Genomic DNA, 70,258 nt, shown 5'->3' on the forward strand with positions numbered 1-70,258 from the left:
CTACTTTCAGGAGTGGTATCCTGTTCTTTTGCTTCCAAAAACCAGTAGAAGTATGGCCTAAGCTGGTATGTGTCTGTAGCTGTGGAAGCAAGTTCACAAATTTGATCGCCAGCATTTAGGTTCAGTTCTGGAAAATTTTGTTCTACTCCATTTTCATTAGGCTCTTATTGCCATCTCAGACCAAGTAAATTCCTCGCCTTCCTCCCTGCCCTCTCCCCAGCAGCTGCCTATGTTGTTGATTTAAAAAAAGTAAAACTAATAATACAATATTTTTCCCCATGTGTCTTAATAATATCTATGTGATCATAACTTGAGCATGGCATCACTAAAAAGAAAAAACACCCACCCTATATTCTGTAATGTCCCTCGAGCTGGACTGACCTAATTTCCTTGTATAGTTCACCTGTTTGCCTTCCTTCCTTCCTGCCCAGACCCTTCCATAGCGTCACACCCCAGAGACAAGCTGTGTGCTTGACGCTGCCTCTTCATTGTGTGCTGGAGGCATGATTGTGCAGTGTCTTTAGACTTTTACAGTGCTTTTCCTCTGTGTTCATTACTATGCAGGCTCTGGGCTTATTTCTACCTTTCATCTGAATAGCTCTGTCTCTAGCAGATATCCTTCATCTGGTAGGTCCCTCCAGACAACTGGTGTTTCCTTCATACTGTCATACTGACAGCTGCCTCCTCTGAATGAGTCTTTGCGTCAGCTCTGTCATTTTCATAAGCACCTTGAAAGCCAAGGCTCTCAAACCTTTGGTGCCCATAATAAGCAAGATATTTCAAACTGATGTGTGACCCCTGTCCAAATGACCAGTCCGTGTAACAGCCAAGCTGCTGCCACTGTCATCATTGCCAGTGCCATCGTCACCACCACTATTAATTGTGGTACTCACCAGGCTAACTTTATAGCAACTATGATTAAGCTTAACAGAGATGAAACTTTCTGTGATATCTGTGTGGCCACTGCCTGCTGTAATATTTGTAACGTGTTGTCTTTATTTCTAGCTCTGCTAAGGTGTAATATGAATTGTTTCCCTTCAGTCCTGCTGAAGGGGTGTTTACTTGGCTTTGCAATCTCATATATACTGTATCCACAAGTGCATCATTGTCAGTAGACTTTTTTTTAGGCGAGTGAGCCTCTTCTCATTAGGTTGAGGAGCTTGGATTCTTTTATCTGTGTCCTGATCTTGGAATTTCCAAGGGGAGCTAGTAGATTACACTTCTAAAAACATGCTTCGGTCTAGGGGTACAAGGCTGATGTCTATATCAAGATGAGACAGATAATATTGCGGTGAAGGGTTCTGCTGTGTGAAATTTTCCTTCTGCTTGATCTGAGTTCCCTGATCTAGTACAGTTTGATGCAAGGTATGCAAAGGTGCTGTCAGCTATGGTTTTGAGTGTTGTTTGAAGACAAAGTATTTGGTTTTGGCTGTCCTTTAAGAGTCAGGTGGAGTTAGGTAGGGAAGGATCTGTAAATATCCTCAGTTGCAGGTTGTTTGCTTCTTTTCCCCTGCCCCTTTTTTCCTTTTAAAATATCTCTTATCTTTTGCCCACATGCTGGAAGTGAAATAATAAATTGCTTTTGCATGTCTCATGTTCCAACAGTTGTTAGCTTCTGTTTCTGACCCTCAAAGGCAAATGCATTCCTTAAAAGTTCCTTTCCTTAAAAGTTAAATTCCTTTTGGTGTTCAATCCATAATTCTGGTATCTCTGCTAGTGGTCTAAGCCTCAAGTCTATACACTAGAAAAACTCCTGTTGTGGTTGAGTGGGAGATTTTCTTGCATTAAGTTTACTCAGTTAGGCAGCAACCTCATGAACCCCTCCCTTCTCCATTGTAACAAGACTCATAAAGCAAGGATTCCATTTGGATTCTTACCATACATCTTTCTTGGCCTCTGTCTGTAGAGCAACTTTGAATTTTAAATGGTTTAGTAATGCAGTTTAGAAATGCTGTTTTTTTTTTTTTTTTTTTTTTTTGGGGGGGGGGTGGTTAGTGCAAACCTAGTGATAATACATTGTTGACCATGAAAAAGCTCCTCCACTAGAGCCTGTCTAGAGAACAGCTGGTTACAGCTGTAAAAATCCGGTCCCGCTCCGAAAATAGCTTGTACAGTGAGAACCTTTGCTTTATTTGCTAAAAATGTGTTCAGTTGCAAAGCTAGCTGAAGGTTATAAAATTCAGCAAGTTTATCAAGGATATATTTGAGATGTCAATTTAGAGCTCTCCAGATTTGTGGCGTCAGCGGAGTTACACTAGGATGAAGTTCGCCCACAGTTACTAGCATTTGGAAACAAACTTGACAGAGAAAGAAGATTGATTCTAACCCACCACAACCCAAAGGGGATTATAACAATCTTTAAAAAAAAAAAAAATTTCTCAACCTGTGAAGACTTCACTCTATCCCTACACAAGAGCAGGTACTCTCTGTTACGCCTAAGCCTTTGGGCAATATGTAGCATACAAATTGAAACATCAAGCTTTTAAATAGAATTCATAGCAAAATTCAGCAGCGGTGTAGGTTAGTAGAAATATTTTCATTGTCTTTGTCACAATCTTTAATGAAAGACAAGTGTTTTGTTAAAAACACCTTCCCTATTATAAATGACTGTTCTTCCAATTTTTCTACTCTCTTGATTTTTACTGTGGAGGCTTAGACCTCTTGTTTGAACACATGCTCTTTCTGCCTGAGGGTGACTAGCATGGGCACATTCTGTCTCAGTGCATTTTAGCAGTTCTCCATAAGTTTTAAAGTGTTTATCTTACACAGCTGAAAGTCTCCTCCTGTTTCATGAGCTCTGCACTGGAATGCGGTGGAAGAGACCCAGGGCCTGTGGCCACCCAGATTAGAGGTTTTTGTAATAAGGTCCCTATATGGTTTTGTTAGAAACTTCAGCTCTGTCTCTGTCTGTCTCTGTTCCTTGTTTGGGAGGCTCGTGGGAGGAGAAGAGCTGAAGGGGCTATATAACCTCCAAGCTTTCGGATACACAGTGCACCATCCCAGAGCAGCTGTCCCCAGCCCAGCGCTGTCAGGGTAAGTGGGACTGAACCAACAGCAACTGACAGATTTTTGGAGGACTTCTATTAAATGAGGTCAAGTGGAAGCTATTCAGGAGGATGTGCTGTACTTTGCTTATGCATTTCTTACTAGAGATGAATTGATTTTGAATTGAATTGCTTGCAATATCTATACTTTATTGACTTTATTTTCATAGCCCTTTTGAAAGGGAAATAAAGTTCTACCTTACGATTTTGCTGATTCCACTGACACTCAAGCAATAGTATAAAGACTGTGTAATGCCACCGCTGGAATTACAGTTGTGTTTGTGTTCAAATTAACCCGAGTGACCCTGGGGTATTAGTTTTGGACAGAATGAGATTCTGCATGGAGTGGATTTGCCTGCTGTCTAGTAGGGTTTTTTAGCAGGTTTGCTTCAATGCTATTAACTCAGTGTAAGGTGATGTGTTTTAAGAAAGTGTTTGGAGAATGTGATTGTAAAAGAGCTGAAAAGCATGCAAAATAGCAGTATCTAATATGATATAATGAGGATGCCTGTGTATTTCTCCTTGTCTCTGTGTGTATGAAACCACTGTCCTGCAAAATGCCAAATACTTCTTTAAGGGACAGGTTGCACACAGTATTTCTTGTGAGGCTAGAGTTCTTTCAACAGGTTGCTGTGGAGTTTGGTGAGGTGACTGGCTATCTTTCGATGGAAAACAGAAGTAAGAAGCTAAATGCTATATTAATTATTTGGGAGAGAAAATTACCTTTATTGCACAGTGCTGAGTGATACTTGCTGCTGTAGGATGTTACTGTTGCATGCTGCAGCAATCCTGAACTGTAACTCACTGGTTGGCAGGAGAGTCTGTCTGCAATCATTCAGCTTTGATTTCTTCAACTTTTTGTGTTTTATTACTAAATATGGTTTTCATTTAGAGTTCACTAAGCTCAGAAATGTAGCCTTTCCTACCCCCTCTTCTTCCCTCCCTCAAGTGATTTTTTGGCATTGCATTAGCTGCATTGGTTTGAGCAAACCCCCTGACCTCAAACCCTGTTCCAAAAACAGATGGTTGAAAAGCCTATTTCCTAATTAGGAAATGGTTTGTCTAAACCAGTCTGTTCATTCATGTTAGATAACAATTGTACTCCATTGAGTACAAAAACATTTGTTTAAACAGAAAGAACATGTTTTCTCAAGAGCTTTAAAAATGGAAAAACTGCAAGCCTGTTCTCCATTTCTATTAAAAGCAATAAAATATCTGGAGCAGGTCAGGTCAGGATTTCCCTATCCATGTCTCCTGTAAGCTGTGCTCAGGCAGCCTGCAGAGGCTGTGCTGCAGCCGTGTCCCTAGGTTGTCTGGCTGTGGAGCGACAGAGTATCTCAAAAGGAGGATTTGAGAAAACTGTCCATGTTTCTTCCATCTGTTGTAGAGGCTAAACAGCGTTCTCCCGTTCCCTTTCTCATCAGCCAAAGCTCTCACTGACCCTGTCCCCCTCTTCATGCTGCACTTCCAGCATTCCTGTGGCAGACGATTTTAGTGACTGTGTGTGGAATCAGCTGGATCTGTGGATCACAGCTGCCTCCTTTAGCTGTTAACACATTGCAGTTGCTGAACTGTGCATGCAAGCCAAGGCTCAGAACTAGTCAAGGGATTCCCCTACCACACTGTAAACTCTGGGCAGCTAGTTCTGAAGTCTTGCTATTCAATGATTGCTTCTATAACTGACTTTAATACAAACCTATCGAAACATTTTTATTACCCATGCTATCTTTTGTTGCTTGAGGGGGAAAACAGTTTCTGTTTTACTGAGTCAGGGAGCCAACATAAATTGCTTTGTTATTTTACAAGTGCAGTTTAGCTGTTTTGAAATGGTGATGGAGCATATGCTAAGGCCTATTTTTAAAACACATACTTCCCTGACTTGATTATAAAGACAGGATCTTTTTTCTGAATGGCTTAGAGGAAGGTTGGACCTCCCCCCCCCTTTTTTTTCAATAGGAACATTTCTCCTCTTCTAAAAAGGGAAATGTAAATGTAATTGGCCAGCTTGACACAGTGGGTTAATATCTGTATCATTAAAATACCACTGGTATCTGACTAGTATTTAAGTGGTTTGTCTTGTGGAAGCTGAAGACTGAATGGTGAAGGTAAAGTGCTCATACCTTTAAAGGCTTTCCACAGGGGCCAGAATTCCGTCCGGATGATAGAGAAGTGGGGAGTGTTGTGCTAAATCTGATATAAAGAAATCTTTGTTTTTGCAGCTGTCAGTCCAGCATTCTTTTATCTATTTCCCCTGCCCCAGCAGTGGATTTTTTGACCAAATTTAGATAGACATTTGCTATTTAGGTAACATTTTGCTAATGGTCTGTCTGTCCATGCAGCAAGACTGGAAGTCTCCTTTGGAGTCCCCTTGGATAAGCTCTTGTGCATACAGCTCTCCTGCCAACATGATCAAAAACTCTCACACTTTCCAAAGGACGTTTCTTCCCTCCTGTGTCCTTCCAGCCTTGTTCTTACAAACCATGGTCATACCTCTACTTGGTAGTGCTGGTCCCTTTCATACAGCAGTCTCCGTCTTCGGGAACAGGAGTGGTTTTGGTACCTGAGTGTGTTTTGTTCTTTTTTTTTCTCCCCCCCACCCCCGCTTTCCTGCTGTTTTCATAGGGCTGTTTCCTCTCAAGAGGACCCAAGGACATTGACATAGAAGATGTGCGAGGAAGAGGACAGCACTGCTCTTGTTTGTGACAATGGGTCAGGGCTCTGTAAAGCCGGCTTTGCTGGGGATGATGCTCCAAGAGCAGTTTTCCCTTCCATTGTGGGTCGACCCAGGCATCAGGTAATGAACTGGTTTGGTTATTCTGTATCGGGTTTCTAGAAGGCCTTGCTGCCCTGTGCCCTGATCTCCATCCCAGATCCATCCTCTCCTGTGTCTGGGGCTAGCCCAGCCTGAGCAGCCTGTGTAACGCAGCATCTTCAGGCAAAAGGAGCCTAGCAGTGCACCCACCTGAATCCAACCATGTCTCTTCTTGACAGCAGAATCCTAAATTTTTTCATTCCCTTCTACATTGTCTTCTCCCTGCCCTTAATTTTAGGTCACCTGGATAATTTGTTGAGTAAAGCAAGTTTAAAAAAAAAAAAAAAAGAAAAAAGAAAAAGAAAAAAAACCTACAGAGAAGTATCTGGAAATTCTGACTGCTGAAAAAGTTGGTGATAAATGATGTGGAGAGAATAAGAAAGGAAGGAGACTTTTTTCAGTCAGCTTCCTGTTAAGGAATCGTAAATGAGCACCTGTCTAGGGTTGAAATTCTATCGTTTCAGAGTTTGCACTTGAGCCTGTGATGTATTCCAATCTGTTTCATCAGTTTGCAAAATACTGATGCATTAAATATAGAGATTTTTGAGCCAGATCATCATTAGCACGAACAAGAGCAGTTGGATAGGCCACAAAAATTGAAATTGGCTGCTGAGTTTTAAGATCCACTAATTGCCTCAGTGCTGTGCAAGGACCTGGTGAAATGAAAACTGGTTTTAATATGGGTGGCACTTATATACATAGGAAGTACATTTTAAGCTCTTCAGGACAGGAGAAACATATGCCTTTCAGTATAGGACCTAAGGCTGGAGGTCTAACTGAGGCCTTGGGGCATTACCGTAATTAAAAAAGTATTCAAATACCCTTTTCTGTAGACAGTGTGAATGGTATTAATTGTTTAAAAATAAGCCACACAGTCATGATGGGGGAAAAAATACTGAAGATTTCTAGAACATCTCTTTCCTGACAACAAATCACAGATGGCATTAGTCCCCTGACGAAAACATCGTCTCATCATAAATTGCAAATCCTGGTTGCCTGTTTTCAAGACAGGACATTTTAGAGAAGGCAAAGTTTGGAGAATGTAATGACTAAATTTTGATAAGAGCATAATGCAATCAAAGCATCCTAATGTACATTTATTTTTTCCAGTATTTCTAGCCTCAGTGTTGTAAGAGACTACAGCATATTCAAACCAGTTTTTGACTTTTGGTCCATGGACCACTATGAGATCCATGAAAATACCTAAAATGAAGCCTATACCAGTAGATTTAAATTCCTTGTATCTCCAAAGGCAATATTTTAGTGTTAAAAATAAAACAAGACTTAAAAAATACTGAAATTCAAGCTTTGGGAAATGTAAAGTGTATTGCTCACTCTTGACCGTTAGATGGCACAATTTTGCTCTCCACTTTAACTCTGTGATACTTCAGCAGACAGTTCATCCCTAAATAATTACGATCATTAAGACAACCCTATTGTTCTACATTATCTCGATGAATTCAACATTGTATTTGTGCTGCTTGCTTAAACGGTAGTAACATGAACTCCAGAGGTTTAAGTTAACTAAAAATTTAATTTTGGAAATTGAAGAACAATGAGTAATTCTGCAGTCATTAGCTTTCAGAAAGTATTTTGTAGCTGTCGTTGGCAGCTGGGGTTATCTGACAGTTAATGTTATAAATACTTTGTTCTAACTACTTTGTTACACCTCTCCTTGAGAGACTAACTCCTGTTGTGTCATTTGATAGGGTGTGATGGTTGGCATGGGTCAGAAAGACAGCTACGTTGGCGATGAGGCTCAAAGCAAGAGAGGAATCCTGACCTTGAAATACCCCATAGAACATGGCATCATTACAAACTGGGATGACATGGAGAAGGTATTTCAGCATTGGAAAAATGATATGTATCACTGGTAGGCCTGCTTGAACCTAATGTTGACAGATTACTCAGTAAACTGGAGATCAAAGTGCCATGCTGTCAAGTATAATCTAGTCAGAAGCTTGTTAGCAACTGAAGCCAGATTAGCAAAGGTTAATCTGCATCTCAAACTCAAGTATCACTGGGTGTACATCAAAATAGTTAGGAGTTTTCTTCCTCCAGTCTGAGCTACACATCTGTGCTTACTATTGTAAAGCAAAAAATAACAATATCCTCAATTTACTAGTGAGGAAATAGAATTGAAGATTCAAATGTAATTTTGATATGAAAGGCACTCCTTGCAGATGTGTGTTTTCATGTTTGAAAGATTAGCAATACTAAGAGGAAATGAATCCATTTCAGAAACAGTATTTGGATGAAAGGCATCCAGAGCTTTGTGTCTTATGATAGGCTGTACTGTTGAAATAAATAAGATGGTATCTCTATTTAATGCTGTGCTGTGGAGCCAGAGCTATTCAGAGTGGTCAGGACAGCACAATGCACTGCTGAAGAGTATGAAGCCACATAGGACTTACTGATTTTCATAGCATCATAGGTTTTATTGGGGAGGATAGCAGAATCTTGGAGACATAATCAGCAAACTACTCTGTAATCACCACCAGCTTGAAAACAAGCTTAATAAACCTGTTTTGGTATTTAGAAACTTTCTTATGGTTTACTTCTTACTGATGTGTTAACTTCCTCATTGCAGCCCACTTGGCCTCAGAATTTATGGCTGATAAGAATATGAGTTAGCTATGAGGAGGTGATGAACATATGTTGACTTTTAGCTCCACAAAACACTTGCACTTTTTTTTTTAATGACTTCTTGGGCTGACCTCAACAAACCAAAAGAAGAAACTGTCTTCAAGAGACCTATTACCTATTGACTATCTACTGCAAGAGTCTCTGTATGTTCTAGAATACACATCTTTAAAGGGATGCTAGGAAACTATTTCACTTCCAGTCAGTATTGATATTGTTTCTTGAGAGTTTGTTTAAAAGATGGAAAGAAAAATGTGTTTGTACAGTTGGGTCCTAATGATATTGGCTCATGGAGTTCCTTTTTTGACTTGAAATGAGACAGTTCCCTTGATTTATGTAAATCAGCAGAAGACCAGGATGGAGCAAAAGAATCCAGACAGAACCAGGATCCACATTTTTGTATTGTATTTGAAGAGCAATGTAGAGTGAAATAGCCTTGCTGCAATCAGATCAGTCCTCCTCTGTTTCTTCTACTGTAGGAATAGCATATTTATTTTCATTAACTTGTGGGTCTTTTAAAAAGTAATCTGTTGCTAGCAGTAAAACTGGAGGACAGTGATTTTCTTTTTTCCAGTCACTTTGGTAATCTCTATGAAGGCAGTAAGACCAGCTTCATGAGAAACGCCAGTAACATCTCTCTAGTAGACAGTCAGAGTGCTGGAGCACAGTTGCTGACTGGAAGTGATTTTGAGCTGTTGGTGATGGTGTTTCTTTCCTTTGGCTTCTCCTGTTGTCCTCAGATTTGGCATCATTCTTTCTATAATGAGCTCCGTGTTGCACCTGAAGAACATCCAACTCTGCTGACGGAAGCACCATTGAATCCCAAAGCCAATCGAGAGAAAATGACCCAGGTAAGTTCATACTACAGAATAGTTCCAATTTTGTGAATTCACCAGGATGTGAACTTGTTTACAGTTAGTCATGCCAACTTGACGGTGCAGTTGTCTGCATCACTGAGTTGGGATACTGCATAGTGACCATCTGTCAAATCTGCACACTCTTTTTGAATCAGTTTTGAATGTGAGAACTTGGTCTGTCCAAGCTGTTATCTTGATCCTTTTTAAGGCCCAGGCCTATTACAAAATTATCTTTAATGTGTGCATACATCTGTATTCATAAGTCATATTTCCAGGCCAGATGCAGAGAGATATCTTAAGGAATAAATATTTTTAGATTTAGATGTGTTTTTCCTTCCTTGCCATTATTAGTCTTTAAGAAATATGAAAAGCTTGTCTCTTCCCTGTCTTTCAGTGTATTGCTTCAACTAAACTACAAACACAATAGTAACTAATTTAAGTTAAAGTAACTATTTTAACTGCATTTCAGATCATGTTTGAGACTTTCAATGTACCAGCCATGTATGTAGCTATTCAAGCTGTTCTGTCCCTCTATGCTTCTGGACGTACCACAGGTAAGCTTCTGGGGAAGGTGCCACGGGCATTCTAAACAGATAAGCATGTTTCTGTGCCTCTGAGAATGAACAATTTGTGTTATCTTCTCAAAGGGATCGTGCTTGACTCTGGGGATGGTGTCACCCACAATGTGCCAATTTATGAAGGCTATGCCTTGCCGCACGCCATCATGCGTCTGGATCTGGCTGGCCGTGATCTGACAGACTACCTCATGAAAATCCTGACAGAACGTGGCTATTCCTTTGTGACCACTGGTAAGGACATAGTGCAAACGGAGGAGGAGAGTGATTTTAATGTGTAATGTTTCAAATGGCCTTAGAAGGAATAGCAGTGGTTCTACAGCTGCTTAGAAACACAAAGGAATCCAACAGGAAAGTTGTACTTGCCCTGCAAGTCTGCAGGAGAATTTCGTTAAAAAATGGGGAGGGTGCTAGGGAATGAAGGGGAACAGTCTGTATCAAAATGTCTGGTCCTCCCTGACTGCCATTCTAAAGACTGAATCCTCTCAACAGCGGAGCGTGAAATTGTCCGTGACATCAAGGAGAAGCTGTGTTACGTGGCTCTGGACTTTGAAAATGAGATGGCTACTGCTGCCTCATCTTCCTCTCTGGAAAAAAGCTATGAGCTTCCTGATGGTCAGGTGATCACTATTGGAAATGAACGCTTTCGCTGCCCAGAGACCCTCTTCCAGCCATCTTTCATTGGTAGGTTGAATGATTATTCAGTATTGGTAAACTGCCCATAAATATCAAATTCCTCATTTCTTTTGCTTCCTTCCATACCTAAGTATGTCCTAGGGCCCATTACAAAATATTTTAGAACAGCACTATTAATATGGTGGGAGGAACTTCATGTCAAACGGTTAGACAAAATGCTTTCCCAAAACAAACCCTGAATGTTTATTCCTCACTTCTGGCTTTGGGCCCAAGCCATTTGTACATTATGTAGTCAGCTTCCCTGAGAGTGGCTGCAGAGCCACTTTCCTAAACAGTGTGAGGATTGTAGTTTGAATGTGCTTGTGGGGGTTGGGGAGCACTACTTTTATTGTTCCAAAAGACTGCTCAGAATCCTGAAGCTGTGGTGCTTTATGTTTGCAGAGCAAAGCCAACTTAATGCTACGCTAATCGACTGTTGAAGGCAGGCTTGCAATGAGGTCACACAGGAATCCAGTGTAGGTTCTGCCAATGGGCGGAATTTCAGCTCAGAAATAGATAAAGTAGTTGCATACTTAGAGGTATTAGGACGTATTTTGGCCGTTCCGTCTCTGAGCTGGCTCAATTAAAAAAAAAAAATAATAAAGAAAACAAATGATTCCAGAACCATATAAGGAATTCTTAGGCCATTTGAGGTTGTCTGCAAGAGCCTACTGGAAACTCTGCTATTCCACTACCCCAGCTTTCTTTTTATGGAGGAGTTATGTGTGTGTAAGGAGGGGGAGGTAGACTGTACCCCAGGGACAGCAAATAACTTAGGCAGTTGCAGAATGACTTTCCAGATTTCCACAGCAACTGAAGACAGGCATCTTTCAGAGGGACATTTCATGTTGGTGATTCTGTGTTAACAATTTTAAGTCTCTGTATGGAGTTGCTTCTGCTCTAACTTCCCCAGGCATGGAGTCTGCTGGCATTCATGAAACTACTTACAACAGCATCATGAAGTGCGACATAGATATCAGAAAGGATCTTTATGCCAACAATGTGCTGTCTGGAGGCACAACAATGTACCCAGGCATTGCTGACCGGATGCAGAAGGAAATAACTGCTCTTGCTCCCAGCACTATGAAGATCAAGGTACAGTGCAATTATTTGTAGACTATTTGAGTTGGCATGTACAAACTTGTCAAAAAAACCTAATTGCTTACCAAATTGCTTTGTTGATATTTTAAATTGTCAGTGTATGTTCTGGCAAATAATCACCCTGAGCTTGTTGCTAGTAAAAGACAGGCTTCTCTCTTCACATTTCCTTATTCATGTTGAATTCTGCAAAACTGCCCTAACAAGGACTAAGGACAGTGTGGAATCAGAAGCATAAATTTTCCTCTGGGGCTTCAGTAAGCTGCATCAGCCCTTTTCGGCTGAAGGATGAAGATGAGAGAGGAAATGCTGTTTTTGTCCTTGGCCTACAGCATCAGAAAAGAGAGAGCCTCTGACAAGCCAGTCTTCCTTCTGCTGCCCCAAATTCTCCTTCTTTGCTTTGCAAACATTTTACTGGCTATACTAACAAGTATTCCATAGACCGATTATTTTTCCAAGATCTAATGGCTATCGTTACATGTTTTCAGACTAATAATCTCCCTTTTTCTAATTTCTGGTCATGAATATGCAAATACACTACTCTAGCTGGGTAGGCTGAGTCAGTCAGAGAAATTGAGAATTTAAGTCTCAGATTTAAATATAACCTTTCTAACTTTATTGCTTACTGCAATACAAGTACATATACATATAGTGTTCTCATTAGCATCAAATGTAACTATTTTAGTAATTTTTTTCAACAAATATATTTTTTTCACAGTTGAAGGTTATATTTGATTTCTTTGTTTCTTAAACAGATTATTGCGCCTCCTGAACGTAAATACTCCGTCTGGATTGGAGGTTCTATCCTTGCCTCTCTGTCTACTTTCCAGCAGATGTGGATCAGCAAACAGGAATATGATGAAGCAGGCCCATCCATTGTTCATCGCAAATGCTTTTAAATTGCTTTATGTGTCTCTTTAGTGTATTACTGTGAATGTATTCAAGAAAATACATTCTTATAACTTCATTCCATAATCCTTCATCATAATGACACTGATTAATTGGATACTATGTATTTTTTTGGAATAAATTTTAAATATGCTACAAAATTGCTGCTCCTATTTTACAAGAGAGAGACTTGCTTTTGTGGAGACACCATTACAACTGGTTTAAAGCTCCATCTCGTGGCATGAATTTGTTACTACACTATACTGGGCTTAATAGAAAAAGTGGTATGTTTTGAATTACATGAATGTTAGAGAGCACTCTGTTGTCAGGCTGTACCTTGCCAGTGTCTAGCTTCCCTAAACATTCTTGTCTGAAAACAGGCCCAATCTCGATTCTTCCAAAGTTCTGGGCAGCATTAAAGGTGCAGAGCATCTGACTGATACCAAGATGAGCATGTGCACCCTGCTTGCACCTGGTCTATCCAGAAATAATTACCTGTGCACATCACTTCTTAATTCACAGCTTTCACAATGGGAAAGCCAATTCTTTTAGTGTAAGTAAGTGTGGCCTAGAGGTGTATGATGCATGCTATAGCAATTCAGCACTTCCTCTTTAAAGAAACTAAATCTGCTTCTTGAGGGGCATGACCAAGTTCTGCCATTAGACTGAACACATGACTGTTACTATTCCCTCAGGGTGAGTGCAAACCTATTATTTTTATGTTGTGATTTCTGGCAAGGCCTAGAGCATAATTAAGCTAGCTTAATATATTTTTTCTTTTGAACTGTTTTTTTGGATAATGTAAACAAAGCAGATAAAACGAATTTAGGCAATTTTCTTTTTCTGTGTTTTTTTTCCCCGATAGCATTTATTTTCTTAAATACATTGAAACTGATACTAAACTACAGATAGAAGCTGAAGCCCATATTACTGTCTTAAAAGTATATGTAAATAAGAATTCACTGAGAGGGGTCTGGAAAAATTCAAGTCTAAGGAAATTACTGCAATCTTTATTCATTAGAATTCAGGATCCAGGCTGTTGTTTATTTTTGGTGCAGTTTCCTCTATCCCAACAGTTTACCTCACTTACCTGTTCCTCCTTATCTTTCAGACTGTAAAGTTGTTGCAACAGCACCTCTTACTTACCCTGTCTGCCTAACTCCTGGGTTCCAGATCTTGTCCAACTTCTGAGGGTTAGTATATGTTCCAAACTTCTTCACAGCAACCTTATTCTTTCAAGAACAGATCATTTAGGTTCTCAGAGCACATGCTGAATAAACTGTTGTAAGAGAAAATTACTTTGTATGCTTCTTTCCTCTAACTCTAGAGAGATCTGGGGAGTCCCTTTCAGGAGCAGAACTTGATTTCAAGTAGGAGTTTCTGCTAGAGGGTTGCTGCAGAAGACACACTCCTCCAAGGGAGTCCGATGCATCTCTGTTATTCCAGGATGTGATTCAGGCAGGGAGTCAGCTCTCAGGTAAAGGACCTGTGTTTTCCTAAGTGATTTCTGTTTAATGACATAGCAGAAACCAGAACTATACAAAGATGTAATGAGGGGCAGAGGGAGGAGAAGGACAAGTCACCCGAGCTGACTTATTTGCCTCTACTACATATAATTAAATCTACAGAAGCAGTTAGAGAGATGTACATAGCTGGAACAGCCAAATGCTGTTAAAAAAACGCTGTAATTCTCCTGAGACAATGAATGCCAACAGTGACAAAAGAAGCATTACTTTAACAGCATTACAGTTTTTTGAAGTTCATTTTATTGTGTTTTGTATTATTGACATACATTTACAGTTTCAGGGTTTATGTCACTGAAGTCCATCTTGACAGAGCAAAGTAACTCCAAAATGGTCAAGACCAATAAATATCAAACCATTCAATTTAAAATGTATAAATATAAAAGTCATATCTGAAAATGTATGAAAACTGGAAGCTATTTTTCTATTTTGGCCATTTGCTTAGTATCGTTGCTATTGTCCACCCGTATCACCTCAGATCCAGCACAATTATCTTCATGTCTTTCCCGACCACATGGGTACATGGCTGTAGAAAAAGTCAACCTGTTACTCACAGAAATCAGTTTGAGTAAAATAACATATGCGGGCTACTGTTCCCTTCTGATTTTCTTGAGCCTACTTAATATTATGCCTATGTATACAACTTTGTACCTATCACTGTGCCTGTTAATAGACAGATGTATCTTCACAGATGTAGACTGCTAAACAGCAAGGACTACAACATGCAATCCAGCCTACATTTCTAAAAAGGCTATTGCTTGGCCTGTTAAACAGATTATAGTTCTGTGTTGTCCTTTATGAATCACAGCATGGTATATTTGAAAGGGAGGGGGAAAGGGTTGGGAGTTGCAATAGAATGGGTGCATGGGAAACTGCAGCAAGCCAAGCGTGAAGTCTGTTCAATTCCTGCAACAGCTTCAGATGTTTCTGCTCAAATGATGAACTTTAAAGCTATTACTTAGTCATGACCGTGTCTAAAACACTAACTAATTGTAAATGCTTGTGTTGGGTCTGTGGAAAAGAACTTGTACTGTAGATCAGATGGATGCAAATTAGGGTCAGTTTTCAGGAAGTTTCTTGTATTATCATACCTGATATTTTTCCTCCAGGAAATAAGACAACGATCTCACTGTTCTTTTTGGAAGATCAATGTGTTTTGGGGATAGTACTTGAAAAGAAGTTTGTGTTTGGTATGCAATACCAGCAGTATGCATGTTTGTAAATGAGTTCAAGTGGCCAGTGACTTCACTTATGAACTCAAGTTGGTAAAGGGCCACTGAGAAGAGCTAACCTGGAACAAAAGCCTTAAAATTTTTCAGACCTGGACAACCTTGTCCACATTTATAGAGTCAATGATAAAAGAACAAAAAATTCAAACTCCTCTCCTTTTTGAGGATTAATAGTGACATTCTGACAGTTGTACCACAAAAAAGTAAGTTCTAATGTCTTCCTTCAGTATTATTTCTTTGCATTTGATTATTTGATTTTGAGCTGTAGGTATAAGCTGGTCTGTATTTGAACTGATCCCCAATTAAAAAAAACCTCAATTATTCAAAGGTAAAAAGACTGCTGTCTTTCAGAAAACAATGACATTTCAAATAATGATGAAGGACTACTGTACAGCCATACAAATAGCATACTAGGCTTTTAAAACACTAAAGAATTCTGTAGTTCCTGAGAAAAGCTTCTGAGAAGCTGGAGAAAAATTACAGGTAATGAAGGAAATGGGGTTTAATGTATTCGTAGCTGTATTTTGCAGCATCTGGCATGTTCTGTTGGGTCACCACAGCTTGGGAGATGAACTGAATTCTTTGTTTAAAAACAGAAGAGCTCAATAACAACTCCTGTTTGAATGTGTCTTTTGCTTCTGTTGAAAGCCAGCAGAAGTGGTGACTGATAGAAACTGCCATTCAGCTGGTGCCTAACCTGAGGCAGTTACTAATAAAAGTAATTTCATGGCAGCTCTTGACTTTTAAGTAGACTTCTGATAGACCTATGTTTCAGTGAAGAAGAACTAATGAATTACATTATTTTAAGACAGGGAAAAATACAAAGAAACCTAATTTACAGCAGGTATAATTTCTGTTTGAAGTTTGTTTCAGAGCCATGAGCAAGAATTTGAACAGTAAAACCATGTTGTATTATATACTTACATTAAATAACCTAGGCTCCTTTGTATGTGGATGGAATCCCTTCTTTTTACAAGCAGAAACTTCAAGCATGCCAGTGTTAGTAAGCCTGAAGATACCAGTGCTGGAAGTAAAAGATGAAAATACTGTTAAGTACTGCCCTTGTAATAGAAGTCCAGTGTTTCACATACAAATTGGTTGCTGAACAGAAGGAAGAATGATACTTAATAACCTCTGCTACACAGGAGATAAGGCTGGGTCAGATTCTTACGATATTTGAAATCAACCAGAGTTTTACTCCTATAAAAGGAGAGGTGGCGAGGAAAAGGGCGAGTGAGGACACAGTACTGGTGCTATGCCTGTTAGGCAGGGCAGCCCCACTAAGGGAAGAGGGCAGTTCATACAGGCACAGATTCAGAGCAGGAATTTAGCTCTTCTAGATTGCAATTCCCTCACTAAACTCTATACAAGGACAACTTAGAACAGCCTTTAAGCTTAACGGTATAAATGACTAATAAGAATAGGTATCTCCACAAATCTTTAGGTACTTAACTTAGATAAACAGTGAAAGTAGACTATTTTCTTCAGAGTAGAAGAAAACACATTGCTGCATATGCATGATTAACACTTGGAGTAGTAAGAAGTTTAAAAGAAAAAAAAGAAACTACCCTTCTTTTGTTAATCACAGTGAGTTCAGTGCTCTTTACATGAGGTGAGAAACAGACCATCAGAAATACTACTGAAGGGCTGGGCTGTAGATGTTTAGTCTATACTGAGATAAAGAGTCTCCATGAAATCAACATCATTGCCCAGGTGAAGTGGAGTAGGAAACTGAGAAGACAGAGCATGAAGCTTTGTTACCTTCTTTCTTATTTACATATGCTTGGGATCTTGCTGAGGCCAGCTAAAAGAGAAGGAAGGAGCTCTTCAGCCATCTGTGAAGGCTGTTTGGGCACACAGTATTGCTGCCTGTACTACAGGTGGAGGAACAGCATTCCACCGCCATCCTGCCAACGAATGTGTTGTGCCTCTGTTGTGCAACAAATAGGCTCCACAGTTGGTAATTTGTAGCACAGTCACAGCTGGCAGCAAAATCTGATCATACTTTGTAGTCCTGTTAGCAATATTTCTGCTGCATAGCTGCAGAATTCTGTTCATCAGAACATTTCTGCATAAATAGAAACAGCCTGACAGTTTTCTTTTGTATTTCCAAGAAATAGATATGCCCTGCTGCTTTTGTAATAGGTAAATGCAACTTCTAAGCAAGTCTGCTTATAAAGTGATACTACTGTTGATCACACATTTCATTTACATTGAACACATTGAATTATGCTTATTTTTGGGGGGAAAAAAAAAAGAAAAGAAAAGTTAATACCTAGTAACTACAGGACAAAACATGATTAATAAATGTTACAGGCATTTACAGGTTACAGATTATACCTGTTTACAGGATATCAACAGAAGCTATTCAGATGTTTACACCTAGATGTATTACATCTTTACTTCTAGAGTTTTTAAAATGTAGTTGGACATTGGTGCAGAAATGCTAGGGTTTATAACCCTGAGCAGCAGTCACTCAAGCTATGTTTACAGCTCTGCAACCTGAACGACCCATACAAGAAGTCAGAACGGCATCCATGGAAGTCATCTATAGGAGCAGATGGCCAATAAGAAAGGCTTAAAAAATGCACAGTACTAAATAATGGCCATAAGGGTTTGAAATACCAAGCACAGCAAAAAAATCACGGAATGGTTGAGGTTGGAAGGGACCTCCGGAGGTCATCTAGTCCAACCCCAAAGGCTATACATTTTTCACAGTAATTGTTATGCAGTTCCAGGTTTTAACTAGATACTTGCTGCTTGTGTTTTATGAAATATAAAAACAGGATCTTAAATGTAAGCTTTGACCTGTCACTACTCATTTGCAATTTTCTTATCATCATAAACAAATACCTCTAAACTCTTCCACTTCATTCATCAGAGAGAATAAAGATAGGTCTCTGGCAGGCTGCTGACAATAAAGCCTACAGGAAAGCATCCTTTGTCATTACTACTGGATTGAGCAGAGTATAAAAACAAATACAATTTAAAACCTGGGGCTGGGAGGGGAGGAGGAGACAGATGCCAGAAATGGTACTGTGCATACGGACTCACTGGAATGTAAGTATAAACAACGTAAAGAAAACTAACTCACAATATGCTCATTCCTATCCTTCATTCCAGTTTGTATTTCATTAAGTTTAAGATAAGGAGCAGAGAAAAATATCTAAACATTACTTAGAAAAATCAGAACTCACTCATTATGTTTTGGTGAACAAACAATTGCAATGGCCTCTGGTAACATTAGCTGATAAGAACAATGAGTATGAAGATCAACACTGGATAAGAATGCAGTTTGTGTTGGATGTGTCTACAAAAAGAAAGGGAAATCTCTACATCATGAAATTTTTCTAACAAATCACAGCTGACATACATTCCAGAAGAAACAATAATTTGTAGCAATGAAAAGTATCAGTAATTCCTGCAGATTGAATTCTTAACTTCCTATTATCCCAGATCCTACACTGTCAGGGTAGCTTTTCAACATGAGGTTCACGGAGGCACATTCACAATCAGATGTACAAGCAATTTTCTGATCATGAGGTAAAAGAAAGCAGAATGAAGCAGCACAGGACAAAGGGAAATGACTTGATTGGTCAAAATCCCTAAGAGTGAAATCACACTCCATGTAATTAACAAAGTTTAAATAATACAATACCCCCCCAAATTAAATTTTGGGCATAGAAAAAATAAATAACATTAGAAAGTAATAAAAATACTCTTAAGTGGACATAAAGTACTGTTGTTCTGGCAAAACCAGGCCCATTATGTCAACTAGATGCTCAAAACTTCACTAATTAATAAATATTTCTTATCTGTGAAGAACATTAATGCTCAGTTACACCACAATGATTAGAATTGTGAGCAAATTAATTTGGATCATGCAAGTTATTCCTTCAGTTTGCTATTTTCAGCAATATATTTTTCATGTAACATGTACAGCCAAAAAAAGAAAAGAAACCAGAACCTACAAGGAATACATACATGGATCCACCCCAAAGTAAGGAGATCATACTGATCCTGAACACCAAATAATTCTTCCACATTCTCCATGTCGCAGTAGTCTGGTCCTGCAGACTGCTTTGGCACTATTACATGGGTAATGGTAAACTGATTATGTGTCTGTAAAATAAAAATTGAGATGATGACTGAGAGTGGAACAAATGAACTAATAAATAAATGTTGAATGGGAATCTGAAATACATCAGCCTCAGCTATATTCACTTACAACACCTGAATGTACACCTTAGTGTTTTATTGTGAAAATACATTGGGCAGTATTAGTAACAGTAGAAGGCTGTTATATTTGAAATGTCTGCAGAGACCACTGTCAAAAACATGTCCTTTAAAAAAATTAAAAACATATGTTTGAGAATACTATTATTATTTCTGTGAAACTTGGAACATTACTACTCTTGCTGTTCTTTGCCTTTATATGACTTAACTGCACTTGGATATTAACTTTAAAATTCTTTGTATGATGGCAACAGCACATCTTTCCCTGTTCTGAAAAGACACTAACCATTATCTAAGTCAAAGGAACAAATGGCCTGTAAATCAATGCTACAGCTGGACAGGGGGATTTTCTTCTCCTTTTTTTGTTGTTGTTGATTTTGTGGTTATGAATTAGATGATGCCAGTAGGCAAGCAGCAGGCCACAGTTCTACATCTGAAGTGAATGTTACTAAGTTTAATGTATTAAATACTTATAGTTTAGATCTGCATTTGCTGTAAAATCAGTGCATTACCAGAAAATATACTACTATTAAAAATGCCTTCCCCATAAAAATGTGAAGGTTGAACTATACCAGTTTTCCGCAGAGAACTCCACATGTCTCTATTCCTCTTGCTGTATTTGTCTCTGCTAGCAGCAGAAACTTGTGACAGAGATCCCGGGGTAAAATTACACCTCTGAGTGCTTCGGCCAATTGAGCTAACATAGACAACCCCCCCCCCCCAAAAAAAAAAAGAAAAAAAGAAAAAAAAGAGAAAGAGAGATTTGTAATTTATACAAATTTACATAGTTACATGCATTTATTAAAAAGCAGAGAATTACACTTACCCCATCAGATTTCTAATGAGGCTAAAAATAATTTTTTAGCATGTAAGTCCTTTGTCCTAAATGCAGGTCACCAACTGATGAAAGCTATTAGCTAACTTGCCTTTGAGGTGACTGTGGACTGACACCATTTTCCAGGCCAAGGTTTCCCAAAGAGCTCTCTCAATGAACCCCTGCACATTCTGCTTCTGTTCTCTTGAAGTTCACTGTAAGATTCAGACTTCCATAGGAAGTCTGTGTCAGGCTCCATAGGAAGACTGAGGCTTGATCTATCTATTGGCATTCAACTGGAAGCGTGAAACTACAATTAATCTCATCTAAAATGAGGAAAATAAATGGAACTGTTGTGTACACATTGACCTGTTCATTCTTATTTCACTATGGGCACCCTCACAGTGAATAAGAACACATGCACATACAATGTATGGACTGCTATAAGCAGCCAAGAAGCAGATAAAATAACAGACCTATGCACTTACTCTGAACAGCACTTAAAGCAGCTGCTGGCTTTAGGGCCTGGTTTACTGGAGGTGAATGTCCGGTACAGCTGAATGTGCCACTCTTCTCTTTTTTCTCAAGCAAGGTGTTAGATAAAGAACTGTTCTCAGGTACAGAAATACAAGATAGCATACTTCCATCTATCTGTTCAGACATAACCATGTTCTCTTTAATCTTCTGATCTCGAGCTAATTCTTGCTTCTTAAGTTGATCCTCAAAGAACTGAAACTGTTCTGATTCAAGCTGCTGTTGCCGCATATGTGCGATTCGTTTCTTCTCTGCCTCTATTAACCTTTGCTGCTCTAATTTCTTCAGAAATTCAGCTTTACATTTGTTCTGAAACATATGCAAAGTAATTAGATTCTCAGAACAATAAAAAGCTACAAAAAAGGGGGGAGTGGGAAGCAAGCAAACTAATTGTGACTAAGACCACCAAATCCTGTCATTAAACTTTAAAAGCCTTTGGACCTGTGAACTGAACTGCCAACGTGGCTATATCCACAAAAGTAGTCTGACACGGAAGGAAATAGGTAGTTATGGAATTAGGTAGGTATGGATTCTTAACACAAAGCTTTCAGTACGCATACCTGTGATGCTTTGTTTTTACTTCAGTAGTGATAGCATTTGACTCATTTAACTTTTATAATGAAATACTACCAAAAAAAAGTGTTTTCAGAATAGTAGCAGTAAAAAGATGAGGCAGAAATTTAAGGCCTTACAATTTTCAATTTAACAAGAGATCCATGAGTATCTTGGTTTTCTGGATAGATTTCATAACCCATTTTGTTATGTGCTGCTTGTTTTTGCGACTTATTGCTGCCATTTTGGTTGGTTGGTTGACTTTCTCCTGCTACCTTTCTTCCTTTATGTCAGTTTAACTTTCCTTGTGTTGCTCCCTGTACTTAAAGAGGCTTAACACAGTTTTGTGTGCGTAGCCTCTCCAGCCTCTCACACTTTAGGTGCCTTCTCTGCTCTGCTCTGCGCTGCCTGCCCTCAAACAAATTGCTGTTCCACAAACTGCAGAGAAGCCTCTGGTTTCAACAGTCTTTCTTGCTCCCTGTTAAAGGGACAGCATCAAACACCATCAGAAGCAAATGTGGGAAAAAAACAAAAGCCCAGAACAGAGTAGTACGAACAATTTATAGCAGAAAAGGAAGACTCAAACCAGTGACAGAATACTGATTTTTGTTGCATACTTCCCTAGATCCATTTCAAGGGAAGGACAGGAAAGACACTTTCTTAGACACTCTTTCCAAGACAAGTTTTTAAAATTACAGATCCAATTTTCAGTGACTTTATTACAAAGGACATAGCTCTTAGCAGTGATCTAAAAACTCCTTGAGGATCAATTAAAATCAAACATGTTAGGAGTCAGTGGGCCTTTTCCACATACTCATGTGTCTGAACAGCATCTTCTTTATAAAACAAAACCAGACTGCACCAAAGACATATTCAGATATTTGTAGATTTCTATTAAGTTAATGTCATCACAGAACATGTGTTTCCAAGTACACACTTGCATTACTTGTTTTCAGATTATAAACAGATCCTGAGAAAAGAAAAATCATTCTAAAGTAGTCCTTTAAATGTCCTTTAAATGATTAGCTTCTTCCAGAGCTATCATTTTGCTGCTTAATTTTTTTAAAAAATTTATATGATGGAAAAAAAATTCATACAGTGATTCAATATCCATATAAAACTTACTTTGTTTTGCATATATTCTTGATATTCTAAGTTATATTTTTTTAAAAGATCCCTCTTCAATTCATCTGTCCTTGGAAATGCAACTTCCTTCAATTTCTTTGGGGGGAAAAAAGATAGATAAAATTTACTTTTCAAAAGAACCACCTGATAAACAAATTCAGCTGTAATACAGATTTCAAAAAATTCAAAATAAAAAAACGCAACTACTCTTCTCCCAGTAAAGAAAGGTAGAAATAAACACTAAATCATCAGCTGGAATAAACTTATATAGTACATAGATTTCAATGAAGTGATCTTAATTTACCTCAGTGAAAGGTGTGACCGCTTGTTAAGGGAAGATGAGTCATTTTTCTAATCACCTTTTATCTCGTTTTGTTTAACAGAGGTGTTACGACGAACATTTTTGACTTAGCTGTATTTTATACCTAAAGCTAACTCCAACTTTCATTATTTCAGGTAGGACTGACAGTTTTCTCTAGGACTCCCTGAACAGAAATAGAGCTGCATCACACACACACGCCAAACACCCCCCCTCCCCACCAAACACCCCCCCACCCCCCAAACACCCCCCCACCAAACACCCCCCTACACACACACACACACCCCAAACACACAATAGAGTCCATCAATGTTTTCTACTGATGCAAAGACAACTGCAAAATAATTTAGAGGCTGTTGGTTAGGGTAAGAATACGAACATGTGCTTAACCCTACTGACTTCTATTGGAGGGGAACATATATTAAATGCCCTTTCTCAGTAGGGACGTTTTCCTAGATTGTGGTCCAAACTCAAATAAAATTTGGCATGAAGCCTCTTGGCTTTGCAGATGACATTATTAAACTTTAACAGTACAAAAAAGCCATGCAAATGTGGCAGTAGGAAGTAGAAGAGAGTGTATACTCTAAATAGTCTCAGTTGGTAATCCTAGATGTTTTAAATTCAGTATAAGGCTGTATTTGAAAATTCTCTTGTAGCAAAACAATAGTGAAACCATTTTGAATACAAGTGGAGGAGAAAAAAATCTGGTAAAAAATGAACAAAACTAAATGCATATTTAGCAATAGAGAAAGCAAAAATATACTTTGATTATTTAGCAGAGTAAGCAAATAATGTACAGACACCAGTAATTCCATACATCTCTCTTTCTCTCTGTTTGCAACAGTCAGAGGTTGGACCATTAGCTGTTCATGCAACTGGGACTAAAATCAAACTCTAAGTATTGTTAGTGTATTTTAAACATATATTTTTAGAAATAGATGTACTTGGGTTTCCAACAATCCATAGACTTAATTCAGAGATAGTTCTTGCTCACCCTTTAGAATGGTAATTTAATTTCCAGTAATGATCAAATGACTAAACTGAAATAAAACACGAATGAGAAATGGAGAAAGTTATCAGAACTTCAAGCTGTGACGGTTCCCTTGGGCTTCTTTTTGCACTGGGAGAAAAGGAATGCTAGGAAAGTTTCTTAAAGGCCAGGAAACCATAACCCTACCTTAATAATATCTTGTTTTTCCGGTACTGCACATTGGTGATAGTCTCGGTGACTGGGCAGCTTTTCTACAAACAAGCTAGAAAATTAAACATGCACATGTTCGCCTTAGTAGTCTGAGGAAGATTCACAATAGCATTTATGTTAGCAGGGAAATAAGTTTCACGTGTTGCAAATGTTGAACATTGCATCTCAGATGACTTGAGCAGGCTCCTACGTACATATTAATTTAAACTATCACTTAAATTCTTGTATGGCAAAAAGACAAAGAGTAAAAAGAGAGGTAAAAATCCCTTTCATGTTATCTAAGTGCTTTGTGATACTACAGCCTTAAGGATCTGCAGAAGCTCATAGTATACATCTGTTAAAAGTCTCAGAACTGTTCTGTAAATATTGCTTTTTAAATCATGTACTGTATTTTACAACCATGCTGATAGAAACAGAATAACCTGCAGCCAACACTGCTCATAGTACAGCTTGGTACAGTAAACTGAAAGCTCAGTGTATGACGTTAATTCATGCCTGGCAACTAATAGACATATAATGACTACTATACTAACAGTTGAGAAGAAATTATAACAAAGACTGTGATTAGAGTAAAGATCTCAAGGGAACAAAGCTACTCAATAAGAAAACAATTATAAACATTTTTCTCCTAATTTAAAGTGCCCAGTTTTCGCTGTGACTCTTTCAGTCTACTCAGAATCAAAAGCTATGATGACAACAAATTGTTTCTTACGTTATGAACTTATTATAAAAGACAAAAGCATTTTCCAGGTTTCCTTCCTCCAGATATATGGATGCCATTCGCTCCATTTCTACTCCAGATCTAAAGTAACGACGTGGAGTGATATCTTCATTGATTGTGATATTGCTGCCAAGTTTGCTTAAGGCACGTACTCTCTCCTCTGGCATCACAGAGATGTCTGTATGGTCAGGAATAGCTACTAGCTTTTTCTGAAAAAGAGAAGAGAGATTAGAAAAGAGAACAGGGCATTATGCCTTCATTAGACCTTCAGCAAGTCATCTCATCCAAGAAATTCAAGGAAAACCTTCAGCTTTCTTTTTGAAATAGCTAACCTCTTCCTCACTGCTAGCAACGGTAAAAAACATTCTAACATGTTTCTTCAACTGAGTAACATATAAAAAGATCCTATCCCCCTCCCCAAATCCTTAAACTACAAGAAACTTTGAGGAAAATAAAATAAAATAACCTCTGTAGAAATGATCAAAGGCAACACATAGTGTATCATCTTTAGGGTCCCCAAAACATTAAATTCTGTAAGGTCTGTTTTAAGATACTGAAACATTTTGGTAGAGCGCTTGTATACTCAAACTCCTGTTACATGATGTGCTTACTCTGCTGCGTATAGTTCAAGTGACAGGAATAAATTTCTGTAATCAGATCAACAGTTCACTTCAGATGTTCATTTTATAGATTTAAGAGAGGCAGCTGAAGATTAAGAAGATGGAACTAATTCTACTGAAGAAGCAGTATAGCTGCTTACTATGATCATTACCTTCTAAGTAGCTTAATAAGTGGCTACTGAGATTTGCTTCCTCTTACTTTGTTGAAAAGTTTTACTCTGTCTATTCAAAGATGTTCACTTCAACTTCTTAAAAATCTTATCACTGGAATAAACTAAAATCCCATAAACCACATTCATAGAAATAAAAAAATTTAAATTACAAAGGAATCATCAGGCAGAATGTGTGAGGAACTGGCAGAATTCAGGGAAAAAGCCCTGTAGCTGACAGACAACACTGCTAAACAGCTCTCAAATTGTTGCTTATTTGAAAGAGGGGGCTGAACCATCAGCATTTCTTTGCAATACATACCAATGAACTAACAGTGAATGGCTGCTCCATGTTGCCCTCTGTCTGCAAATCAAGCAAATCACTATTTTTTTCCAAACTCTCCATCTGACTGCAAAAGACAAGATGGACTGAAGTATCAATCCAGCGCTCAGTATTTGCAGCAAGCTCTCTCTGGATCTATTAGTCCAAGGGAAACTTCAGTACAGATATATTGACTGTGGTCATGTGCTGGATGAAGCAGAAAACAAGAAATCACTCAGATGAGAAATATATTTGTATGCTACACAGGTTTGCCTGCTGTGCCCCTCCCACTTATATATATCCTTATATATGTGTGTACTTACATATTTTTAATAATCTAGAACCTGGTGAGTATCTGGAATTTAAATCAGGAATCTGTGAGGGGCTTTCAGGACATTTGTTGACTAGTTGATTTGTTCTAACATTATTACAGTGGATTTGAACAAAATACAACTTTCTTTTACAAATTTTTACAGCAACTTCAAAAAATACTTTCAAGAATTAAGTAAAAAAATAAAAGTTCAAAAAGACTAACCACAAATCTGATTCCTACAACAGTGTGAATCTGGCATCTGTTTTCCTGCTGTACCTATAATTAAAAATAAAACCCAGCCTAGCATACAAACTAATAAGAGCAACATAAAGTACAGAAAATCTTTCAAGCACCATTTGTTCCACCTGCCCAACTGGCTGACTTCAACAACACTCAAAATATAATGAAATACAATGAGTCAACTGATAGTAATTGCTCTCTGCACAGTTCTGAACAAGTAAAAATAAACAGGTAGACATGTCATTGTCATCAGAAGAAAAAAATATGAAGAAAAGAATTTGAAAAGGAGATTAATTATTCAAATTATGCTGGAAATATGAAAATGAACCTACTAATGTGGTTTTTCACTTCTGTGCTCTCAGTCTAAACAGATTTGATCCTGAATGCAAAGCTACTTTGTATATTGCAAAAAAACCAAAAAGCAGGTGCAGAGCAAAAGTCCTGCACCCAGACAAGGTTCAGCAAAGATGTTTTCTCAGTGCATCTCTCTCTAGAGGTCAGAGGGCTATGGGTTAGAGGAAGACAGTCCTAAGGAACTGTGTGTTTTTAGCTGGCTATGTTTCTCAAAAGTTAATTCCTGTATTTGAGTCATCTTTTTTTTCCCTGGAACTAACAGTATTTATTAAATCAGCCTTTAATTTTCACCAGCAGCTCAAGTTTTGTAGGAGTTACTAAATTCATGTAAGTAATATGCTTCCATTATAATATTCAGATTCCTCCTCTTTTACTTGTAAAAGCCCTTATTGGTATACTCATCCCATTTTATTAAATCAGTCTTACTCTGGTTTGATAAAATACATATGGCCTATCAATCTAAATGAACATATTCATGCTTGACTTTATAGCCATTTTCCATTTTCAAGATTTTTTTTTTCATCATCAGCTATATCATAGATCTGTGAATTCAACTTCATGGTTTATATTTTCAAGTTAAGGAATACAAAATGCTTGCAAAATTTTCTGAGACACTTTTGGAAATTAAAAAAAAAAAAAAGAGAGAGAGAGAGGCTTAGTTTGTATGCCCATGACATCAACATTAGCTGCGGCAGTAGCACTGATGAAAACAGTTCTCTAAACAATTGAATTTTATATAAATAGAGCTCTGACGTAACTTATCAGCCTGGCAAGAGAGTCTGATTTATTGCCTATTCATGGTTTGCAGAAGGGCCTCATGGGACCACCGTAACTGAGTATTTTTGCTTTAGCCTACCTGCAGAGCCATACTGCCTTGTGGCTAGTTTCACCTGAAACCCTCCTTCAGCTGGACCACTGCAGCTGTGATAGACTTGAAGGCAAGGTCTAAAACCTTTGCCTGTGCAGAGCTTACATTACTCTTCTTCCCCTACAGCTCATATTCTTAGCAGAAATAAAGTCTTCAACAGGAGACTCTGCATTCATATGGTCTGTATGAATTAGGTATATAGTAAAAAAAAATCTCTGAGAACTAAAAAGTATATAGTTTAGAACAGATGATGTAAAAAACATTTATTCATTCACTTCTCTGTTACTTGTGGATTTTCTTATTTCCCCTTGAAGCACCTGGGAGATTTATGATGGTTGATAGGGAGGCTGCTTATGGTATAAAATATATATCTAATTCTGACAAGTAGTTCCTAAGTTGCAAAATATTCAAGTTATTCTAGAAAATATTGTTCAAAAGCAAAGGGTGCAGAAATGTATTTCTATATGATTCCCTATTTCAGTTCTTTCGAATAACAAAGTTATTTTTCATGCACTTTCTCCCTTACAGACTTTCTTTAAAATTTAGTGAGGAAGTAAATGTTTAAGATAATGTTCTTGACATCTTTCCATATGCATGTCATAGGTACTGACTCTATAGTAATTTCAACTGACTGCTACCACAGCTTTAAGACTTTTCAGCCTAGCTGATAGGCAAATAGAAAATGTTAGTGCAGCAGGTGGGAAACACAAAATCCAGCAGTATTTTGTTTCATGCCAGTATTCCCAAAGAGATCTTAGTTGAAGAAGCCCGTAGTATACCCCAGCAAAAATCTCTTTTGAACTGGCAGAGGGAGACATCATGGGACCTTTTACTTGTAGACATCTCCCATCTTGACTGCCTCTAAAAATATGAAGATTAAAAATGTAACAGTAAGTGATCTTTAACCTAAAGAAGCATTAATAAAGAAAATAATCAGCTAGAATGGTATGTGCATTAAAGAGGAGCCATGTGGTATTACCAGAAACTCCGACTTCCTCAAAAGTATGTTGGAGCTGTGAAAGAATAAAGACGCTCTGCAGCAGCTCTACAAGCCACTGAGCACAAGTTAAGCCACAGTGAAAGAAGTCAGTAGAAGAATCACTAAAAATAAAAAAGGAAACTTACTTCTTAACTTAGCTGGAGAAGCACATTCAAAAATAGACACTGTAGATAGAAAAGGAATACTAGAAATAGTAGGACAACTTTGCATTACATTTACAAAAATGTCAATCAAGACTCAAACATATTAGCTGTTGCAGAAGGCAGCATAATTAAAAAAAAAAGAAAGAACACGGGCCGTTTTATGACTGCACTACTATGTATTTCCTTAACAAGTAGACAGACTGGCCAGAATTACAAATCATTAAAGTGCACAGGATAAAGCTTTACCAAAAACACCACCACAAGCACGGCCTGTCAGTTCTCTAGTATGCCTCGGTTTGTGCAGTTTCACAGCTGCCTTCAGCTCGTCCAAGACCTTGATACTGCCAAGGAGCCTCTCTTGCCCTCAACATACTTTTTTGCACCTCCACTTTGTTGGCTACAATGATTTCAAGACAAGTCAGATCTGATCCAAATTAAAACCGAATAAACTTATTTTAATTAATTGTTTTTGTAATGTCTTGATCTTGCAAGGAAAGGGGGGTGGCAAAAACATACGTCTCGTAATGGACACATTGCACTTTTCAGAGGTGGTGCTGTTTCAGATTGGTGTGAACTGGCTTTGAAAACACACCCTAAAAACTTCTACACTGCCAAAGAAAAATTGCTCAGTCCTGATCAATGACTTACTGCCTTATTGAAATAAATTAATATTTTACTCTATAAAAGCAAAGAAGAATTAAAATATCAAACCTTTCTGTGTAATTGAAACTAAATATATTCAAACATACAAAATAGTTAAGCTAATACAGTGAACTATATTCCAATCCCAGCCACAGGTAATAAGTAGTTAAGATAGCTTGGACCTGTTTTAGTCAGAGTAAAGTGCTCTAAATTTTAAACATGCCCTTTTCTGCTGTCCACTTTCAAGCATTCCAACAAACTTAGACTAAGGTAATGTTTGAGTCTGTATATTTAGCATGCAAGTCAAACTTTCTGCAATAATTAATTTGCTGAGTGTCATTATCAAAATACAAGAATACAACATTTATGCAACAGTTGAGCAATTTTTCCTGATTTCATTTGTAGCTACACTCACTTCTTACTATGTCCCATTTCCTCCTTAAAAAGCACTTGTTTTCCACATCACAGCTTATTACACTACATATTATTCTCTTGTAAAAATCCAGCTGCATTAACAGAAAAGGTCTCAGCAAGGGGGGCAGTGTTTTAAATGTCATTAAAAGTCATTCTTTTTCTTGCTAACTAGCATGGTACCAAGTACCATGAAAGGAGTGAAAAGCAGAAGTAGCAATTTAAGCTTAAATTATATGCAAGCAGAGCACAAAGAGTAGGCTGATGAGATAGAGATGGTACAGGAAGACCTGGAGAATGCAAACACAAACTCTCAAGCTTTTCTGAGAAGTCTGGTAGTGCCTGACAATACATCACAAACTCTCCGGTGCCCTCCCAGTACGCCATGCACTGGCATGTTTCTTAGAGTTGTTGGCCTAGGTGGATGTGGACAAACAAGAGCTCTTCTGCTAGCGCTCAGAGCCAGGCGGGTAAGAACGAGAGCAGTGCTCAGCAATAGGGTGAGGTGGTACACATGGCTGCGTAGCGAGGCTTATTAGCGCAAGTGCAGTACTCCACTAATCAAGTTACATAGTTTTCATTCGCAGTGCCTTGTGTGGAGCGAGCTCAGAGACTGGACAGAGTGAGCTTGGATCAGTCTACACACGTTCCTGGGACACGCTCTGAAATGCCTATTTACTGCGCTGTATGTCCTGAAGCACGTTTGCGGATGCAGCCTGATTGCATGAGGTACTCCAGCAAAGACAACGAAACCCAGCAGGGATGTGTTCTGCCAGAGGGGAGACAGACTGCCAGCAGTGCAGCCAGACTGCTGCTTCTCAAGCTTTCTAGAGAAGGCAAGGCCACAAAGAACAGTTCAGAGAACCAGCACCCCCAAGAAACTAGAGGACTGCAGAAACGCAAGGACTAAAATTCAGCTTGAGGCTGTTGCCTTTAATTCTTTAGAAGAAGAGGATTTTAAATGAGCTTTTTATATTTAAACAGGCGGCAGCTTAACATAAATATTAATTAATACATTAGTTTCCACTTTCCTCCTTTGTAATATACTTTATAAATTCCAAAGGACTTATAAAATCGTAACACTGACTTCAATGCTGCCAGCAACATTTGTCAGTATTTTGAGTATTCATCGCATTAAAAAGCTGCCTTAAAGCGATCATGGTAAAAATACCAAATGCACTTTCTTGACGTATAAGCTTAGCTTCCATTAAAATTAGCATTAGCAACAACTTACTCCTTGCATATTTTTAATAATAGATTATTTCAAAAATAATCATCCTTTGTTTGGTATTTTGGTGAACTGTAAAGCCCAGAGGTGGTCCCCATCAAAATTATACACTGGAGCTCAATGTGCCATATATTGCTACAGCATATAATCATTTATACACGTGCATTTCGTACAAAATATGCTAAAAATAACCTATAACCAATAGCAAACTGCCTTCTGTCGATTCTCTCCAAAGAGCAGCAGCATGTTCATCTGTTGACCTGTTTTTGGAAACAACAGTTCACCATTACAGCAAATGATTCAGCTAGTACAGTGAGTAGTTGCTTCCAGAAAAAAACAACAAAGCACTGAATGTCATGGCACGATAACCCTCCTGTGCAGAGAAAAAAAAAAAGTGAACAATCAAAAACAACAGAAGGGGATTTCAATAGAGAGAAGCTCCAGAAGGAACCTCTTGGTGAAGGTCCCACATTTTCCAATGGAGAAGCCGCTCTTCATAGTAGTTGCCTGGCTCCGGAAAACCCTGTCTCAGCACTGGTTCATAATCTAGCACTGTCCCTTGGCCCCAGTGCACTGCACAACCAGGATCTCTTTCCAGGCTCCAAAAGCTCCCAGAAGCAGTTGGTGAGCTATACAGTCGTCTCTCACAGACATTGCTCAGGGCTATATTCTCTTTTTGCTTACTGTCCCAACCACCTCACCAGCACAGTCTTGAGGTCTCTTTGTAAGCTGTGTCAGTAGCATATAGACAGCAGCATCTTCACCCCTTGGGTGCTTAGAGTACCCAAATCAAGTGCAGATGAGATCCTCCATGCACAGATCTGCAAAACACAATTCTAGTGCCACTCTCTGCATGGTTAGACCTCTCAATATTCTATCTTGATCATAACTCAGCTTTATTTTCATGTGAAGAAAATATTGGTGATAAAAGGATCTGTTTTCCCTTAGGTAAAATCAGAACAATTCTCTGAAGACCTTTAAAGTTATTCTCTAAATATCTAGATGACTACAGTCACTGAATGTAACTACTCAGATATAGTATTATTGAGTTTTGTCTGTTTTCTAATGACAGTTTTCCTCTTAGAAGAGTTACAAATGTTGTTGCATTAATAAGCCACTTCAACAAAATTAGGTTGTTACTGGGTCTCCTAAGAATCTGATAAACTACAACATGCAAATAACATGCAATATAACACATGCAAGAGTATCACTTCTACTCATCTATGTTTTATGTCCCTGGTAGGGAAGAAAAAGTTTTCAACACATAGCCATATATGAATTCTCTCATGTTTATGCACAGGAAGTAAAATATATCTTATCTCCCCTTCCACAAAAAGCACACAAAAAGAAAACTTCACTTGCTATCTTGAGGAACAATATGTACCTGAGTTTACTCCACTACTCAATCTTCTTCTAGTTCAGTATGATCTTGATTTAGGATCATATCCTTTCAGTTTTTCCCTTAACATGTGGCATCTACACATTTAACAAACAGAACACTGGTTCAGCTCACTGATGTTGATTGCTCAAAGTCAGCAACTAAAATGGGGGTACCTGCTGATACATGTTTAGAATTCAGGATATCAATAAGTTCATAAGGAAACTGAACTCCTGCTAGAGGAAAAAATCTCACCACATAAAGAGGAAAAATGCACTGTGAATGTAGAACTTAAAAGCTTTCCCTATAGCTTCAGAGCACAAAGGAGAACTCTGACCTTCACCTGCAGACCATCTGGATGTAAGATCTAGTATGCCTGGGTTACTGCAACATAACTGTATGCATTAGTGCTGTAAGCATAGATAGCAGCTTGCTAACACATTTATTAATATACTCTGTCTACAAGGCTATTAGTCACTCCTAAGAAAATGTCCTGAAAAACAAATTGGAAATACTTAATATTCAAACATGCATCTGTGAACTACTGACTTGCAACTGAGACAATTCTTTCATGGCTTCTTGTGTCAAACAAAAACCCAAACCTTCCTTCCTCCTTTATGGTAACACCATTTGGTTTCAGCAGAGATGCAGAAAAGCGTTTTGAACGTAACAGAAAATCACATGCTAGAATGTCTTGGATTGAAGAACAGTAGCATCCTTAGGCACTGACTGAAACAGATTTATGTCACACAGTACAGCATCTTTCCAATGAACCATTAAAAGGATATTCTAGACACGGGTCAGAGAAAGAATATGATTTCCTTCCTTTAGAAAATGTGCAACCTCCCAACAAAACTAGTGTACCATGGCACGTTAGGCCAGAAGTGGACAGAAATAAAAGAAACAGCTGTTATAATATGATTTATTCTTTGATGATTCTGTTAAAAAAATGAAAGAAATGATACTGGCAAACTTACAACATAGCTGATAAAACTAATTTTCACAACAGAGACAAGAAGCAATGTTGCTAAGGGAAACAAGTGGGAGGCTAAGATCAGCACAGAGGTCGGCAACACTTCATAGATTTCCAAGAAACAAAGTATGACTCCTTGCAAATTCTCAGGTTTCACAGATTTTCTCTCTGTTGTCCTACTTCTCTCAGAGGCAAAGCCCCACTGAGATGGAAGATTTTAGAGCCTTCCTTTTCTTTCTATATATGGTAATGATTTTTCTGACAACATTTGCTACTTAGTTTTATAGCATTTTCAGATTATAATAAGAACACTTGTTAATAGAGTGAATTACTAGTTGCAACAATCAATTCCTGTTTCCTGATCAATGGAGAGAGCTAGACATTTCTGAAGGCCTTTCCACAGTGATTTAGAGGAATACTTTCTACACTGATTTTCACAGACATCATACAGTCTCTGTAATGCAATTCAGCATGTCAAGTGCTGAACTGTGAGCCATCTAGAGCTGCCAATAGGAAGCACTAAGGTAAAAGGTTGTGTCTGTGCAGGTGCCTGATCCATGGCATCACCATGATGTATCTTCATCCACATAAAATTTAAAATTCTTAAATTTGTAAGAGGGATGCCTATGAAACAACAGTGCTAACCCACTGCATAGTAGCTTAACTATCGAGCTAGCTTTATTTGGGTGTCTTAATGCTAAATAAAACCTATTGGCTTAACATGGAATATTCATACAAGCAGTTACCACATCTCAGCTGTGAGGTGCTGTGACTTGTAACTTTGAGAGATGCCAGCTGGACTTGAAAAAACGTACCTATCTGTATCTGAAAACATCCTCAGTGTCAAGTAATTCAAGATGGTATACCCTTATTCCCTTCTCGTTTTCTCCACGGAAAAAAATAATTCCTAGAAGCCAAGCATTAGCACATTTTTAAAAGACCTGTAACTTTAAACATCAAGCTAAAAAAAGTGGTGAACCATGAAGGCAACAGGAAATAAAGCCTGATCATTCAGGAATTGTGTTGGCAAAACAAGTGTTTTCATGTAATGGACTGATACTTCCATTAGTAATAGAAACTATGACCAGAAACTATATTTTCTGTCATGGCAATCTAAATGTTAAATATTTGTTAAAATGATACAGACAAAGTCTTTCATTACAAGCAGCAAACTAATTTGTCAGAAGCCAAACTGGAAATGCAACCTTTGATACAGAAATAAAATCTCAGGAGTCAGATAAGAACAGAATAAAACCTCCATGCACATATGCCAGGCAAACAGAGACCAAATATTTATTTTTATGAAGCATTTGCTCAGTGTCTTCAAGCATAGGTCACCTTGTTGCTCCTTCAGCTGCTGAAGATTTCATGACATCCCTCACCTTGAACTATAAACTTTCTCAGCTTTGTGATTAACTTCCAGGAAATGTCTTAGGGCCTGAGCTTATACATACTTCAACATAAAGAAAGTCACGTGAGAAATGGCTTCGCAATACTCCCATAGCAGTATCAGTAATACATGTTTGCAGAACAAATCAAGCCACTGAACCTTATTTTAAGCATAATATTGCAATATAAAAACCTTGTACTTACAGCCATTTAAAATACTAAATATAAATATAACCATGAAATTTGCATCTGCAGAATTATATAGCATTTGGAAGCAATGCTTCCTATACTTCCTATCATCTAAGAAACTCTGGATTTGTCAACAATGAGCTTTAGTCATTCATACCTTTAGCACCTTCCAGTCAAACTACAGAAATGCAATTTACCAGATAAAAATGCATTTAGCAATTGTGAGAAAACCCGTCTGTTACAGAATACCACAGAATATTGCCTCAGCAACACCAACAACCACCAAACTGTCCTGCTCTCTCCTAGGGACATCTCATGAAGTTATGGCTCTGTATTCCACTTCCTAGGGCCTGTTGATCTAAAGGAATTTATCAGACTACCGCTTTGGACAATCAACCACTTCAGCCTACAACGAGAATAAAACTTGCTTGTGTGGGAGACAGAACTTTCTGAAAGCCGGTCTGAGCCTAAGGAATTAATTCCCTAGGAACTAAAGACCATCTCAGACCTCATAATCTCACCACTTTTCTTCATTAGCACAGGTTGTGCTTTTTCTGCCCGTGACTTCCTCAACATATATTCAGTACCATGCGCATATTAAATACATTTCAAAACAAAACAGAAAGGGTATTTTTTTTGTCACCCTTCTAAAAAGGAAGGTGCACCCATGTGTGAGAGAGATTAGTTAACTGCTCAGTGCACTCTGTGGAGAAACTCAGATCATACAGAGATGAGTATGAGGTACGAAGGGCGTAGAAATAGCTTATGAAAGAGGTACAGATGCTCTGTTTCTTCTTTTTATATTCTTCTCTCTCTTCCTGCCCTGAGGATATTCTTTCATTTGTGTATGGCTAGAGACAGGAACAATTATTAAAAATGGAGTACTGCTAAGGTTTGAGGTTTCTGGGAAATGTGACAAAGCTGTTCTGAACTCTGCTCACCGCCATACCATAATCCTCTACTTTTACGGATGCAGTGCAAGCAGCAGCTTTACACAAACAGCGGCTCGCTGCTCCCCCACCTCCCTGCAAAATGAGGAGACCGGAGTTGTCAATGACACTGTGCTGTCAACGCTCCGACCTTGCCCCAAAGGATAATCTTGCTCCAGAGCATTTTACCAGCCTGAGGCTTTCAGTAGTTACGCCTTGCCTATATTAGTCCTCCGCTTGCTGAGGGCATTTCCAGCGGGCCTTTCGGGTCCAAGGAACCTGACGACTTGATGGGGTTGGATGCCGGGAGCAGCCGGGCTGCGGGAGCCCCCTGCTTCGCCGCAGCAGCGAGCACATGCGGGGGCCACCCCGCCCCGGCGGCCGCGCAGCCCCCGCGCGCACACCGCAGCGCCGGGGGCAGCTCTCGCCGCCGCACGGCGCCACTTCTTTCTCGCCCTCCCGCCTCGGAAACCGTTCGCGCCCAAGAGCGGGGCGCTCCGCGGCGGCGCCGGCTGCTTACCGCGGAGCCGGGCTGCTCCCGGCCGGCGGGCTACGCCGCGGCGGGCCGAGTCTCGCATCCGTGTCGCTGGCCCCAGCGGCCGCCGCGGCTCCTGCTGGAAGCTGCGGGAGACCCAGGGCGGGGGGCGCCTGTCGGGCACGGGGCGCCGCTGGGGGAAAACGGCAACCGCGCGGCCCGCCGGGGCCGCCGCCGGCCCGGACCGGCCCCTCGCTTCGCCGCCGGGCGCGGAGGAGGGTGCCGCCGCCCGCGCCTCGCGGCCGCCGGTGCCGCAGAAAGCGGCCGCTTGCAGCCCGCGCTCTGCCGCAGCCGCGCCGGTGCGCAGGGAGGAGCGTGGGCGGCGCGGCCGCGGCCGGCTCGGCGCGGCGGACAGCGCTGCGCCGCCCAGCGGCCGCGGCCGTTAGCGCCCAACGGCTGCGGCCGCCGCGCGCCCCCGGCCCGGCGGTGGCCGTTAGCGCCCAACGGCTGCGGCCCGACGGCGGGCGGCCGGGCGGGCGCTGAGGCTCTGCCGCACGGCAGAGCCGGAGCGGCGCCAGCGGGAGCGAGCGGCTCCCTGCCGGCGCGTGGGAGGAGAGCAGCGAGGGCACAGGCCTGCCAGGTTAGGTGGAGACACAGGGAAGCAGGGCCGCGGTGTGCAGTTTCTGGGCCCGTGAGGCAGGTTCGTAAGGCAGGCTTACCGCAGCACGCCCAGAATTTGTAGTAGTTCTTATCTTACATATTTCCCTCTCCTGCATTTTTAAATTCCTTATGTTCAGTCATTGTTTAATTAAAGTATGCATGGCCATTAATCCTCAAGCACATATGAACTTATCTGGACTAATCTAAAACTTGGAGAGGTTTAAGTAAGGATAAGCATTAATTAAGGAAAGATGCTGCTAAATGAGGTGTCTGTGGATAAGAGGCTATAGAGGAGGGAAGTGTAAGTGAAGGTGCAGTGGGGGTCAGTCTGTAACTGTGGTAGGTGGCAAGAAGGCTCCCTGGAGAGGAAGGGACTTTCCCTCTGGACTAGTACATGCATGTTTCTTTTCTGAGTGATATCGTTCACTGACCTGAATGCTTTTCTCTGGCTCTTTCAGGATATTGTGTCTGCAGTTGTTTTATCCTGCAAGGCTCAGCAGAATTCCCTGGAGTGGTTTGAAGTTGATGTGCTTGAGTGCCCTGTGGTGGCCGCTTCCAAGCTGAGCGGAGTGCTCATCTGAGGAACATCCAGATTCCCATACTTCCATCTCCCAGAACCAGTCTCCAGTGTCTGTCCTTTGCTTGCTTTAGCCTGGTGGGGCAATGTGGCCTGAGAAGCTTGATTAGTTCATGATTATCGCTGATTTTGTGGTACGGAAAAGGCACCGCTAGTGAGGGCAGAAGGAGTTTGGTGTTGTGATCCTTTGTTTTCTGTCCCTTTCTTCATACGTTTTGTGCAGTGTCACGCTGTTAGGTTCATAGAGCGCAGCTTGTCTGAATGTTAGGTGGTGCTGCAGAAATGTAAGAGCGGAGGTGGAGGGCTTCACTGCTGGATGGTTGAAGGAGGCACTTGGTTCCTCTTTGCCTGAGCTAGAATTCTTTCTTTAGCTTCCCCTCCCTTCAGACCTAAAGCTCTCATTTGTATTGGAGGTATCATTTTATGTGCCTATGCAACATCTCCGCTGCTACACTGAGGAGTAAGGCTAGGTCTGTTCTGAGTTCTTTGGGGTGGTCAGGCCACTGGGAGGTCATAAATAACGTGGTGTAGGTGAGAGGAGCCATTTTCTGGTCTGGGTCTGGAACTACCGACAGCTCCAGGGATTGTGAGATCGATTCCCACTGATACCACAGGTTGTTAGACAAGGTTTGTGATCTCCTTAGCATATATTTTCTAAATTGTATGAGATGAATATATTTTGCCTAGATATTGATATTCATCTGCCAGATGGTGAATGAATGGGTTCCATTTGACAGGAGTCTTGATTAAGGAATCTAGGTTTGTGCTTCCACCCAGAAATACCCACAGTACCTGAGCTACTCTGTCTTTGCTTGTAATGACAAGTGCTTTAATGTGATCTTTCACCTCCTGGACCATCTTGCAAGGGAGCAGAGAGGATGCACTAGCATGGTGAATTGAGAAGCAGGAAGAACTTGCAGCAACTGCCAATGCCAAGAATATTTCTTGAGATGGATGTATTGCTTGGTGCACTGGCTACCTGATGGGGCTGCATCTCCTCAATCCTCAATTGCCAGGTTGTGAATATGAAGACATTTGTAATCTCTCTAGTAAGAGGGTTTAAGTGAAAATGCATGAACAAACAGTTAGTAGGTGTGTGGGTATGAGAGACAAGAGAATATCTGCATCTGTCCATCAGTCTGGTGATTCCCCTATGACATAAGTTTTCTTAGGTCAGATTCCTTGGCATTTGAGTCATTGGAAGCCAACTAGTGTCTGCTTGTGTGCCTGAGGCATCTTCTGACTGCAGGTCTCTTGAATCTGTCTTGCCACTGTTGGTAAATGTGGGGAAAGAAAAACAGGCCAAGCACTTTAAAGAGGATAGGTGATTTAATCTAAACAAAGATCAATAGTACTGCAAGAGAGAAATAAGCAAATCTCATTGAGTATTTTCATGCGATAATACCTCTGTCTTGGATAGAATATGTGGTATTGATATACACAGGAAGACAAAGTTTAGTTATAGCAAAATCGGTTATAGCAGTTGATATATCCCAAAGTAAGTGGTGTGTGAAGTGTACCTTCTAATATGCTTGTATTTTCAGTAGTAATCCCTATGGACCTCAGGTACCTCAGGTAGACTTCAGCCATCTAAATACCACTGTGGAAAACCTAAAGCTATTAGAAATGCAAGAAAATACAAACGAGTGCAGAAAACCCTTATATCCATTTTGTGTATCTGTATTTACCACTTCCCTGGAAGTTACCCTTACTACCAAACAGAAGTCTTTGAGGGCTTTTACTGGAGGACGAGTTGCTTCTGAGAAGCTTTAAGGGTTTTTTCTTATTAGTTCAAGGATTTTCCAGTACATTTTCTTAGTTGCATCAAGGCCCCAGATGAAATCTAGGTGTCCCCAGTCAGGAAGATCCTCATAGTAAATGAGCTTAGTGATCCGAGGAAGTAGCTTTGCCATGTCTTTTGGATCTGCAAACTTGTCGCGCCCACCACTCCAAAGAGCAACTGCTGTGTTCATCTTCTCTATCTCGTATACAGGAGGAGTAGACTGGAAGGAGGGGAGGAGACTTGAAGTGAATGCTGTTACTCTTCCAGAAACTTTTCTTAGCCGAAAGGTTCTATGCAAGCATCTCTTTGCTTCCCTCCCTCCCTCACCACAGTAAAACAATCAGGACCAAGCCTGCCCTCTCGGTGTTTATTTCTCCCTACTCTGTTCCTTGTCTACTGTGAGGAGCAGCGATCTGTCCTATTCCTCGGCCTCTCCGCAGTGCGTGGATACACATTGTCCCGCAGTAGGAGTCCTGCTCATGCCCTTGAGAGGTGGGGCTCTGGAGAGAGCAGTATTTGTGTTCACTGAGCAGGGACTGCAGAGCTGTTGCTTATGTGTGTCCCCTCCCCACCTAGGCTGGGATGCTCTTCGGGTTTGGCTGAGGGCATAGGAGTGAAACTGAAAGTCTTAGCTGTTATGCTGGGATGTAAGTAGCAAGAAGCAAGAAATACTTTGGCCATGTATAATGTGCCATAAGACAGCTTGAGGGATCGTGGACACGTGTGGAACTGTTGGATATGTCTTTGGAGCTTTTCTGCCCCTGAAAAGTCACGTGCCCTGATTCAGACAGGGTGCTGCAAGTCAAATGTGCGGAGTAAGAATCAAACGATTGTCAGCTGATCGGAGAGCTCCTCATAGCTTAGGTAAGAGATCCATTTCCTCCCTTAACTGAAAGGCAGACCTTGAGGATTTTTTGGGAGGAGTTACCACTCTGTAGTCCTCCAGTCCCGGGACTTGAGTGTGGGTCTAGCCTTTTGGGAACGGCGGGAAAATTGTCGTGACACGGGACACATGCGTCAGTGAGGAAGAGAAAATTGATGAAAATCAACTTTTGTTTGCTGTCTACAAGGAACTCCCTATGCTTTGCCTGTGAATAAGCTTTTACACCTGTGAGTATTAGGTTCAAGTGAAAGATTATCTCAGACCACTCTCTCTTTGTCTCAGTAGCAGATGAGGTCACAGGTCCTAAAATCTGAAGGTTTCCATTCTTGGTTGGTTTCTATTCTTAGCCAGAACCCAAGGATGAGTTCTCAAGAAAGCCATATTGTCTTACCTGGTTGTATTTCTTCGTGTTTTCCTTAGCACCATAGTCATAAGCTTGAAATCGGTCTGCATGCATTAGCTGTTAATATTGCAACACGAACAGATACAATGGAAGTGTTAACAGACTGAGAAGCAGAGTTCAGGGGCCAGTTTCCTCCCTGAGATACAACATGCTGCCCGGACATGGACTGTGACTGACTCGTCCCTCTTCCCCTGTCTGGTTGGTGGTTTCCGTAAGTAATGAGTATGTGCCATAGGCTGAATGGCTTTATTGCTTTTCTCCTTTCTAACTTTCTCTCCTGATCCTCAGACATCACCTTTGGCATGTTTGGTTATTAAAATGTTACTTGACTTAGTTAAGTTAGACTTTGAGTAATTGAGGATAGGCTAGAAATCTGCTGGTTTGTCTCCATTTGCTGGCTTTGGTTTCTGAGGCTGTGAGTGCAGGGATTTTTTTGTCAGAGGTGTGCCCAGGAACCCACGTATATTTAGGACCATATGAAGTGTTGGCAGAAATGGCCACCCTCATTCCCCTGGTGTGGTTCTGCATAGGCAGAACAAGCTCAGACCTGAGAGTGATGTAAAGTGACAGCAGAAGGTGCAGTTCCCCACTTTCTCATTATGCCAGTGGAAGCATTTGCGTGTTTAACTGACTCTGGGAGCTGATGCAGGCTGCAATTAGTCATTTAGGGGAAAGCTTTAACCTGGATCACTTCCCTCCTCTGGCTTACCGCCTGGCTGCCCAAGTTTCCACTGTAGTGCCCGCCAAGTGCCTACGCTGTACTCGAGTTCCTTTGTGGCTTTTCAAGGCAAATGTCTTCAGCAATAAAGTTGAAGGCTGGAAGCCACTAGAGGCTAGCGTGCAGAGGCCTGGTGTGCCACAGGGAAATGTCATTGCCTGATACCGAAAGGACGGTTCAGGCAACTGCCCTGCCCAGAGGTAGACAGCACTCCCTCCGTGGCAGGTGCTCATGGCAGTATGTGAGAAGATATTTTGGGCAGATTCCCAGACCCACCATCTCTGGACTTCCCTCTAGTCTGCCAGTTGAGTGGAAAGCAGTAGAGTCAGTTTATACATCAGTGCGTAGTTGTACCTGATTCCAATGAATGATGTTCTGAACTGATGTCCCAGCTGGGGAATGAGCTACATATGCATCTATTCGACTCTGAGGAGAAAGCAGAAATGCTAAAAATGCAGAGATCCAGTGTTATGACAGAATAAAACTGTGAAGGACCTCAGTAATGTACTGCTATGTAAAAAAATTTTTTTTTACAGGATATTCTTGAAATCGCAAACAGAAGGCTGAGGAGAGATTCATAAAATACATGATTTTACAGTAGGAATTAATAGGTAGAGTTTTATGCTTCTGAAATAGTCCCACATTAATGCTTAGTCATATGGAAAATAGCATTTGGGGAGTATGTAGGAAGGCTTTTCCTATTTTTTACAGTTTGTCTGATGCCTCTAAGCAATGCTGTGCTTAATCAGTACAAGAGGATTGTGAATAGATTGTGTGATGGGCGTAATGAGACTATATGTGTTGGGGGGATTTTTTGAGAGGATTTTTTATACAATCTGAGTGTGAGAGAGCAAAAGGCAGTAGAGAACAGAGATGTGGAAGAACTCGATGGGGGAAAAAAAGATAGCAGCCAGAGCAAAATGATGATATCTTGCTGTTGAGAGAAGTCTTGGGACTCAGTTTTGGCCTGAAAAGTTTTGACATGTAGGAAGGAGAAAGAAACAATCTCTTACATTCTGGGGATGTGGATGTCTTCATTAGGAAGGAAAATATGAACGATACAAAAGAAACAAGATACTTCTCTATCATCTATTTGTCCTTTTAAAAAGGATTTGATATTTGTCTAACAATTCTTTGGTTTTGCCCTCAGAAAAGGGGACAGCAAAGGTCCTTAGTGCAAGATAAAACCTGATTGAATTCAGGTTTCTTCCATGTGTGATTTGAGTTGGTTAATCTCATCATCAGCTGAAGTCTTAGCTCTGCAACTGTCTATAGATACAGGGCAGAAACATTATTTTCTGTCAAAGTTACTTTAGCTTTATTGGTATTAAGATGCTCTTGGACATGCTTACCGTGTTCAGATTTCCTGTCCTGCCCCCAGCTATGTAAGAGAGGATACTTTCACAGGCTTTTCCCCAATATCTACAAATCAATATCAGAGGCCTTTTCAGCAGTTCATTCTGGTGAAAGATTCCTTTGCAGCCAAGTGTTAACTGAGGAGGGAAAAGTACAAAACATTTTTTTTTTTCTTGTTACAGAATCATGTAATGCAGAAAACCTCTTGCCTAATGGCATAGTCTCTTAACTCAGATTGCTGAAACCGTTTGCCCTCCACTACGCCGTAAAGTATTTTCTTCCCAGGAGCACACCATGTGTTCTTCCTGCCTGGACTTGAGTCATGGAGGAAGCTATCCTTCTGTTTCTACTGCAGTGACCGCAGTAAGAGAGGGTAGCTGACTGCAGTCGTGGCTGCAAAATATAAGGAGTCTCTCTTTGCCCCAGTAAGTCTTCCAGGTGGGTGCACAACGCTGTACTCTGAATATTGAGACTAAACCAAGAGGGAGCAGGCAAACGAGAAGGGTGTGGAGTCAGACACCCTATAGCCACATAGTGGGTACAGAAAGATACAGGGATAGACTGGATACAGGGAGACAAAGAGGCAGGAGCAGGAGCCAATTGCTCCTGCAATTTGGCATAAAAGTGGAGATTGCAGGATTTCTACCATTTCCAGAAAAATGTATTAAATTGGTCAGTTCTGGTGTGAAATAGGTACCTCTCTTTAAGAGCTTCCTTGTTACTAAACCTTGAGTAATTATTTCACAAGCATAAAGGAACTGCAAGGATGACATGATCTGTCTAATGAATTTGGAATGTTAAATGTCTTATTTGCAGTTTTCTACTAGTGCTTAAGGCTAGGTTTAGTAGAGTATGTAGACTCAATTATCCTGGTATTTGTGAGTTTCCTCCAGAAATACTTGATGTAAATAAATGATGGCAAAAGTATTTCTTTTACCGTAATGAAATTCCAAAAAGAGAGATTATGTCAACCCTTGAAATTTATCTCTGTGGAAGCTAACATTTATGAGCACTATTAGCACTCTGATACATTAAACTCAGTCTTAACTCATCACCTTCTTAAAAATCAGCTCAAGTTGAGTGAATCCAGTAGAGACAAAGCAGACAATTAGGTCTTTTAGAAGGAAGAATAGCATACCCTGAGAAATGGTTGAGGAATTCGTGTAAGTATTATCAGAGCACTGGAAGCATGTGTAATTGTGACCACTGGTCCTAAAGCAAAGAACACTTTGATCCTTTGAGCCAACTCAGGATAAGTAGAAAATGCTATGAAGCCTGCAAACACAGAAGAGAGAACCTGAGTTAGTGAAGAGATCTTCCGCAGACAAAATAATTGAAAAAGCAGTAGGCAGCAAATAAGAAGTCAGATAGATTAGCAGTTCATTGTCTGTTGTTTGCGCTGCATATTTTACCAGAAAGTGTTTGATGCTTGACACTTTACTTGGGAAGCTGAGTTCATTCTAAAGATGCAGCTTTATTAGAGTATGTCTAGACTTTGACTTTCTCAGAACTGACAATTTTGTGTTAAGGCCATTTTTCAGGAAAAGATATATTGATCGGATTTTCTTAATTCAGGTTCCCTCTAAAGTTCCCCAAACTCTAATAAAATAGAGTTTTTCAGTTGGTAGTCTCTAAAAGACTATATATTCATGCTGGCATGCAGTAGTACAATAATTATCTGAAGGCTGAGAGGTTAAGAACAAGTGTTTGACTTATAAGTAAGTGCAAATTTAGAAGGGTGAGTGAACGCACAAATAAAGGGAGAATTTGGGGAAGAAGGGAAGAGAGACTAGAGAGGATGCATCGCATCCTGCTTCCTGAATACATCCAGATTTCTCCACTGATGGATTTGGTGACAATTTTAACGGATTGTCTAAAACTTAGGTACCTAAAAACAAAGAGGATTATGTCTTTGCCTACATTGTTTGTTTTGCCAGACGACCTTTATGAGTGGAAAGGAAAATAATAGTCTAAGCATATGGCCCCATGTTACTTCCCCCCATTTTCTTCTCTATTTCTGATTTTAGTGTTGTTAAATGGATATAGCATACAATGGCCCACTGGATAAAACCAGTACCCATTCAGGGATCTTAGGCATAAACCAGAAACATCAGGAACTGTCAACTGATGCTAAATGTAAGTAGGTTGCATTCATAAGTGAGTTGATGCTGGTACATAGGTGCTAATAGCAGGGAAGTTTTTAGTATTGATGTTTCTTTTCTCTTTTTCGGTGTCTGATAATTTGTTTTTATACAGTAATGTGGCCAGTTATAGTCATTCATCAGTTATGTTTTAACTGAGATTAAGTCATGAGACTTAGTAACAATTAGGTTCTTTCTTTCTTTTTCTTCTAACAGTTTATGACTGTTTTTGAACTGTTTTATGGACTACCGTTTTTAGTATTTACATCTACTCTATGAGGATTAGGTATATCTGTCTTAAAAACTGAGCTTCCTAAAAGCTTACTGTTGCTGAAACTTTAAGAAAAATATCCAAAGCTGCAAAACTATGATAAAATAGCAGTAAATGGCTAGACTGTAATAAGGATACTTAGCAAACTGTAGTACAGGATGCTTGGTAAATAATAGCTTTTATGTATTTGTAATCCTTACTTACAGAAGTTAGAAGCATTTCTGGATCCTCTCTTTTATTTCCGTGTTTCAGATAAACAGAACAGTTTTCTAAAAGTTTCCCGTATTTTGCAAATGTCAGGTCAGAAAGTACTTCTCTACTTCTCCCTCTAATAACTTCTGAGAGAAGGATAGCTAACAGAAGGAGGTGCATTGCAATCAGGTTGTGACATTAATTGTTTTGTACTTATGCAGTCCTAACATTACCTGCCGTTGAAGCCTCTGAGTGGCCAACGTAATATATTTGCTTCTGTCCAGTTTTATTCATGGCGAAGTACAGCTCTGCTGGAAGATCGTATTTACCTATCTCATCAAAGCTACAGGGGAAAAACACAAAAACGTGATAAATGGAAAGGTTGGCTATCACAGCATGAATTTCTGAATGCTGATTTTCTTCACAGCACTGAGCAGAAACCATTCAAAGATGAGAATACACACTCCATCTGGATTCTTTGTTGTGAGTGGGGAAAGGGATAGAGGCATGCAGCTGTGCTAGCAGTCTGCCTGGGCTCTCTGCTGAGGAAGTACCAGTTTTGTCTGTTAGCTGTGGCCCTTGGGGAAGTAGATTTAGTCATTTATTTCTCAGTTTAATTATTTCTCTCTTTGTTGAGTTCAGCTGTGAGAGATCACAGATTTCTATACCAAGCTGAATAGCCTGCTCTCCTGTCTGCACTGGGGTGATGGATTTTGGTGGGAGACAAAGATTACAGATGCCTCCCAACTTTGGAGGTGTTTCACCCAAAGAATCCAGCGCTGTGTATGGACAAAGGTGGTGGGTGACTAGAGTGTTTCCAGCTTTACTTCTGTGTGTACTGGCTCCAGAAGAGCCTGTCCAGATAACCCAGCCAAGCCCTTCCCCCTGACCCTTGTGATACGGCCTGAGTGGCTGCATCCAGGGAGGTGATTTGCTTCAGTCCCCTTGAATGTTGTATGTTCCACTTGAAATCAGGTAATATGAAAACCAGTAGCCTGAAGAGGAAGGGTTCTACACCCCAATATTAATTCCCCAAGCTTGCTAGTCCCCTGAAAGTTGCTTTCATCAATAATTGCACAGAAGTCAGTAACTCCACAGAATACCTGAACTGCCAGAACTCTTTCTGGCACAGTTTAAGGGTTTTGTGTTTTAAAGACCAAGTGTTCCCTCGGCTGTTTCCCATCCAGACGTCATAGCCAGCATCTGCTAGGATAAATGCCAGGCTGTTGTTGGGCTGATTAGAAATCCAGTGAATAGAATCTCCTACAATACCGTGGTGTAGAAAGACTACAGTCTTTTTCCCTGAAAAAGAAAAGAGTGCACTTATCCTGTAGAAATAGGTTATTTTTAGTTAAAACTGGGGTGCAGAGTTTGGTTTGAGAGGATTTTTTAACCCTTCCTTCAGTAAGCTTATGGATGTTGACCGTGGGTTTTTGGGCTAAGATGCCTGGAAGACTGGGTTCCACGCACGCAATCTCAGTTTCATGTGAGTACTACCGAATGAAGAATGTTTTGAATTGGCCAGTCCCCACGTCCTTCTGCACTGAGAAACCAACCTAGAGATCTCTTGGTTTCTACCACCAATCAGTAGAGGTGAAAGACTGAAGATAGAATAAGCTTACCAAGACAAAAAAAGGAAGAGCAGCAAACAAAGTATCAGTATCCAGGATTTGCAGCCTTGAATTCCTGGTACAAATTTTCATTATATCAAGAATCTGTCACCAATGGGGTGATTCAGAATACTCAGATTCCTTAACAGTATGTTTTCTATCCCTCATAAGGCAAGAAATCTCTATTTCAATGTCCAGTCAGACAGTTTTTGGCAGGAACTGTCTCATTCAGCATAACAAAAAAGCTGTTTTTAAAAATCTGCGTTGTTTAGGAGGCTAAAGACATGAACACTTTCCAGACTGCCAGCAATTATACCTTCTATAATAGGAAAGAAATGGAATTATGGAAAACAGTCATAAGAATTTGAAATCTAAACAGAGACACTGAATGTACAGACTTGAGCTTGGTTCAGATTTCAGCCCAGATTCCTGACCAGGCGCTTTTGCTGCAACTGAAACGTGGCACACGCCGTTGCACGTGGAAAGGTGGAAGAAAGAGGGGTGCCCATGTAAGAGCTGGCTCCTAGACCTTCCTTATGTGCTGTAACTGACACACCTGTATTCCGACTGTTCCTCCCACCAGGAATTCTGAAAACACGAAGAATGTATCCATCCTCAGTCGTAACTTCGTACTCCTCACTGGGGTACCCATGATGTCTGATAATTTCACTCTGTAGGAAGCCAAAGGAGAACTTTGTTACAAACTTTGACAGTGCAGAGGTGGGTGGAGAGGGAGGTGTCTGTTTGGAGGCGGCCTCTGTGCCAGAACGCGAAACTAGCCAAGACGTTACTCAATTGTGGAGGAGCTGAGGAAGGGCCAGGAGGGCGAATGTGGTACCACGGAGCTTATTGTCTTCTGCTGCACCTTGTGCTGGTGAGAAGGGTCCCCGAAAAGATTCCCACAGGACAGCACGGCACAGTTTTGCCCATGCTCCTCCCTCCTGGGAAGACTGGGTGCTTCCTCTAATGTGATCATGAAGAAACAACTGGAGGATGCAAAAGGCAATGAGAGCAGGGGAGTTTTGCTTGAGTGGTATGTTTTGCATGGAGTCTTTAATGCTGTGTCTCTCAAATAGAAATACCAAGAACTGCATTGTCCTATTTTGGAAGGTAAACAAGCTGGCCAGTGCGGCTGTGGGCTGTTTGGGGACAGTAGTACAAGGCTGGCATGTGGACTGTCTGAGAGTTAAACATTACTGGTCTTGTGAAAGATTCATGAAGGGTCTTGTTGACATGCCCCTCTGTTTTTTGGTGTAGGTGGGTAGCCAGACCTGTTTAAGGTGTTGGTTGGCTGGTATTTGACTCCATACGGGCCAAACTGGAACTGCACTGGGTGGCTAACCTGCTGGCCTGAGTGCAGTATTCAGCTGCATTGACTCCTTGATTGTGTCTGCTGCGGAGCAGAAATGTCAGAATTGCGTTTCAGCACATTCCAGTTTTTAGCAAAGGTTTGCTTCCCTTTAGACAAGAAAGCAGCTGCTGCCTCCACTGCTAAGGTAGTGTTCTCTCAGGCAGCTCACACTGTTCAGGTAAAAAGCTGTAGTTTCACTAATTTCTGGTGCTGCCTGTCATGTCCAGTGCCATGTGTCTGTCCCCATACAATGTACAAGGGTCACATCTGTCCCCTGAACATTTGGAGCTGGCCCTTGTTGCAGCCATGACTCTAATGCAGTTGCTTTGGCAAAGGGAGGTTGGGGAAAGCTAGAAATGGTTTCAGTGACCTAACACAGACTGTTAGTGATGGCAGAGGGGTACTGATAGTGCAACCAATGCTTTCAAAAGAAAGACAGAGATGGGAACACAACTTACAACGTTCATGAAGCATTCAGGGTCATGAGGCTTCCTTTTCTGGATTTCCTCTGAGTTCAGAGTATAGGGGAATCCTGCTGAAAAGGCAATTCCTTGGACGCACAGCAGCATAAGGAGGCACCACATCTCGGGGCTGTGTGAAAGAGCACATGCACGTGTGTTTTCCCTGCCTTAGAAAAGGGGTCTTTCTGTGCAATTCAAGAGCACTAAGTGGGGAGTCTCCTGAAGGCCCCCAGGATGTGTTCCCCTCAGGGTCTGACAGAAACAGGTACTTGAAGTGACCAGAAATTTCTGAACAGATTTTTCAGAGCAGAAATTGTAGAGCAGCATCTATCTAGCACCAGCTTACGATGACTCCACCTATGGTAGACTTCCTTCAAGGCTTTAGTCTTTGTTTATTTATTTTCTTCCCCTAGAACCTAGTGGATCAGAGCAGGAACACTGCTCCCTGTGTGCCTCCCCGGCATTTTTGTCAGTGTGCAAATTTTGTCTGAAAGACTTCCTAGAAAAGGGAAGAGCAGGTAGCATGTCCTAGAGAGGTCCTGGGTGTGGGACTCCCAGCTAAAGCTGTTTGGAAGGGAAGAGAAGTACTGCCATGTTGAACGCACACAGTGCAGGACAACCTTCCTTGCCTCCAAGCAGCTACAGGTAGGCAGGATAGGATTTTTGCTTCCAGTGTGAAGAACTGTACGAAGAGGATTGATCCCTGGAGCTCAGGACTGTGGCATAACTGGAAAAGCCCCTTTGCACTTAACTGTTCTTATATGTTGGGTCTGCATGATTAAGGGGAGAATGACCATGAGTCGTATGACCATGGTGTGTTTATGTTAGTTCAGCTTTCTGCACATCCTGTAATTAACTTCTTGATGTCACTGGTGAATTTCTAGCAAGCCCAACAGTGAGACCCAAGCCTGTAAGGTAGTGAGGTTCCCAGAAGCTCCTAGGGAGGGGTGTTGGGGAAGGAGTGTTTGCTGGAGGTAGTGCCGTGCTGAGGGAAAGACAGGCAGAAGTCAGCTGTTGCATGTTTTGTAACCAGCTGAAGAGTCACAAGCATGAACTAGCCTGCTAATCAGCATACAAATAGCTTCATAGTAGCCACAGTATGCATGGCTGGGTGTTAGGGTTTGTAAGAGAAATTTGTATATTTGTGTGTTACAAAGCGCGTTAGAAAGTTAAGCAGCCTGGAACCCTCACTGATAGCTCCACTGGAAGTGGAGAATCCAATTACTTCAATAAAGGACAGAGATTCTCGTGCAGTCACGTATTTCTAGAGTCTTCTTGTAGCATAAGACATCTGATAAGAGATGACGTACCACTCTGAGTATTTTTTTGTTCTTGGAAAGAGAGATGCAGATTAAGGGAGGGTAGGAGAGCATTCACTGGCAAATAATGGGACGATGTGCAGGAGTTGTGGAAGTGGGGATGGGTGCCCAAGAGATTTTTACATTCTCTAAAATGCCTTATAGGATAGAGAGCTCCCAGTTATTGTGGTTTACAATTTCATATTTAAATTTGACAGAACAAAATTAAAGAGGACAAACCCCCTCAGTTGTCAGACGAGTAGAACAAAACATAGCTTGGAAACACCCATCACTAAATTTGGCAGCACTGCCTTTGTATGCCAAATATGTAACTTTTATCGTCAAAACAGGATGCTTCCCGGCTCTACGTACTTAGTTAGTACAACACTGCTTTCTGCTATTTTACTCTTCCAATGGGAGTAAAATATGCCCCCCACCCTCTCTGCACCTGGAATCTCATTTTGGAAGGAAACTGAAGAAGTTCAGCTGATATATCAGCTTGGTTTTGAATCACTACTAAGACTAGGCAATGTGGAGGCTAAATTATTCCTGTTGTTAGTGCAGGCTTTCCTCAGAGCAGTCTATTATCACTCAACTTAGCTGGCACTCCTCGTGGGCTTCCAAGTACTTGCTTTTCAAATTAGATACAGCAGGCTAAGTAAGACCTAGCTTGGCAGGCCACTACTCCCTTAAACTTCAGAAGCAAAGGTTTGAAAATAGGAGCCTTGAACAGCAGTGCGCACTTCTAATCTAATGAAGTGAAGTCAAAAGGAAGCATTGAGCACAGTGAATTGTCATAAGAAATGTACTTAGAAGGAAAAAAGGACAGAGAGAGACACCCTTGCAAGTTCTTTAGAGGCTTTTGAGATTTAATGAAATTAAGTTACAAATCCTCTAGTAAGTCATCAATCTACCCTTCCACTTTAGGCAGTCTAAAATTTATTTCATGCAGGCTCTAAGGGGTAAGAAGCAGCAGAGCGGCACCTGTGGCTAAACATAAATACGAGAATCTACTGTCTTACTAACAGAACATACACGTGCGTGAAACGGCAAGAGCAGAACGGCCAATTTACACGCACTGTTGGACTACTGAGACGTTAATTCCTGTGTTCTCAGACTGAAGAAAACAAAATAGAGGAAAATGAAACATTCAGTTGCAGTTTTTCTCCCAATTGTGCAGGTCGGAACAGGGACCTTTAGAAGGGAGTTTCTGCCTATCCTAAGGTTCAGCAAATACAGGCTTCTACGTACAGCTGACAGGCTTACAGACCGGAGAGGAAACAAGCTGTCTACTCTCAGAAGCAACGGCGCAAAAGCAAGGCTGCACATCTTTGTGGAGACAGGTGAGAGAGAAGAGACCGTGAACACATATAGAAGAAACTTACCTCTGCTTTGGTTGCCTTACTTGTATCCTCTGCTGGCAGTTCCTAGGCTGCCTCCACTAGCTGACTGCTTCAGTGGCAGGAATCTATGCCAAGAAAAGGAAATCAAAACAGACCAACTACTTCAGGGTGGCACCAATGAGTGTTGTGAGTTGGCAGCATGTATTGTAGAGTGCGTTTAGAGCTGATCTGGCAGTATTTTGGAAGTGGGGAAATCTTTATGATGAAAAAGATCTTGCAGTTGAATTCACAAAACCAGAATGCAGTATGGAGTAAGAGAGGTTAAGGAGTGCTACACCCTAGTGGTTGGGATATTTTACCGTATCTGGGAGTTTCAATCCCCTGAGTTTGTGGCAGACCTTGCCCTGTGCTGTCACCCATCAGGGGGGTGCTCTGAACATATTATTTTGGATTGTAGTGTGGGAAGTGTCTGGCTTCTCTTGACCTACTCTTCCAAGAATGCAGCTTTGGCTACTGTGTTTTACATTTGTGTTACGTTCAGTTCAGCGTTACACACACGTAGCTAAACCTGTTGCCCAGTGAGCAGCACTACGCATGATGCCCATCTTCCCCTGGATTAGTGTCCTGTAGTTTACATAGCTCCTGTAGGGACCCCCTAGCGCCTAGTAAGGCTTGAACACGTTGTGTAACTTTTCTTCCAGTGAGGGAACCTACAGATGTTCTGGTTTCTTCCAAAGCATTTACATGCACCCTGTGAAGATGTAATGTCTTTTGGGGACCTCCACCTCACCTCACTGAATTAGTTTTAATCAGCCCCGGGGCTTAGTCTTCACTGAAATTGGCCAAGTAACCAGGGCCAGAAGCTCTGTGCACTTAGGTAGCAAGGCTACAAAGAAAGTAGGATCCTACTCTGCTTGCAGCTGTTCAACCCAGAGATTGACTTTGGAAAAGCTTGCTCCTCTTCCTGAACTGGTGAGCAGTTTGAGAGCATTTAGAAGACCACCAGGTGAAAGTAATGTTTTCTCAGGAACACGTTTGTGAATAACCTGCTGCCTTTGGGTGATGGGGGCAAGAAAGGTGTGAACCAAGTCTATTAGAACAGGATGTGAGAGCAAGGACAGGAAGAGTTCTGCTTTACAAGGTGGAGAGCTTTCTTAGTGTTGATGAAAAGGCAATTTCTTAGTGAGTAGCATTGGCAGCTCCATTGTCTCTGAGTGACAGTGACTTTTATTAAACCGTAACAGTTACTGTACACTGTGTCTACATGATTGAGGGGAGAATGAAGGCTGTGAGGAGAATAGGCACTGTCTTCCTGCAGATGGAGAAGGATCTTTAAGGTCAGGCAGCTGCTAAAAATGTGCAACAACAGGATCTGTGGCATGGAAGGGATGTGTAACACGATGTAAGGTTTCAGCTCGTGAAGGGTGCTTGTAAGACTGCCTCACCATCTTGGGGACATTACTGCTCTTGTAGGCTTCGTTTCCTCAGAACAGAAAAAACATGGTGTGTTTATGTTAGTTCAGCTTTCTGCACATCCTGTAATTAACTTCTTGATGTCACCGGTGAATTTCTAGTAAGTTCAACAGTGAGGCGCAAACTTGTAAGGTAAGGAGCTTGTAAGGTTCCCTGCTGTGTGACACTGACAGATTGAATTTCAGGGTTCATACTATAGTGAGTTTTCCAGGAAAAAAATGTGGGAGCAGAAGCTTAAAAGCTTAGTAGAGCTGATGAGAGTTACGTATACCATGCCAATGTTTTGCATGTTATATTTACTCAGACTGAAGTAGACATTTCTACAAGGCTTGGCAAATGCAGTAATTTTTACCTTTCTCAGACACTCATTCATTGGAGAAAGACCAAACAAATCCTATAAAACTCAAAAATAGCATTCGTTTTAGAAGCTGCTCAGTGCATGCTTTTCCTTTTGTCTTTGAAGTCTGTTCCTCTTCCTTACCACTTTCAGTGATTCTCATGTATTTTCTATCTACGTTTGCCAGATAATTATCTGCTATTTTAGCAGGCATGTGTGGGAAAGAGTATAGTTTAGCAGTATAGTTTACATCGGGCTGGTGAGGTATCGCTCAGTCAATATGCTACTGGACTTTTGAATGGAGAGGTATCAATAATATAACACTAATCCTGCAAATGCTTACGCATGTCAGCAACTCTGTGCAGGTAAATACATAGTCCCACTCACTTGTACAGGACTGCTGTATCACCTATTGTGCAGAACTGCTAGGGAGCTCATTCTAGGGAATATTATCTTGAGCAGGCCAGGGTCAGCCTTTATAAATGAGGAATCCTAAAAGAGTGGCACAAAAGAGAAAGACAGATGTTAAGCAGCATTTCCTTCTGTATTCTCTCCTTAGCATACACTGTGAAGTGGACACGTGTCTGTGTCCTACATATAGTGCTTACGGGCATTGGGGAAGTTATCAAATGCAGTAAACTCTGCAGATGTAGCCAATAAACAGCTTTAGCGCTACAACTGCCTCCAGTGACAAAAAAGCTCTCCTTTGTGGAAGAGCTTTCTCGAAACTATCCTGAGCTTTAAGGAGTGGATTTTCTGGGAACCATCAACTATTCCAATCCTCCTATCAGTCTAACTGCTTTTTTTTTTCTCAGCACAAAGTGTGTTTTTCTGCCCTTGATGTATCCAACACCTATTTAGAACCAGGTGAGTAGTAAAGAAATTCCATACCAAAAGTCAACCTTCTCTTCAAGAAAGAGGGTACACCAGCATTTGAGAGATGTTAGCCATGTTGCTCAGTGCACCTTGAAGATATACTTTCAACGTGTAGAGATGAGCGTGTAGTACAAAAGAGAGCAGAAAGAGCTTATGGAGCCTAAGGCTCTTCAGTTACTGTATGTCCAGGTCACACCATTTCTTCTTTCACCTTCTCCATTTGCTTTCTGTCTTGGTGATATCTTCTCTACATAATGGTAACTGCCAACAACCTTTTGGAATGAAGGCATGACACATGAAAACTAGTATGAAGATAGATTAGCAGCTTGGTCATGCACTGGAGGTGTTCACAAGAGCCGCTGAGCTGCTGGCGCCAGTGGCTTAGCCACAGCATGTGCTGTTACAGAAGTGCCCCAGGAGCAACCATGTTAGCATCAGGTGGAAAAGGAAGAGAATTTACTGATCATCCAGAGCATTGCACCTGGGATCAACCAGGCAACCCCTCACCTCCTTCATGAAGCTTATTAAATCTCAGCCATAGACAAGCACACATATGCACACACATCTCATGTGGTGGCTCCCAACTTCAAGCTATTTTTAATTTCCTCTGAGGAAACGTGTAGTTTTCAGCAAGAGGAAGAGAGGGATAGACCACCCCTGAAGCAGCCTGAGGCTCCCTCAAAGTCAGTTTTGCCATTATCGCTCCATCCAATGTAGCTGCTTATTAGTTAATTTGGCAAACACTAATTAAATCTGTACACGCTTGAGTATTTAATGGCTGTGTAACTTATCTAGATCATCCAAATCTTGTGTTGGAGACATGGATGGCCTGGCTCATCCATCAGGTGTCCAGAGGTGCAGCGTTAGAGGGGACCAAGTCGGGTCAGTAATGGTGTGGTGCTGTATGGAAAGCTAATACACTTAGTGTCAGGGGGCAGCAGTGGCTGGCAACTTTTTCAGGAACAGGGAACCAAGTGAACTGACATAGTCAGCAGAGCAGCGACCTTACTAGCCAGGGCCCAGCCCCACTGTACATGAGCATGGCACACATGGTAGGCCCAGAAATGGTAGCTAGGTTCAGCCAAGAGTCCAGATCATCAGGCAAGTTTGTGATGATAAGGCATGTCTGAGGTCAAGATGGGAAGTCAATCCACAGGTCAGGATCAGGTCCAGTGATGGTAAACACTGTCAGACACAGTCCAGTGATCACCAGGCAGGTCCACAGTGACAAGGCAAGCCCAAGGCCAAGCTGAGAAAACAGTCTGTGGGTCAGAATCCATATCAGTATGGACCATGAGGAGGCACAGAGGTGGCTGCGGCTGAGCTGGAGACCAGTACTTATACAGCATAACGCAGGCAGGGAGAAAAGGTCGAGGCTGGAGCTTCTAGGCCTGTGGGCAGTGAGTATGGGTGAGGCCCCTCAGGTAAGTCTGATGAGGACTATAAAGGCCAAAGAGTGCACTCAATGGCCTTAAACTCAGTGCCCTCTCTTTTAGCTTTACTCTTCATTACCAAAGGTTCTTTGGACCTCCTTAGTTTAATACTGAAGTTAGGAGCAACTAGGCAGGAACAGAAAGTGCAACAGGACTGTCTAGGTGCTTTAGATAGGTTCAGGTAAATTGGCCCTGGTGACCTCTATCCTACAGTATTTCAGCAACTCATGGAAGCAGTCTGTGAACTTTGAGGAGTTGTCTCAAGAATTTACAAAGCTGAAAGAAATATCTGAGGGTAGGAGAAGGGAGCCTTCCTGGCCATTACTAAGTGGCAGAGGGAAGATCAAGGAAAATGTAACCCATTAGACCTAAATAATGGTCTTCATTTACAACAGTTGATTTGTGAACACCACAAGATAATGAGGTGGTAGGAGTCAGCATGGATTTGCCAAGACTGAACCATGTCAGACCAGGCAAACTCTCTTTGGAAAAGGAACACCATCACTATTGTTTTCTTGTATTCTTATGTCCCTGTCTAGTGCATTTGTGCATAAATGCTTGTATTTAGCTTGTCCTGTCATCCTGGGCATGGTAAGGGCATTTTCTTTCCTTCTCTTCTTTGTATGTGTGGCTCTTCCTGGTTGCTTGCTGTCTGAGTCCTGGAATACCACTCCTGCTCCTGGTGGCTAGTCTCATTCCTGGCTTTAAGAACAGGAGAGTCTTATTTGGGCAAGCAATCAAAATAATATTTTGTTCCAGCACTCAACTTGTTTGCTTGCATTTTTCATGTGACACTTGCAGCTCCCCGAGTTTGGTGTAAAGTGTTATAAAATAGAGGCTCCAGTCTGTGCTGTGGTGGAGAGGTTTTTGGGCTCAGTGGTGCTATTCAGGTGTGTTCAGTTAATCTTAGAGAAGAAGCAGGGGTGCAAGGGGGTCTTGCAGTCTACAAGCATGTAGTTCAGCTAGCCAGAGGCAAGCATAAGGGATGGGGGATGTTGTACTTATCCAGGCACTGATCATTCCGGGTTTGCATTCCTGGGGAATACTGGTTTCCAAGAAGCATTCTACATACCCCACTCCAGCGCAGCACAATTTTCTTTCCTGAGAGTAGTGTGTCAAAGTTAGGCCATTTAGAGCAGTGTCATCTATCTATATTGCCTAGAAAGTAGAGAGACAAATTGTCGTCTTTGCCATAGTCCAAAGGTACTGTTGTAAAGTGTTACTCATATTTATTTTGAAAAGCAAACTGCCTTTTTTTTTTCTTTCCGCTAGTGAAGGCCCTGAAGTTTTGTGAGCATTCTTAAATTCTTGCAGAAAGTAAGAATTACATGGCTCACATAAACTGAACAGCTTCAAGTTTGTCCATGCAGCGAGTTTTGTCACTTTTTGGAGGGAAAAGGCTAATTCACCAAAAAGATTTAAATCTTCAGGATTTAAATATTCTATAAGCAGGATAAAGAACCCTAAAGAAATATATGAAGCAGAAGTGAACCTGTAACTACAGAAATTTGCATATTGTCATATCCTGTCTTAGTTGGGTTGCTTACCTTTTCTCCAGTTAAATCTCTGACTGCAATAGTCACTTCAATTAAGTGCTTTTTCCAGAGGGCCAGAAATGTGATGCTAGATGAAATGGTAATTTAGAATATCTTGGGACAGGTGATGCCTGAAGCCATCTCTGTGTGTTTTGTGGAAGAGTTTTTGATTTTTGAAGTTTTTATTTTTTTCAATTTCCTTGCTAGCATGCATTTGTATATTGGTGTTAGAGAAGGATTAAGTAACCTGCTAAGTTATTATAGAGAAGAGATGAGTAATTTGAGGCTTCTTTCAACAGGTTGTAGTGTATAAATTCAGCAAACAACCTAGGCAGGGTTAGCTGAGGGATCTACAAATGGACGTAGGAGGAAAGCTGTTTCTTAGCATCTGAGTGTGAAGAAATGCAAGCCAGGAGAATCCTTTCACCTTTAAGATATTACTCACTCCTCCCTGTCTTCAGGCCAATGAAGCATTCAACATATGCTGAAGAACTGATCTGTGATTGTGAGGATCCTAGTGAGGTTTGTCACAGGTAAGTGTAGTGTTGGTTTCTGTTACAAGCCAACCTACTTTTCTTCCGGTAAACAGTCACTGAAAGAGTTAGAACTGGTGCCAGCAGCGCAGCACTAGAGTCAAGTGAGCTATCCTGCTTTAATCAGAGAAGAGTAGAATCATTGTTGAGTAATTGCATGTTTCCCCCCCCCCCAAGAGAATAAATATAAATTTAAGGGAAACAAAAGTAATAGAAGGTGGAAGGCTTGGATCTGAGATGAGCAGTTACATATATTTGTTTTAATGCTTGTTTAAAAGGATGCTAGATGTAAAGGAGATGTCAGTGGGTTTCACCACAGATCCCTGGAATATGCATGTCCTACACAAAAGGACTGACTGAACATGGCACAGCATCTTATCCTCAGAGCCATAAATACTTGAATGGAGCAGAGTCATCAAGAATGATTCTCTTCCTAAGGAAGATGCACTGTAGTGGACAAGTGTGTAAAATTAGCAGCCTAAGAAGAATCATGTTCATTGTTTGGGCAGGGCTAGGAGGAGGAGAGTGAGCAAAAGATGATGAAAAGGGCTAGCCTATTTAATAAGAGACTGAAAGTAATTACACTGAGAACTCTCATTAAAGGTGTGGGATCTGATTCCTTTTCCCTGTAGGCGTCTGAGGTATTCTTGCACAGGAGTTAGGGTATATTTAAGTCAGACATAGATGAAGCTCTATTCTTACAGCTTGGATAACAAACTAGCTATTATTCTTAGTTGCTTATTTTTAATTTTAGTCTTCATACTTATTTCCCCTGCCCCCCTTTTTTCAGTTATGAAATCTGTTACTCTCTCACTGTTTGGCTACTTTCCTTTTAGGCAACCGGAGGTTGTTGCAAAAATCACAAAGGAAAATGCTTCTGTCTGTTGTAACTTGTTCTGTCAGTCTCCTGTAAGCTGCTGCTCTCAAATTTGCCTCACTGGGTTGGGCTTCTGAAGACAATTCTTTCATGCTACCAAGTAGAAAGCACTTAAAGCAAGTGTAGCTTAAAAACAGATGATACTTATGTTTTAAATTAAATATTAACCAGATATAAACGAGCTCAATAGCATTTCAAAGTAAGGCTAACTTGTGGGCTGATAAACAAGAAGGAACTCAAGCATTGAAGAATAGGCATGGGGATACTCTATTCAGAGGTATGTGACCATTTTCTGCACCACATTTGAAGCTATTAAAGGTACGGAAATACACTTGCCTTGGTTTATTCCCTTTCCAGCCTCCCATATACAGGCTTATAAAAATTAGAAAATTCTTTTTCTCTAGAAATACTGTATTTTGGCTATTACAAAATGACAAAAATACTGTTGTAGCAGTTAAAAAAGGCAGTAACTGATGTAATTATTGTGACTTCACAGAAAAAGGTATGGGTTAGATAAGCATTTTCTGTTGTTCTTTGTTGAGATCAGAGTAGTTCTGAGCTCTGTGCATGTATAATTAAGAACTACAAGTGAACTCCTTGGTTTACATTGAATACAGATAACAAATCTGTTGCCTAAGGAAGCAAGTGCCCCTGCCATGTTTGTTTCAGGAACATGGTTTTTCTTTTCTTTTTTTTTTTTTTTCCTCCTCTCTCATCTTTATGAGATTGTCCCCAGACCCTGATCCATTTAACATGCCTCTGCATTTTAGCATAAGTGCTGCTGAAGACATATTCATTATTTTATAAACTTTCCAATAGCAAATGAGGATTTTAGACCTTTTAGATTGTGAATACAGGGGATAGCACTGCTTTTTCTCTTTCTAAAGATAGTATTATGTAGCTGGTCCTTTAAAAGGTTACATTTCTATACTGAAAGCCACCCTTCTATTTTTAAGAGTATTCGATGAAATCAAGTATCTTATCCTCTTTCAGTGTTACAGGGAGGTTGAATTTCTGTATTCATGAGCCGATGGACTGGTTAGACTGCATTTCTTTCTAAAAGGAATTGTTTCTTCTCCCCAGATCTACTACTCTGAGTTGTTATTCTACACTCAAATAGTGTCATTTAGTTTAATTAAGGTGGTGTTTAACTAGGAAATATTTAAATGCTCTCCATATCTGTGATACTTATTAATTAATAATCTCATATTCGTTAGTTTTCTTCTTGTAGAGTTTTTGAATGAGGTGTAATTTTCTTGTAGAGTTCCTTTATATGGGATAGAAGTCTACAGTATTTTAAATAACAAAGCGATGGGTTCTGTTTGCTGAACAGTATGGATGCTGGTGCATTTCTCAACTTACCAAGCTTGATTTAGACTTTCCTGTCTAGTTTGTAGAATGCCTTTGAATGAATTTTAGAGTATAGGAAGAGACTGGAGTGGTTGGGAGTATCTGGGCTTTATGAAGGGATTTTGTTTTGTCTAAACAACTGCAAAATTCTTACATAACTTCAGCAGTCCTTTGCAGTTCTCAGAGGAAGAGGTATCTGAAATGGCTATCAGTTCCAAGACCAACTTTAACTCAGCCTCTTTTCTGATGGCTAGGTGCTTTGTCTCTAGTGTCATTCCTTGAACTTTTCTCTCAAGTCAAGCAGAATTTAGTGAAAATCTGTTACTTGAGCACTACCTTAACCAAGCCAAGCAGAAGGAGATGCAAGAAACTCCAAAAACAGATAGAGAAATTCAGATGTGGCCATTCATCTGGATCAAAGTAAACTACTAGGTCCTAATTTGAATCACATTGAGCATAGTTCATAAAGAAAATCAGTTGTGTAGAAGTATTGTCATACTTCCTGACAGCTCGTGTTTTTCTATTTGTAGAGAAGAAAATTGTCTTGTAGTCTAGACTTCGAAATTGTATAAACAGATCTTATATTCTGTATCAGTACATTAGTAAGAAGCCAAGAAATGGCTGATAAGAAGAGGTTCTGATCTGGAGGAGATTGATGATTCCTGTTTGCCTCCTGGATAATTGGCCCTTGATTGAGGGGAGGCCCCCCAAACCTTGTTTCTGCTCAGGTAAGCAAGGGACAGAGTAGACACTGAAGTGTTTCTGTATTGTCTTTGATTGTTTACTGGAGTGAAAGTGCTAGTGAAAATATTTTAGGCACAAGTGGTATTTGCAAACAAGAAATCTTAGAAACCTGCAAGCACTTTAGAGACTGAGTGTGTGTGTGTGTGTGCGTGTGTGTGTCTCTGTGTGTGTTTAAAAACTGAAATATGTGTTTTCCAGGACTGAAGAAACAATGGTGCTTAAATAGTTTCATTTTTCAGAGGAAGATAAATAAGGACCCTTCTTCAGGGTTGCCAGGATCAAAAGATAAAGAAGGTGAAGGTGGAGGGGAGGTCCTAGGGGAGTGTATGGAAAGCATGCATTCACAGACTTTTTTTTTTTCCTCAAGTAACAACTGAAAGAGAATGAGAAACTTTACATACTTTTATATCTTCTTTGACAAATACAGAATCAAAGTATGAAACATCCACTTTCCCTATTCAATAAGGGTAAAAAAAGATGAAAGAGGAGCAGGTCTATAAGCTACAAGTGTGAGAGGCCAGTGCAGGTTACAAGCTGTAGTTCCAGGTACTGCATGTTTTGTAGCACCGCATTCCAAATGAGAGAAAAAGAATTTCTCCAGAAAGGATTTGTTCTCTTTTGAGAGAATAGCATACTGAGTTATGTAGCATGTCTGTGACATACTCTTTAAACAAACAAACAAACAAACAAAAGGCATGCTAACTCACCTTAAGTTATTGGGTCTACTCAAAGACTACATTTGGCTCAGTGTGACTCTCCTGAGTCATTGCACTAATGCAGTATCACTGAAGTTGAGAATGAACAGCACTGCTATTTACCTTGGTGGTAAGAGCTAAAATTTCCCTCACCCATTTTCGTCTAAAAATCCAATCTTTTCCAGTCAGTAGTGAAAGGATTTTTTGTACAGTTTATCTTTTGAGGCTGGTATTTGCGTCTTTTTGTTTTAGACAGCTTTTAAGTTGCAAGCAAAGCAGGTTCTAGGATGAGGCACTTTTGTGCAATCTATCTCCATAAAGAAAAATAACTTCTACCCTTTTTACTTGGATGCACCATAGCTTGTACTGAAGAAGCTGAGGCTAATGGCAGAAGAAACCCTTATGTATGCATGAAGCACTTTATTCAGCAGCATTGCAAAATTGGAGCTGGTTTCTAAGTACTTGTTAAATGCAAAACAGTTCTTTTTTGGTCCCTACTGAAGTTACACCTTGTTCCTGAATTTTCTTTATTGTTCTCTGTAGCAAGAAGCTTCAATTAACCAGTGTAATAGTTGATCAAATGGGTGAGAACTGCTTCCTTACATTTTTTGTGCCTGGGATATTTGTACCTTAGAACAACCAGTTTCAGAGCATAAAAGAGCATGCATGACTTGTGTGCCTGCCTTTACAGGTACAGGTCAGTGAGAAGATCAGTGGATGCCTTGGACATAATGGCTAAGCAAGTAAAAGCCTCAAAGGCAATACAGAAAGAAAAGCATGATAGCATATAAATTGGTGACACGAGCTGCAAAACTAGCAAGAAACAGATTGAAAAAGAGGAAAGTGGTGTAGTAAACAATTTGGATTTGAGCAAGTGTTCTGCCAAACAGCAAACCCGCATCTTTAAATACAGCCAACCAACGAGCAAGAGCAAGAATAGTAGGGAAATCAGAGGCACAAATAGATTCTGTAGAGCAAGTATGTTCCACCTGATCTTATCTTTCCTGGAAATGAAGATACAACAATAGACACCAAAATGACACAGAGAAGGAAGCTCTAGAGTAAACTATGGTTTAGGTGGCAGAGGTGCCCAGGTCACTTAAATCAAAAGGAGTTTATGTATGAACCAATCTCAAAATCATTAAAAGAGCTCTTGTTTTGGAGGAGTGTATAATAGCAAATGGCATGTGTAGGCTCTTAAAAGAATACAGACAGATGGCGTAAATTTACATTATTACATGTATTCTTTGCAGATTTTGCCTGAAATAATAAAGTAGGAAGTGGTGCAATGCCTTGCTAATGTGTAAATAAATACTTTCTCAAAAGAAACATCATTTTTCTCATGCAGTTGTCCAGAAGGGTAAGCAGCAAAGAATGATGTTGGAGGAAAACTTTTGTTATAGACGCAAAGTTAGTTCCCTGTAGTGCAAATTAAAAAAAAAAAAAAAAAAAAAAAAAAAAAAAGTCTCATTAAATAGCTAAAAGCAGGAGGGAGCAAGGAAAGGGCTCAGGGTTCCAGGCTATATCTTGTTTAGTTAGCATACTGAGGATGTAATAAAGGGAAGAGGGGAAGGAAAAAAACAGCAGATAATACAGTTATTTAAAGAAAATGGCTGTCTTGGAAAATGTGAAGAAAACCTTCACTAGTAAAGATGGAGGAAAAGAAAAAGCCTATTCTCCTTTTGACTGGAGAACTTGAAATGCTATTGGCCTGCCTGACTCCTTCCACTATTGTTTTCTGCATCCATTAGGCTACTAGAAACTGATAGTGCCCTCATCATTCTCAGTCTCTGCTTAATTTGAGCTCCTGCTGCTGGAGAGAAAAGGAATTACAGATTAGATCAGGGACGCTTGGGATCCTTGAGCAGCAGGCTGACCTCAAAGGCTAAACAGAATCTGAGCTGTGAGCATACATGCAGGTATTCTTTTTAGGTAAGAAGCTTAACTTTTGGACTCAAAATTAGCATTTTCTGATTTATCCTTGTAAGAAGTGGTGCCTGTTATGCGTAAGCATTCTCACTAGGCTCCTTGGGGAAGAAATACTGGTTTTATTGTTGTTTTTAACTTTAGCTCAATTTTCACCTGTTGAAAACTGATGAGGTGGGAGTGGTACTTCTTGTTCAGCAGTAAAGAAGGCTTGCTGCAAACTCAGATGAATATGGGCTTGCGTGCCTTTGAGCAATCAAGATCTCTGTTCTCAGTGCCTGCTGCTTAATATAGTGACCAACTCCTGAGAGATCAGGAGCTGATTTTCCTTTTCTTTTTTCTTTTTTATGGCTAATTATGACTGGATTTATTTCTTGGATTAGAGAAACATTGTCCAAAACAAATAGAAAGTTCATTTCTGCTGTGTAAAAGCAGTGTCAGGTTTTTGCACTGTGTTGAGAGGTGCTGTGTGGCAGCTACAGAAGTATCTCTTACCAACCTCTTCTGGAAACCACCTAGAATTACAAACATCTCTCAGAAGTGCTTGGCAGTTTCTTGGGATGTGCAGCTAAGAAATCTATACCATCCATTCTGACTTACTAGTGTAGTGATTGTTCTGATGGAATATTTTCTTTTCTCTTCAGCCCATTTGCCAGGCGGCTTATAATAATGATTTCAATAGAGTTCAGCTCCTTCTGGAGAACAACAGCAACTATCTGAACATCCAGGACAGATTTGGTGGAGACACACCCTTAATTTGTGCATGCAAGCGGGGTAACAACAGAATAGTTAGCTATCTTCTACAAAGAAATGCAGATGTCAACCTCAGAAACAAGGTAAGAGGTCACAGATCTATCCTTTGCAGTGATTGCTCTTTGAGACTTTGGGAGTGTGCTTATGGAAACATTGGCAACACTGCCAAACCTGAGTGTTGCTTCCAACTGAGGCACGAGTCCAACCCCCAAATCATACCTCAGTAAACCTTTATGTTTTCATTTATCTCCTCATGTATTTTTCTAATATACCAATGAACACAAGGTAATAATCATTACCAACCTGAATTTCTGTCTGTTCGTGTTCCCATTTTAGGTAATACTTTATGCTGAGGCTCTTGCCTTTCCCCAGCCTCCTGTAGGTTCTTCCCACTCACATATGGAGCACTCTGCATTCATCTTGCCCTCCAGCTTGTATCTGTTCCTTCTGTAGACTTTCTTTTCCCACAGTCTTTTTCCTCACCCTGGTTAAGAGGAAGGTCTGAAGGAGAGCTTGTTCCTCTCTCTCAAAAATATCCCTGAGGAGTTGTTGACCCTATGAAAACCCTACTCCTTTTGCAGACCCACTCTTGTCATGTTACAGAACTGTAGCTCATCTTGTTTCAGGAGCACCTGTCACTTGAGCACATAATAGTGTGTGTATATATGGGGAGTGGGATGAGGAGGGGAACAGGGCTGATTTCCTGTCTATTCCCCACCACCACCTATTTAAAAACCAACCAAGCAACCAACAAAACAAAACAAAAAACCTACCTACCTTCCACAGTAGCTGTGGTTTGCTCTTTTCCCTAAGGCAATGAGGAAGCATGTTTTTGGTTGGGGGGGTGTTGCTTATAGGTTGTGAGTAAAAAGTAGCATGCAGATTCATGTTCTGTCTTCATTCCTAACTTAGGTGTGCAGGAGCTGGAATAATGTAATGGATGATAAATGAGCAGTGTTGTTTTGCTCTGGCTATTCTATTATTTGAATGTGTCATCTTGTATTCCAAGGCAACATTCAGCATATTCCTACATGCTTGTGTGCTGTTTTGTAGCTCTGTTTCCAGTGTGTTTGTTTATTTCGTAGATGAACAACAAATCTTTTTGTAAGATGAGTGCCATATTCTGTCCCAATTGCTCTTAATGTATACCTCAAATTCCTTTAGAAAGGATTCTGTGTTTTGCAGTAAGATCATTCTCAGCATTGGCAACAATCTTGCAACTTCACCTGATCAACTGAAACTCATCTGTTCTTCCCCTTCACAGATGGAACTGATCCCAGGGTATAGAGGTCAGCTGTAGTGCTCAGTAGCAAGGCTGGGAGTGGCAAGTTGTAGACTGCACAGGAAGACTTTTGAGTTTGTTTTGGGCCATAGTGTAACAAAGTAACCTGGTTTGTCAAACTCCAGTGAGTAGCACCTGCAGGAAATTTAACAGGAGATGCCATAAACTCACATCTTTGCTTCGATAGCCAGTACTTCTATAACAGGAGGAACTGTGGGATTCTTCCTGCTGATTTAACTTGCTGAGCTGGAGTAATAGCCACAAGGGATTTCCACTCCGCTCTCTTTCTGTCTGCAGCCAAGTCCAAGTTTGGATATATGTTTGGAATCCTTTGGATCCCACATACTTCTTTCATGTGGAGCCCAGTCTCCATGAGCCTGTGTTTGTTAAACAGGCTTCTACTTGAAGGAAGCCAGGTGGATGTATGTGTTTCTGTTGCAGATCAGAGAATGTTTCTAGCAGATAACTTGAAAGAAGGCTTGTAAAATACAGAAGGATCTAGTTTTGTCAATACTAATCAAATATAATCAGTTCACTGGATCTGATACTAATCAAAGAGTTCTCTGTATTTAGAAGGAGCGCACTTGTCTACATTATGCTGTGAGAAAACGTTTTAATTTCCTTGACTACCTGCTCATCATCATTCTCATGCCAGTTATGCTCATTGGATATCTTCTCATGGTGAGTCTGGATGAAATCAGAACCTCTATCACCCTACACCTTTCCCTGTTCCCTTTCCACCTGTCCTATGGCAGTATTTCAGGGCAGGAACCCTTGGAGTAGATGGATTATTCTTCTTAAAACAAGAACTGATGGGTAACAGCAGAAGAAGCAGAGATTTTGCTCTGAATGTAACTGATGGAAGAACAGAATTGGGTGATACAGAAGCCAGACACTTCCATCTGGAAAAACAATATTGAGGGAAAAAAAATCTATTTCATACTGGATGCAGATTAAGTGGCTCACTGTGTTATTCTCTTCCCCTTGCACCAAACAGGTCTCAAAGACTAAGCAGAATGAAAACCTAATCAAGATGTTGCTGAGAGCTGGTGCTGATGTTAATGCTGCAGACGTTGTAAGTGGATTTGTACAAATGCACATGTGGCTCCTATGCATGCAACATTACTAAAAGCAGACGTCACAATCTATTAGCAATATATTCGTGCTTTCAGGACAGTATCAGGCACTGAATTGATTCTGATGTAGCAGATTGTCTAGCAGGAGGGTTCAGTGACTTTTAGGATAAAATTTTGCAAGGTACACAGAACTAATTCTTCCTGATATCTCAATGCATTTTTTGCTCAAGCTTAGCATTTTTTTTTGGCTTTGGAGTCTGAACAACAGTTCCAAACATAGCAAGTGAAAACTGGCGTGACAGTACTGAATGCGCACTTTTACCGCAGAAGATTATATTTTACTGTCAACATTTTGATTGCTGTGATGGCCTTTTCAACCTGTGAGATCCTCCTTCAGAGCAAGGAAATGCCCTTTAGTTCTGTGTTTGTGACTGAGGTGAGACATTTGCAAACTTAGCAAATTTGGGTGGACTGTTCCTGGGCGTCTTCCTCTGGAGGGAAGTGATTCTGTGGGTCTACATTAACTCTATCAGTTTCTTTCTGACCTAGGTCCTCTTGAAAGAATCCAAGACAGCTAAGTTAAAACATATATTAAAAATCAATCTTGTAAAGGTTCTGCTCCTACAAGTGTCTGAGTTTATCACCATGTATGAATTCTTTGGCTGGAGCAGACTTGTGGACAAAGGTCATGCCCAGTGTTACTCTCTGTGGCTTCAGTTGGTCTTCAGAGTGCACTGATCGGCCACATGTGGTGTCTGTATCCACTGGCATACTTGAATATGGTCGAGAGCTCCTTTCCCCTAAAGCAGAAAAGGAGAAACCCTGATTCTAGCAGCAACCAAATCCTAAAGCACTTAAGTGTGAGCAAACAGTATTGTGTAACACATAGTTGTTGAGATAAAAATTATGAAAACCCCTGAAATTAGTAAAGAACTATTGGCTTTTTGCTAAAGGGATCAAACCTGTTTTAGCAGCTGTGTCCTGGAGTAGGAATGATTCTTTGTTCTTAGTGCTCTTATGAGAATGCATCTGTTTTCCTTTGTGTAGTGTATTGGGACAAGATTTTTTTTTTGCATCTAGCTGTTAGTGGGGAGACTAATTTGGCTACAGATAGTCATACCTGCCTACAGTCTGCATAAGATGTAATAGAAATAAGATCCATCTGCTTCTGCTTCCCTTCAGTCTGGTAGAACAGCCCTTCACTATGCTTGTGAAATGAAAAACCAGGCAGTCATTTTTCTACTGCTTGAAGCTCATGCAGACCCTTCTGTTAAGAATCAGGTAAGAAGGTGAAGTTGATAAGTGTATTTCCACTATTAAGCTGGTAAACCAATATGTTACAGGCCTTAGCTGATGTCCCTGGTTTTTTTAAGCAAACAAACAAACAAACAGAAAAAACCCGCAAGGGTCCGCTGCTTCCTGGCAGCAGGCTTGTTTGGTATAAAGCAGCAGCCCCACTGCCCTCCTTTGCAGCAGTGCCTTTAAAGTCCAAGACCTTCACTACTGGACTTCTACTGGTAAAGGCTGTGTAGATGTCCACCATATTGGCAGATCTCTTACCTTTATTAATGGTGACTCTTAACTCAGAGCTGCTCACTCTACAGCTTTTCCTGAGAGGCTGGCAGCAGAGGGGTGATACTAGATACTGGTCCTCTGAAATGGGTTGAGTCAAGCTGCTTCTGTCCTTGGAGAAGCTCATCTGTTAAATGCTGTCCAAGTAAATATGACCCAGGAGTATCTGCATGACTCATCTCAACTGAGCAATGTTTTCTCCACGTTGCTCTTGAAGTCAGCTCTTAGCTCTGCACTGTCTTTGGACATTAGCCCCAGGAAACTGTGGAATGGCTGTCACTATTGTGACTACAGAGACAAAAAGACTCTACCTGCTGACTTCAGTGAGAGTAGTATTAGACAGAGCACATTCTGAAACCTTTGTTTCAGAGCAACAATATGACAGTGAAGCTGATGCAGGAGAGTCTTGCATTTGGGTGACAAGTTCAAGGAAGCTGTTTGCACTGGATCCATATCTGTCACATTGCAGTATGTTTCATCTGTTTCTTTCAGGAGGGGGAGACTCCCTTGGATATAGCAAGAAGATTACAATTCAGCAACATCGAAAGCATGCTAAAGAAAACTTCCTAATGCTTGATGAAGTGGTATCAAGGGCTCTGGAACATGAGGAAATTACCCAGTCTGGCAATCTGTCTTGCACAGCAGCAGCAGGAGTCCTGCTGGAGGCTGGTTATTTGTCAAAGGCCTTGTCTGAATTCATCTATTCTTTGCTGCAGGCTTTGAATGTTTTGTTTGTTGGAGAGCTGTCAGTATTCCCAAGGCCATGTGGCTGGAAAGAGTTCATTTGCTTTTACTAAGCCTTGAATATTTGCAACAGTGTTCAAGATAGTGCCCCTCCCATCTCCTCACCCAGTTTTATTGCTTGACTTGCAAAGGCTATGAATTTTGAAAGCTAGTTGAAATATTTCTGGAAACATAACAAATTGCACATCATGATTGGCAGCCAATGAAAGATAAAATATCATTTAGAGTGAGTCTTTTACTTGTTTTACAGGAGCTAACACTTGACAACTGAACACTGTGCCACAACAACTTGTGCAGGGTCTGGCATCTTTCGTCTTAGTATTTTTCCTCCTACAGTGGGAGTGACTTGGAAAATAGTTCTGTCAGTGGGAATTATGGCTTCTTATCACTTCCTTGTTCTACTAGAAGTTTCACACACCTTAACTAATCCTCACTACGTTGCTGCCAAAGAAGGAGGGGTTTTGTTTGTTTGTTTGTTTTTTTAATATAAGAAACAGCAAGAAGAGATTGAATGAGTTGTTGAAGATCACACACACACAAAAAAAAAAAAAAAAAAAAAAAAAAAAGAAGACAGTTCCCAGGTCCCTTTATTGCATTAAGAAATAATAATTAAAACGTGTTTTTAGCTCAGAAGAGAAGTCAGTCTCTTGAATGGCTTTCCAATGCAAATAATATGCTGAAGGGGGAAAAAATCAATGTATGAAATGCTATTAGAGGGAGCCAAATGCATCAACCCCAGAGGACTGGACACTGTAGTATGCTTTTCAGAGTAGTGTGTGTAGCAGGCGGTACATATGCCAAAATAATAAATTTTTTTCAAGTGCCTTTCCTTGCAAAGAATAAAGGAAGAAGAAAACCTGCAGTGGTAGATAATGTATTAAGGAGACCTGGCACTTCCTAATTTTAGTAATGTAACAGTAAAAGAGAATCTCATTTCAAATGCTTTCAAATCTCCTTTCAGCTTGCTTCCTTGGTCTAATGAATCTTTATCTTTGTAGACAATTTTGGTCATTTTATTTAAGTTGCCGTAGGTTCAGAGGCTAGATATCATAATCAGCACTGCAAAAAGCTGCTAGACCAGGCACATGGACAGGTTAGTATGTCTCCTGTATTGTGTAAGACAGATGCATTTTTCGAGTGTCACCGTGATGTTGGATACTGGCTCCAACTAGAAGGGATCTTGATTCCTCAGATAGCAAAGTTAACCCGTCTGGACCTGTAATAATGAGCACTTTGGGTGTAACTTGGGGACAAGCACTCTTTTACCTACCTGATCACCCTGTAGGTGAGTAATGTGAGGCATTTGTGCAGGCAATGAAGAAGCTATCTCTTTGGGCAAGTGACCTGAAAGGGAAAAATAACTGATTACTTTTCCACTCTGCGGAAATTCCTTGAAGAAAGAATGGTCAAGAGACAGTGTTATTTAAATATCAAAGCCGGTATCTTGGAGAGCTTGCAATAATTTCACTGCCAATATCAAGAATACTTCCTTAGATAGGTGCTGTGGTGCTTAGAGTGCAGCTTGCCTGAGGGATC

The 70,258-nt window shown here is 40.6% G+C and overlaps 4 protein-coding genes across 4 annotated transcripts; 2 read left to right on the top strand and 2 right to left on the bottom strand.

Annotated features, from left to right (window-relative positions):
• Nucleotides 1–2,941: 2,941 nt before the first annotated feature.
• Nucleotides 2,942–13,887, top strand: ACTA2 (actin alpha 2, smooth muscle). Its single transcript, XM_062580542.1, has 9 exons — nucleotides 2,942–3,033; nucleotides 5,667–5,838; nucleotides 7,566–7,694; nucleotides 9,240–9,350; nucleotides 9,826–9,910; nucleotides 10,004–10,165; nucleotides 10,424–10,615; nucleotides 11,520–11,701; nucleotides 12,460–13,887. Exons 2-9 carry the CDS (start codon nucleotides 5,710–5,712, stop codon nucleotides 12,601–12,603), a joined length of 1,134 nt encoding a protein of 377 aa, XP_062436526.1. The 5' UTR covers nucleotides 2,942–3,033; nucleotides 5,667–5,709; the 3' UTR covers nucleotides 12,604–13,887.
• A 482-nt stretch (nucleotides 13,888–14,369) lies between these two features.
• STAMBPL1 (STAM binding protein like 1) lies at nucleotides 14,370–26,112 on the bottom strand. The gene is made up of 10 exons (XM_062580549.1): nucleotides 25,938–26,112; nucleotides 24,838–25,055; nucleotides 24,102–24,177; nucleotides 22,606–22,701; nucleotides 20,883–21,237; nucleotides 20,153–20,277; nucleotides 19,329–19,466; nucleotides 18,542–18,654; nucleotides 16,269–16,368; nucleotides 14,370–14,641 (listed from the first exon to the last, which is right to left on the bottom strand). The coding sequence occupies exons 1-10, from the start codon at nucleotides 26,019–26,021 to the stop codon at nucleotides 14,585–14,587; spliced, it is 1,362 nt and encodes a 453-aa protein (XP_062436533.1). The 5' UTR covers nucleotides 26,022–26,112; the 3' UTR covers nucleotides 14,370–14,584.
• A 13,363-nt stretch (nucleotides 26,113–39,475) lies between these two features.
• LOC134142537 (lipase member M-like) lies at nucleotides 39,476–49,010 on the bottom strand. The gene is made up of 9 exons (XM_062579691.1): nucleotides 48,873–49,010; nucleotides 47,620–47,734; nucleotides 46,557–46,755; nucleotides 45,687–45,796; nucleotides 43,988–44,124; nucleotides 42,846–42,986; nucleotides 41,848–41,919; nucleotides 40,764–40,832; nucleotides 39,476–39,709 (listed from the first exon to the last, which is right to left on the bottom strand). Exons 1-9 carry the CDS (start codon nucleotides 48,996–48,998, stop codon nucleotides 39,476–39,478), a joined length of 1,203 nt encoding a protein of 400 aa, XP_062435675.1. The 5' UTR covers nucleotides 48,999–49,010.
• A 9,826-nt stretch (nucleotides 49,011–58,836) lies between these two features.
• On the top strand, nucleotides 58,837–68,548 carry ANKRD22 (ankyrin repeat domain 22). The gene is made up of 6 exons (XM_062580645.1): nucleotides 58,837–58,857; nucleotides 63,940–64,131; nucleotides 65,904–66,011; nucleotides 66,328–66,405; nucleotides 67,589–67,687; nucleotides 68,471–68,548. The coding sequence occupies exons 1-6, from the start codon at nucleotides 58,837–58,839 to the stop codon at nucleotides 68,546–68,548; spliced, it is 576 nt and encodes a 191-aa protein (XP_062436629.1).
• The last annotated feature ends 1,710 nt before the right edge of the window (nucleotides 68,549–70,258 follow it).

Source organism: Rhea pennata, chromosome 7 (genome assembly GCF_028389875.1).
Source record: "Rhea pennata isolate bPtePen1 chromosome 7, bPtePen1.pri, whole genome shotgun sequence".
NCBI classification, from domain to species: domain Eukaryota; kingdom Metazoa; phylum Chordata; class Aves; order Rheiformes; family Rheidae; genus Rhea; species Rhea pennata.

What these genes read in the sequence shown, in the direction of transcription:
- ACTA2 (XM_062580542.1), top strand. Translation starts at nt 5,710, where the DNA reads ATGTGCGAGGAAGAGGACAGCACTGCTCTTGTTTGTGACAATGGGTCA. An exon ending in ATCGAGAGAAAATGACCCAG is followed by an intron (nt 9,351 to 9,825) that starts GTAAGTTCATAC and finishes ACTGCATTTCAG; the next exon opens with ATCATGTTTGAGACTTTCAA. An exon ending in CTTCCAGCCATCTTTCATTG is followed by an intron (nt 10,616 to 11,519) that starts GTAGGTTGAATG and finishes TAACTTCCCCAG; the next exon opens with GCATGGAGTCTGCTGGCATT.
- STAMBPL1 (XM_062580549.1), bottom strand. Translation starts at nt 26,021, where the DNA reads ATGGAGAGTTTGGAAAAAAATAGTGATTTGCTTGATTTGCAGACAGAG. An exon ending in TGCTTTAAGTGCTGTTCAGA is followed by an intron (nt 20,278 to 20,882) that starts GTAAGTGCATAG and finishes TGTCTATGTTAG; the next exon opens with CTCAATTGGCCGAAGCACTC. An exon ending in TTACTTTGGGGTGGATCCAT is followed by an intron (nt 18,655 to 19,328) that starts GTATGTATTCCT and finishes TTCTTTTTGTAG; the next exon opens with ACACATCCAACACAAACTGC.
- LOC134142537 (XM_062579691.1), bottom strand. Translation starts at nt 48,998, where the DNA reads ATGTGGTGCCTCCTTATGCTGCTGTGCGTCCAAGGAATTGCCTTTTCA. An exon ending in AAAGAGTTCTGGCAGTTCAG is followed by an intron (nt 45,797 to 46,556) that starts GTATTCTGTGGA and finishes TTTCCCCTGTAG; the next exon opens with CTTTGATGAGATAGGTAAAT. An exon ending in ACATCATTCATTGGAATCAG is followed by an intron (nt 40,833 to 41,847) that starts GTACAACTACGC and finishes CAATATTAACAG; the next exon opens with CTAATGCATGCAGACCGATT.
- ANKRD22 (XM_062580645.1), top strand. Translation starts at nt 58,837, where the DNA reads ATGGGGATACTCTATTCAGAG. An exon ending in ATGTCAACCTCAGAAACAAG is followed by an intron (nt 64,132 to 65,903) that starts GTAAGAGGTCAC and finishes CTCTGTATTTAG; the next exon opens with AAGGAGCGCACTTGTCTACA. An exon ending in ATGTTAATGCTGCAGACGTT is followed by an intron (nt 66,406 to 67,588) that starts GTAAGTGGATTT and finishes GCTTCCCTTCAG; the next exon opens with TCTGGTAGAACAGCCCTTCA.